The sequence below is a fragment of the Hippopotamus amphibius genome, chromosome 1 (assembly GCF_030028045.1).
Source record: "Hippopotamus amphibius kiboko isolate mHipAmp2 chromosome 1, mHipAmp2.hap2, whole genome shotgun sequence".
Taxonomy (NCBI): domain Eukaryota; kingdom Metazoa; phylum Chordata; class Mammalia; order Artiodactyla; family Hippopotamidae; genus Hippopotamus; species Hippopotamus amphibius.
The window spans coordinates 27,797,979-27,870,067 of NC_080186.1; the positions used below are offsets into that span (position 1 = coordinate 27,797,979).

General features: G+C 37.9%; 2 protein-coding genes, 1 non-coding gene and 1 pseudogene across 6 annotated transcripts in view; 3 read left to right on the top strand and 1 right to left on the bottom strand.

Moving 5' to 3' along the window:
- The first annotated feature begins 216 nt into the window (after positions 1 to 216).
- ZMYM1 (zinc finger MYM-type containing 1) lies at positions 217 to 32,520 on the top strand. Of its 3 annotated transcripts, none has more exons than XM_057704678.1 (10): positions 217 to 300; positions 11,381 to 11,551; positions 12,639 to 12,711; positions 12,878 to 13,127; positions 18,821 to 18,995; positions 19,085 to 19,297; positions 21,859 to 22,012; positions 22,899 to 23,036; positions 23,220 to 23,257; positions 23,639 to 32,520. In XM_057704678.1, exons 2-10 carry the CDS (start codon positions 11,456 to 11,458, stop codon positions 25,931 to 25,933), a joined length of 3,432 nt encoding a protein of 1,143 aa, XP_057560661.1. In that variant the 5' UTR covers positions 217 to 300; positions 11,381 to 11,455; the 3' UTR covers positions 25,934 to 32,520. The 3 variants fall into 3 exon arrangements, with proteins under 3 accessions (XP_057560661.1, XP_057560652.1, XP_057560668.1); XM_057704669.1 differs by lacking the exon at positions 217 to 300 and adding an exon at positions 10,821 to 11,008; XM_057704685.1 differs by lacking the exons at positions 217 to 300; positions 19,085 to 19,297 and adding an exon at positions 10,821 to 11,008.
- Positions 30,818 to 30,924, top strand: LOC130842281 (U6 spliceosomal RNA). Its single transcript, XR_009050392.1, has one exon. It is a non-coding gene; the product is annotated as a U6 spliceosomal RNA (small nuclear RNA).
- Positions 32,521 to 38,700: 6,180 nt separating the features above from the next.
- Positions 38,701 to 41,716, top strand: LOC130856160 (ragulator complex protein LAMTOR3-like; annotated as a pseudogene).
- A 15,929-nt stretch (positions 41,717 to 57,645) lies between these two features.
- The window catches only part of SFPQ (splicing factor proline and glutamine rich), a 15,437-nt gene continuing 993 nt past the window's right edge, over positions 57,646 to 72,089 (bottom strand). Inside the window, exons 2-12 of one of the 2 annotated variants that reach the window (XM_057704715.1) lie at positions 71,256 to 71,444; positions 70,610 to 70,911; positions 70,411 to 70,506; positions 69,673 to 69,869; positions 69,490 to 69,574; positions 69,042 to 69,159; positions 68,400 to 68,448; positions 68,199 to 68,320; positions 59,438 to 59,485; positions 58,683 to 58,771; positions 57,646 to 57,761 (exon numbers count right to left, since the gene is read on the bottom strand). In XM_057704715.1, coding sequence (XP_057560698.1) covers positions 59,462 to 59,485; positions 68,199 to 68,320; positions 68,400 to 68,448; positions 69,042 to 69,159; positions 69,490 to 69,574; positions 69,673 to 69,869; positions 70,411 to 70,506; positions 70,610 to 70,911; positions 71,256 to 71,444 — 1,182 coding nt within the window. In that variant the 3' untranslated portion in view covers positions 57,646 to 57,761; positions 58,683 to 58,771; positions 59,438 to 59,461. Of the gene's footprint in view, positions 57,762 to 58,682; positions 58,772 to 59,437; positions 59,486 to 64,730; positions 65,728 to 68,198; positions 68,321 to 68,399; positions 68,449 to 69,041; positions 69,160 to 69,489; positions 69,575 to 69,672; positions 69,870 to 70,410; positions 70,507 to 70,609; positions 70,912 to 71,255; positions 71,445 to 72,089 lie in introns of those variants that run through there. The other variant, XM_057704712.1, reaches the window with a different exon arrangement.

The following is a 72,089-nucleotide window of genomic DNA, read 5'->3' on the forward strand; positions in this document are numbered from 1 at the left end:
GCTGCCCTAACTTTGAAAAGTCCAAATTTGGCTGCCATATATAATAGATAAGGCTTCAAAGCTAAAAGCCTTAGTGCGCCTAGTAAGGGATCTAACCCGCCCCCCTCACCCACGCCCTTTTCACTCCCAAGGTCGCCTTTTCCAAAGGATGGAAAAGGGGCTGTGCCGCAGGGCCGGGCCGGGTGCACTGCGCATGCTCGGCCGCAGAGCACGACGGGAAAGGGGTGGGGCCTACGCGACCGTTTGTTGTCGAAGTACCTTTCGGAAACCTTGTGCGGCGAGCGTCCCTGAGAAAAATTAGTAAGCCTCCTTAAGCGGTTGTGGTGTCGGTCTTTATTCCTATGCTTTACCAGAGACGCGCGGAGAGTTTCGACAGTCGGAGGAAGGATGAAGTGTCCGGGAGGGCCGGGGCCCTAGGGACCCAGCCCTGCGTGCGGATGCCGCCATGTGGGGGTCGGGAACTCAGGGCCAGGCTCCTGAATAGTGTCTGTCGTCTTCTTTAACCTTGTCCGCAGGGAGTCGGGGCATTTTTGCCCCCGGCTTCCTGCGTTTCTCGCCGCCTGCTGCTTCTGCGCCATAACTGCTTTCAACCTTTTTTTCTTTCTCCGCCGCCTCCGTTTCTGAAACAGTCTTTTGATCACACCTGTGGCTCTCCCTCGTTAAGCAGTGTTTTTTTTTTTTTCAAATTAAAAAAAAAATCGTGGAATCCCCTTTGCAAATAGAGTTGTACACGGGATCTTAGCTAAAAGAGATTTTTTAATTATAAAAGTTTGGCTCGTGATGAAATCGGGATTTGAAATTGAGATTAGATGAAGGTGAAATCTTTATTTCAGTGTTTTGCTAGATTGAAAGTATCTTGGTTGCATGGACTACCGTTTACAAACGGTGACTTATTTTAACTCTCAGGTTTCAATCTCATACTTTTTAATTAAACTGACTCGAAAGTTGGTAAGTGAAGAGTTGAATCACTAATAACATCTGACGATAGCTTGTATTCCTCATCACAAATATATAAGACAGGAAGCCCCCGAAATTTGTAACAAGAACTACATTTAGTCCTTATGGAATCAGCACTCAACACTTTATTTAACTCTTAGGTTGAGCCAAGAGCATTAAAGGAGTAGATCCCGTTGCTAAAATAGTGAATTCACTTCTAGGATTTTCTGTGCGTGGACATACACAGTTCGAAACCCGAAAAGGATAGGTCCGAAGCTGTCACCTTCCTCATCAATGACACAGCTACAAGGCATTGAACTATATTCACCCAGATGGCAGGAAAAGTTATTTTCTGAAGGTCTGTGTTAATCTAGCACAAATTAGTGCTTTGGAGGTCTCTAAAATACTTAACATTTTGTATGTAACACAGTTAAGTGTATCTCATAATTTTATTAATTTTTTAAGTAAATTTTTACTTAAATATAAAGTGTTTGCTGAGCCCCCAAAGCTACTGATGTACAAACTTAAATTCAAGGGTTTTGGTATTCAAGGACCTTTCTGATATGACCCACATCTGCTTTTCCAACTTCATTTCCTTCCACTAGCACTTTTGCATTTTTTTCAGCAATAATTCCACTTCTTATAGTTCCCATATATTTGTGTTTTTCCACATGCTGTGCCTAGACCTGGAATATCCGCCATCATTGCTTCATAGACACCTACTTGAAAACCCAGCTCAAATTTAACCTTCTAAGACTTTGACCATCTTTTCTTCCCTCATTTCTGCTTTGTACCTCATATATGCTTACATTGTGCCAGGCAGAGTATTATGAGAGTCTGTACCTCCTAATTTTCTCTAAGCCCAATACCTATGCACTTCATCAATAGTGCTTCCCCATTGTCTACAGAACTAAAAATGGACATTTTAGTTTGGTTTGAAAAGAATTTAGCCTTCTGCCTCCAGTCTTCCTATCATGCCAGTGAAAGAGCTTGCACAATTCAATGAATAAAATAAATCTTTGGAAAGTGTAACGCATAAAGAAGTAGCTGTAATGCAAAGAAATGAGTATACCTGCTTCTGGACTTGTACATTATTCATTTTTGCTTGTCTCCATACCATACCATCTGAGCTACTGTGCCTTTTTAGTAAGTCCTCAGGTTTTTTTTTTTGAGCTTGTAATGCCTATTCGAGGTTGTGTGTACATTTTATATACGTTATAATCATCTTGCAGTTTCCACAAAAACTACTGGAATCTTGATCTCTAGCTCAGTTTAGGGAAAACTAACTTAATATTGAGTCAGTCCTTGTATCTCTCCATTTATGTAGATCTTCCTTCATTTCTCTCTGCATTGTTTTCTTTCCAGTCTAGAGATCTTGACATTTCATTATATTTGTTCCAATATTTGATGTTTTATGACACTATAGAAAATAGTTATTTTACATTTTTAAATTTCTAATTGTTCTAGTACAAAGAAATATTGATTTTTTTTAATATTGAGCTTGCTAAATTTACTTAATTTCAGTAGTTATTTGGAAATCCTTTTGGATTTTATATGTACACAACATGTCATCTATAGGTAATACCAATTTTAGATTTTTTTTTTTCCTTGCATTATTAGCCTGGCTAGAAACTCTAGTACAAGGGTGAAGAGAAATGATGAGAGAGGAGATTTTTAAATACTGACCTTGAGTTAACCTGTGATCCTGCTAAATTCACTTATTTTTATTGGGGTAGAGGGAGAGAAAGAGGAGATTCCTTAGAGATTACTATATACACAATTCTGCTGTCTGCAAATGAAGACAATTTGTTTACTTCTTCCTTTCCAATCTTTATGCCAAATTTCCACTGAGTATTTCACTTGCGCTTAAAGAATTCCCTTTAGGATTCCTACAGTGTAATTTTGTTGGTGATAAATTCTCAACATTTTCATGTATCTGAAAATGTCTGCATTTCACCTTTATTTTTGAAGGATATTTTTACAGACTATAGAATTTTAGGTAGGTCCCTGGCCCCAGCCCCCCGGCATTTTAAAATTATTTCATTGGCCTCTGGCCTTCATTGTTTCTGACAAGACAGCTTTCATTCTTGTTTTTATTACCTGTATGTTAATGTCCTTTTTTTCTAGCTGCTTTTAAGATTTTCTTTTTATCTTTGGATTTCACCAGTGTGACTATGATGTGCATAATTGTATTTTCCTTTATGTTTATCTTATTTTTATTCACAGAACTTCTTGAATTCGTGTGATTTGAAGTTTTTGTTCATTTTAGGGAAATTGTTCAGCCAGTATTTCTTTGTGTTGCTCCTGTTGCATTGTGTTTTCTCTTATTCTCAGGCTCAGTTTACATGTGTATCAGACCATTTTGCTATTTCCCACGTGTTGCTTACATTATTTGTATTTTTTTATGCATCAGTCTACTTTCTACTAACCTGTCTTCTAGTTCACTAATTTGATATGAAATTCATCTGTTGAATTCTTAATTTCCCTATTTTACTTTCCAATTCTCAAATTCCATGATTTTTTAAAAAATTGAATTCCAGGATTGTGCTGAACTTTTCCATCTTTTTCTCTATTTTCTTAAACACATCAAAGTTCTTGCCTAATAAACATCAATATGAGTCACCTGTGGATCTGTTTCTATTGTCTTTTCCCTTGGTTTTCAGTTTTGTTTGGGGGGTAGTTTGCTCATGCATTTTTATTCTGGACATTGTGGGTGAAAATTTTGAGAGACTCCTCCAGAGAGGGCTACACTTCATTTAGGCATGCAGATAGTACTGGCAGATTACACTGATCTTGTTGAGGGATTCTGCTAGGCATTAATAGGGCTGATCTATTTAGGTCTGCCCTTTCTTCTAAGAAGTAGTATTTTCTCCTGGGTTGTGGCTCTTACTCCCAGGGCTTGGGCCTTTGGAGTCTCAACTGAAAGTCCACATCTTTACCAAGTCCCCTCTGCCTTAGCTGGGCTTATATTTCAACTGTTCTCAGCTTTGCAAAGCTACTGTAATCTCTTCAGGTCTTTAGCCTCCCTACTGCTGTTTTCTGCTCGGTTTTTTGGAGTCTTGCTCTGTAGGTGTGCAGTTTAGGAGTTGGCTAATAAGGGGAGGAGGGGAATATTTGTGTGCAAATTTGGGGTCTTATTTCTCTGAGGTTCTTTCCTCCCAGATTGTGCCTTTTGAGTTCCAACTACATAGGAACCCAGAACTCCTATCTCTTCAGCTCACTATGTTGCTAGTCTCTGCTTGGGCTTTTTCCTTTATCCTGGAAAGTGCCCCCAGAGGTAAATAAAGCCTGTTCATTTTATAATTGCTTCCAGTGGAAGGATTTAGCATGCTAAAAGCTGTTCTGTTATGCCTAGATTTGTTTTATCTAGTCATATCTTATTTTTAATTTTTGCCAATTTGATAAAATCTGGAGCTGAGTTGGTTTAGAAGCTGAGTAGAATTTGAATAGGCAAAAATGACTTTGCAAAGAGAACAGTAAGAGCACAAGTATAGTGGGGAGGGATTAAAAGATTAAAGTAAATCAATTTGAAGCATCAGGTTTGATAAAAATTTATTTTAAGGAAGGTCAAAAATTTAAGCATAAAATTCTCTCTGTCCCTTTGGGTCTCCTCCCTCCCCCTTTTAGGTGCAGTGTACATCTGCATTATACATTAACCAGACCTCCTCAAAAGTGGGAATGCCTGCTGGACTGTAAAGATCAATTTTTCTTTTCCCTCTCTTCTGACACTAGCAGTGTAACTTATTAAAAGATTAGCATTCTTTCCCAACTCAGTGAGGAGTTATGGTGACTTGCTGCTCACTTTGTACCTGCTTACCTAGACTATATATCTTTGGTGACATTTATGTAAAATGTCATTATGTCATTTTGACATATGATCCTTTGTCTTGAAAATGAATGACTGTGCCTTCAACTTCTAACAGGTGAAATAGTCCTCAGAGCTTTCTTTTCTTTTCTCTATTTATTGATTGCATTGGGTCTCTGTTGCTGCGCATGGGCTTTTCTCTAGTTATGACGAATGGGGGCTACTCTGTTGTGGTGGGCGGGCTTCTCGTTGTGGTGGTTTCTCTTGTTGTAGAGCATGGGCTCTAGGTACATGGGCTTCAGTAGTTGCAGCACGTGGGCTAAGTACTTGTGGCTTGCAGGCTCTAGAGCACAGGCTCAGTAGTTGTGGCACATGGGCTTAGTTGCTCAGAGGCATGTGGGACCTTCCCAGACCAGGGATGGAACCCATGTCCCCTGCCTTGGAAGGCGGATTGTTAAGCACTTCGCCACCAAGGAAGTCCTGAAGTAGTCCTCAGAGCTTTCTGAAAGACTGCCTCCCAGGTTATAATCCTCAGGTTGGCTCCAATAACATTCTCTCTTTCTTAGATTGACAATTGATTAATTTTTCATTGACAGGTTTATGTATACAATATTGTACAAGTTTTCCAGGAGGAAAAATGTACATGTTCCCTCTGGAGATCTCCTTGTCTGTTTAGAAGTAACTCCTGATAGCTTGCAATTTCTTTGCAGTCTCGTGGGTTTTTGTTTTTTTGGTATAGTTGATTTACAATATTGTGTTAACTTTCAGATGTACAGCAGAGTGATTCAGTTATATATTTCTTCAGATTATTTTCCATTATAGTTTATTACAAGATGTTGAATATATATATATATTTACTGTGCTATGCAGTAAATCCTTGTTGCTTATCTATTTTATGTATAGAGGTTTGTATTTGTTAATCCCATACTCCTAATTTATCCCTCCCCCTCCGCATCCCCTTTTGGTAACTGTAAGTTTGCTTTCTGTGTCTATTTGTTTCTATTTTCTGTATAGACTTATTTGTATTATTTTTTAGATTCCACATATAAGTGATATCATATGTTTGTCTTTGACTGGCTTACTTCACTTAGTATGATATTCTCTAGGTCCATCCTTGTTGCAAATGGCCACGTTTCATTCTTTTTTGTGGCTGAATAGTATTCCGGGGTGTGTGTGTGTACGTACACCACATCTTAAGCCAGTCGTCTGTTGATGGGCATTTGGGTTGTTTCTATATCTTGGCTATTGTAAATAGTGCTGCTGTGAACATTGGGGTGCATGTACCTTTTTGAATTAGACTTTTCTTCTTTCCCTGAGTATATCTGGAAGAGGAATTGCTCTATTTTTAGTTTTTTAAGGAACTTCCATACTGTTTTCCATAGTGGCTGCACCAGTTTACATTCCCACCAAACTATAGGAGGGTTCCCTTTTCTCCACACCCTCTCCTGCATTTATTATGTGTAGACTTTTTGATGATAGTCATTCTGACTGGTGTGAGGCGATACCTCATTGTAGTTTTCAATTGCATTTCTCTAATAACGTTGATCATCTTTTCATGTGCTTGTTGGCTATCTGTATATCTTCTTTGGAGAAATGTCTATTTAGGTCATCTGCCCATTTTTTGATTGGGTTGTTTGGGGATTTTTGATATTGAGTGTTATGAGCTGTTTATGTGTGTTGGAAATTACACCCTTGGCCCTTGTCGGTCACATCATATGCAAATATTTTCTCCCATTCTGTAGGTTGTCTTTTCATTTTGTTGATTGTTTTCTTTGCTGTGCAAAAGCTTTTAAGTTTGATTAGGTCCCATTTGTTTATTTTTGCTTTTATTTTGCCTTAGGAGACTAATCTAAGAAAATATTACTATGATTTGTGTCAGAAAGTGTTTTCCCTTTGTTTCTTTATAGGAGTTTTATGGTGTTTTATCTTATATTTAGCCTTAAACCATTTTGAGTTTATTTTTGTATGTGGTGTGAGGGAGTGTTCTAATTTCCTTGCTTTACATATAGCCATCCAGCTTTCCGAACACCACTTGCTGAAAAGACTGTCTTTTCTCCATTGTAATTTCTTGCCTCCTTTGTCATAAATTAATTGACCATAGGGCTATGGGTTTATTTCCGGCCTCTCTGTTATGTTCCATTGATCAATATGTCTTTTTTGTGCCAATACCATGCTGCTTTGATTACTTTAGATCTGTAGTATAGTTTGAAGTCTTGAAGTGTTACGCCTACGGCTTTGTTCTTTGTCTTTTATGTATGGTTCCCTATAAATTTTAGGATTATTTGCTTTACTTTTGTGAAAAGTGTCATGGGTATTTTGCTAGGGATTACATTAAATCTGTAGATTGCTTTAGGTAATATGGTCATTTAAACAATATTCTTCCATTCTAACTAAGAGCGTGGGATATCTTTCCATTTCTTTGAGTCATATTCAGTTTCTTTTGTCAATGTTATATAGTTTTCAGTGTATAGGTCTTTTACTTCCTAGGTTAAATTTATTCCTTAAGGTTTTGTGGGGGGTTTTAAACATGATTTTGAATGGGTTTTTTTGGGGGGGTTGTTTTTTTTAAACTTGCGATACTTGTGTTTTCCTTTAAAAACAAATGTGAATTTTTTCTGCTCCATGATATATCCTTCTTTGGTTTAAATTAAAATGTTTTAAATTACTTATTACCAAGTAGTACTAACTAGCAGAAAGGTGTTTATCCTAGGACTACTGATAGTCTCCACCATATGTGCGGTTTAGCCCCAGCTTGGGAAGATGGATGTAACTATGTTAAAAAGTCTCTAGGACTTATTTTACTCCTTTGTTCATATTGAAAAATGAAGTAATGAATTTGTTATTCATATATGTCTTTTGCTCTTTTTGGTTTTTTAATATCTAAAGAAATGTTATATACCATTTTCCTCTGCCTCGGAAATGTATATATATATCTTAATATTTAACTGCTCTGCTTTTTCTAATGCTTGTTTATTTATTTATTTGGCTGCACTGGGCGTTTGTTTCAGCATGCAGGATTTTTTAGTTGGGACGTACAGAATCTTTTAGTTATGGCATGCGAACTCTCAGTTGCAGCATATGGGATCTAGTTCCCTGATCAGGGATCTAACCCAGGCCCTCTGCATTGGAAGTGTGGAGTCTTAGCTGCTGGACAACCAGGGAAGTCCCAGAAATATATTTTAGATTAATTATACTTTCAGGGTACTTTCTGTTCATTTCCTGTATGATGACTATGTTTGAACGGACTCCTAGATGTTTTATTTTTAATTGATCTTTAGACTTACATAGCATATTTACTTTCAGGTGAAGGGAATGTACCACCTAGTAGTTAATTCCAGTGAGTTTTGCTTTGCTGGTTGTTTGTAATGCTCAAATGGGCTGAGCAGAGGCTATATGAGCTTTTACTGCACTTCACAGTCAGGCCTTCTTTAATTTTCTGCCTTGGGATAGCAGTGTCAACTACAAATCAGCACTTGCTGTTGGCACATCCAACTACCTCTACAAGGATTAAATCATATGCTGCTGCAGCTGCTGATTTTCAACACCCCCTGAAAGGAGTTCAGGGTGGAGAGCACAAATGAGGCACTCTGTGCTTTGGGAAGAACTGGCAGAACAGGTCTTCAGATAGACATATTCAGGAGCCGATTTTATGAGCCCAGTTCTTGTTATCTCCTCGTATCTAGAAAAGCACTAAAATCCTTCATGGAAACAACTGTTCCTCATGACTAGCAGAAACCTTCCACACAAAAAATATGTGCTAGATTGCATGTACTTCCCCTTCACCAAAATCACATATATACTGACCCTACCTCTTTGGAGCAGTTTCTCAGAGCTATCTGAAATGCTGTCTCCTGGGCTATAGTCCTCATTTTGCCCCAAATAAAACTTAACTCAAAATTCTCACATTGTGCATTTTTTAAGTCTACAGGAGCTTTCAGTAATAAATCAGGTAGGTGGGTGGTTGAGTCCCAACCTCAAAAATAAAAGACAATGACAGAACTTTGGGGTTTTCAACATACTAACTCAGAATAAAACCATAGACCTGGAGTTACTGCGATAAGAACATTAACTTAAACGTATCTGTTTTACTTTCTCCTACCCTCCATAATCATAAGATGTAAAGCCGTTTTTTAAAAAGAGTATCCTTTTGTCTTGGAGGTGAATGTAAAATGAGGAATCCAAGAGACTTGCCCTCTGCAGCCAAGTTAGGATTGCAGGAAGGGAAAGAGTTCCAAAGGATTTAGAATTGGAGGTGACAGCTACAAGAAAAATGGAAAATAGACCTCAGTTAAGGAAAAAGAAGAGCACAGGGAACCAGTCTATCCTTGGAAAAAGAGGCTTTGGGCCTGAACAGTTGTTACCCGAAAACTGGGTTTGCATCTTGGTGGGTGTGAAGCCATTAGACACAGCCAAGGCAGAGATCGGAAGAAGGAAGGATTCATTTATTATTACTTGCAGCAAATAAGGAGAACACTGGTGATCCCAAAGCAGTGTCTCCTCAACAGCAAAACTGGGGAAGTTTTAGACTAAGAGTATATGCACATTCATGGAGAGGCTTGAGCAGAGGAGAATTCAGCATAGAATTGGGGCAAAGGTCAGCAGAGTCCAAGCTTTAGTTGATTGAAGTCTGGAGGGTCAACATCTTCTTTGCATCCTCCACCTGGGTGGGAGCCTTAGTTCGTTCAGAACTGAAAGGTATATTGTTATTTCCTTGAGGAACCAGAACCCTTGCCCCAAGCCTACACTGTTGTTTCTTGATTGCTCCCTCCTTGTTTTCTGCATTCCCTCAAGATCATTAAGTACTGCCACTTGTTCAAGAGCAAACATTGAAGCCAGGCTTAGATCACAGAGTGGCTTAGGCCAAAATGGGTTCTCTTATATCGAGAAAGCCATTCCTGGTTCTCTTTCTCCAGGGACCCCCTAATCAAAAGGCTTACACAATCACAAGGCTCCTGTAGTTCCTCAAAAGTTATAAAATGGATTTTTTTTAAGCTTGAATGCACAGCAATCTTTTATATTGTGATTTTGGATTTTAGCTATTATTTAAAAAAAATTTTCAACCCAGTAAATTTGAAGATCTGATTGGCTTTATTCATGAATCTGGCAGTATCCCGTCTAGTAAATAGCAGAGCGCTCAAGAAACTGTACAAGATAGAAGGTTTTTATAAGCAGAAAGAGAGTAGAACGAGCAAGCTAAAAGAGTGGACTATTTTAGACAGGGTCACCTTCCCTTAGGGGAAAGCAGGGGGTCTTGGGCAGGTTACCTTACTAGTGCCAACCAGGAAATTAGACTGATTGGCTTAAAATTCCACTCTTTGGAGAGGCTTAAACTGCAGTTCAATTAGATATTATCTGGAGTCTTGGTGGGGCTTAGCACAATTAAGCCCAGCTTGGGCTTGTTTCTTCTTAACACTGTTTACCAAAAAGGAATCGATTGATGGGGGTGGGAGAGACATTAAGTATAATGGGAAAATAGATTCAAGACCAGTTAGAAGGTGTATTTGATCTAATTTGGTTATTGGATGTGGGGACTTTGGGAGAAGAGGAATTTAGGACTATCCGTAGATTTCTGGCTTGGGAGATTGGGTATATATCATAGTGCCATTTTCCAAGAAAGGGAACGTGTGTAAAGCAGGTTTATGGGGATAATATAAGAATAGGGTTTTGGACTTCCTAGGTGGCGCAGTGGTAAAGAATCCGCCTGCCAGTGCAGGGGACACAGGTTCGAGCCCTGCCCTGGGAAGATTCCACACGCCACGGAGCAACTAAGCCCGTGTGCCACGACTATTGAGCCTGTGCTCTAGAGCCCATGAGCCACAACTACTGAGCCCATGTGCCGCAACTACTGAAGCCCATGCACCTGGGGCCCGTGCTCCACAAGAAGAGAAGCCACTACAATGAGGAGCCTGCGCACCACAATGAAGAGTAGCCCCCGCTCTCAGCAACTAGAGAAAGCCCGTGTGCAGCAATGAAGACCCAATGCAGCCAATAAATAAAAATAAATAAATAATTTTAAAAAAAAGAATAGGGTTTTAAATCTCTTGAATTTGAGGGACCCATGGAACATATAAGTGGAGATATTTAATAGGCAATTGGGTATATGGGCTAGAGCTCAGATATGTAGGGGAAAAATAGCCAATAGATGATAGTTGAATCCAGGGTTGTGCCCATAGAGCATGCAGAAAGAGTCCTGTGGAACTGTGCTTTGGAGGAACACAGATATTCAGAAGCAGGTGAAACATGTTTGAGAAGAAGACTGGCAAAGAGGTAGGAGGAGAAATAGGTCTTGGAGTCTTGAGTCAAAGGAGGGAATTTCAAAGACGAGAAGGAGTGGTCAGAGGGAGGGAGGGCAGTAGCTTTAGAAATTTTTGAATGTATTTAAATGACTCTATGAGAGGAACTAATAAGGAGGGGAAGAGGAGAACCTGAGGGAATAGAAATAGCAACTCTATGCTAGAAGAAAGCATAGAGGTTTATCTACTGGAGAAGTGTAGAAAGCAAAACTGTTTTGAGGAGTAATGGATTAAAGGAAGGAAGCTAGTGTTTTGGAAGAACCTTTTGTGCTTCCAGAATATTACCATATTTGAAGGGACTAACTTTTAAAAATCAGACTCTTCATCAGTTCTTATTTTATTTTAGGAATCTGGAAACAGTTCTCCAAGAAAAAAACCCATTAGTTTGGAACGGGAGGATTTCTTTGCATCAGATAATAAGATGAAAGAATCAGCAACAGATGGTGAATGTGACAAGGCAGTGGCACCACAACTGAAGAGGCTAGATGAAATTAAGGCAGAACCCGACAATACTCAGGTGAATATTTTACCTTAGTTTCTGTTTTCTAGAGTACCATTTAATTATAAATTTTAGTTATGCAGGTACTGGTTTATTAGTTGAAAATCTTAATTCCTTCTCCAAAGCAGTTGACCAGGTAATAACAGGGTGTACATTTAGTGCCATAATGAGCATTTGCAAGAATGTGAGAAAAGGATGGACTGTTTGGAAGAGGGTTTTGGGGGTGATAAAAGGATTGCTTAGGGTATTACGGGCCTAACTGAGGTTAACACATTTTTGTTTTCATTTTTCTTAAGACAATACAAATAACTACTTACATGTTTTTATGCCGCTGTCTCTGTTAAGTAGTAGAATTAGTATGTTTTAAATTCTTAGAATTTTTCTTTATTATTTGTTTATACACTTAAACTATTTTAGATATGTTAAATGCTGAAGAGCATATAAAGGAAAACTGAATCAAGCTCTGAGTGTTTTGTAAGTAGGGCCAAATTTCCATAGAATGTTTGTACATGAAGCAGCTGAAATTTATAATGAAATGAAAAGTAATTTTATCTTTATTTCTAGTATTCTGTTTAGAAATAGCCTAAAGTAAATCAGTACCAAGTAAGGGTATGACTCCCATTGAGTTGGTGACAAAGGAGAGCGTTGTCCATCTAGGAAGTACCCGTTGCTTCTTCAACTCATGGACATTCAAAGACATAGATTGTTTAGGTAGAGTGCCTGCTGCTCTGAAGAAATTCTCCTTTGTAAGACTCATTGAACCCAATCCAATAATTTTTGTGTTTAAGGTCTTTATGAAGACAATTAACTATTAGTGATCAGAACAAGAAGGGAAAATAGGTATCATTATTGAGTATGTCTGCTCTCTTTTTGTAGTAGCTACTGAGGGACTGTGTTAACAAAAATTTATAAAGTCATATCTAGGTACAGTAGAAAATATTGTAGTAATTGATGGGTGTTATCAGCTAAAGGTCACCAAAAGGGGAGTGCTTACTTATATACCATGGTTCAATTTAATTATGCAATTCACTGAGCAGACTTGAGCATAATATATCATTTTCTATTGATTGACTTGTTGTTTTCATTATTTTCAACTCTTTTTTAGGAGTATTGTCAAGCCCAACAGCCCAAAACTCAGGAGAATGACCTGAAAATAAACACTACGTTTTCAGACAGTGGTAATAGAATTACTTAAGTTAATCATATTTGTTCTGACCAATGTGATAGCCAATTTGTTCTGCTTTTTTAGAATGCTTTTGAATAGTACATTGATTGTTTTGGAAAGAATGCATACTTAATTTTATGTAAATACTAATTTTTTTCCTTCCTGTTTTGTGTTTATAGCTTCTCAGGTGACTACAGGCATTCCACTTTCTCTAGCATCACCTGGCATGAATAAGATGCTTCCTTCACTTTCAACCACAGCTATTCAGGTTTCCTGTTCTGGCTGTAAAAAAATTCTTCAAAAGGGGCAAACTGCTTATCAGAGGAAAGGGTCTACTCAGCTTTTCTGCTCCACACCGTGCATCACTGAATACATTTCATCTCTCAATGCACCAGCTTTTCCAAAGAGAACTTGTTCAAACTGCTCAAAGTATGTAATTCTAAATTCTGCCCCTTTTTACTTCCTTACATAGATCTTGATCAGAATCTTGGTGGTAATTTTCTCCTTTTTTTTTTTTTTCTGAAGAAGTAATCACCTTGGTTTAGGTAAAAGAAGCTGCTTCTACTTTTTGTTCCTCTAATAGATTCTTCAGAAATAATTTTTGCTTGTTTATCAAGAGATTTGCAGAAATTAAAATGATAGTTGTGTTTCTTTTCACCTTTAAATAATGACTTCTTTAAGTTATTTTCCTATTCTTTTCATTTGAAATTCTCTATTGTATGCCCTTTCTATTTTATCATTTAACTGTATAGGGAGCAACCTACTAAAAAAATTAATCATATAACAGTTATTTTTTGACCTTTCAAGGTGTAAAGTTATATAATGTTTGTCTTGTAATGGCAAGTGAAGTTAATTCTTTGGAAAAATTGAGTAGCCTTAGGTAAACGTAGGTGTATGTATGTAATCTTTTTAAGTTTTCTGTGAACTATTATTGGGGTCTTTTTTGCTAACTTTTTTACATATGTAAGGCAATTTAGATGAGGAGAAAGGAAGTGGTAGTGATTTCATATGTCCAGAACTTTGAACTCTACACTAAGATGTATAAAGGATCAGTGCTTTGAGAGTCCTATAGTATTATAATTCTTGTTTGTTAGTACTCATTAAATGCTAGTGTTAAGTTTTAAATGTCTGTGTTTCAGAACAAGAAAATACATAGGCCACCAATTTGCCAGTAAATATAATAATAAATTCCTTTCAAATAATGTCTTGTTTTGGAATCAGATTGCCACAATTTGAATCTTGCTTCCTCAGTTTACGTTTTGCTACTCTGTGTGATCCCTGAGCAACTATATCAGCATGATCTGGAAGCTTGATAGAAATGCAGAATCTCAGGTCTCACCCAGGCCTATTGAATCAGAACTGCATTTGTCCCCAAGTGATTCATATACGTCCTAAAGTTTGAAAAGCATTGAGAACTTTAAGAATTATGATCGTTAAGTAATATATTTAAGTGATCAGAACAATACTGGCGTGTAATAAGAACCTAGTAAATGTTGGCTATCGCTATTACTCTGGTAACAAACTCACATACCATTTATATTAGTTGCTTCAGCTCCTCATTTTGCTGCTGCTTCAGGAGTTAGCCCTTGAGTCAAGTCTTCCTCCCCAGAACTCTACTTACCTTTCTTTTGTGCTTTGTAAACGCTTTAACACTATACTTTGTCCTTTTTCTTTTTTGCTGTGGGCTGTATGACACTCTCTTCAGCATGCTTTCTTTCTCTGCAGAATCATAAAACTGGAAGGGACCTTAGAGATCATCCAGTCCAAACATTTTCTTTTGGTTTTGAGGAAACTGAGGCTCTGAGAAGTTATGGTATCATGTTGCTGTGTTTGGAGTTTACCCATTATACATCTTCAGCAGAGCTCCCAGACAGATTGAAAAGGCTGAAGCAGGAAAGATTTAGTGTGTAAGTTGTTCTCTAAGGCAAAGAAATCCAATATAAACAAAAACATGGAAATAAGTTTTAATTCCTTTGGAATAAAATGTTTTGATACAAAATACTAACTTATAGCTTGGTGGAAAGGTGGTGTAGTGATGCTTAGGCTGGGAGAGGCTATATTGTTCAAAATAACCTATACTTTTTTCAGGACTTTTTATTATACATTCATTAGCCTCTTGTATTAATATGTGGTTCTCAAGATTTTAACTAATTATCAGTTATTGCTGAGGGGTTTTTTTAATAAGCAATGATTTAAAATCTTTTGAATCACTAGTTTTTTTTAATTGAAGTATAGTTGATTTACAATGTTGTTAAGTCAGTGTAGTTTTTATTGTTTCATGAGCCAAATGAAAGATAGCTTTGAAGATGACATTTTAAATTGTTAGAAAGATAAGGCTTTTTTTGAGAGCTGTGTATTTAAGTGTCATTTCTGTACTTCTGTTTCCCAATTGAAGCCAATCAGAGATCCTGAAAGAAATCGAGTTTAAAATAGGCCCATGCGCTAATGCTGTAACACTTATTTGTAGGAAAATTGTTCAAACCTATGCTCATTTGGTTAAGCTAATTTTAGGCACTTTTAACAAAATTTATTTTTGATTTTTTTTTTTTAATAAGGCCTTAGTAGATTAGAAGCTAGCAATCTAGTATGCTAATAGCAGTAAAAGCCAATAAACATTTCTAAACTTCCGTGCTTCTGCCAGTGCAATTTCTTCTGCCTTCCTTTCCATCTGGCTTATTTCTTGCTATCTTAAAGGTCTGCCTCAAATATCTATACCCCTTGTCTCTTCCCATATCATTACTTCCTCTCCTCTTATTCCCCTCGCCCACCCACTCAGATAATTGTTCCATGGTCTGTGTTTCTATAGTGTTCATAACTCCCAAAACATTGATCATAAAATTAATGTTATTAAAAAATTGATATTGCCCCAGTTAGACTAACACCCTCTTGACGTTAGGGACCAGATTATACTCATCTTTATGTCCCCAAGGCCTAAACACTGCTTGGCACACAGTGAATCCTAGAAAAAAATTTTGTCACAACTCAGATATTGCATTTAGAGCTGCATCTTAAGCCAGTAAAATGACTGGTGTTGTGATCATGAAAATTAACTTGTTATTTGGCGCTGTTTAAGGAGATAGAAAGATTATAGTACAGATAGTCCCCACTTTACAATGGTTCTACATAATAATTTTTAACAGTGGTGCTAAAGCAATGCACATTCAGTAGAAACCTACTTCAGATGTTGAATTTTGATCTTTTCCTGGGCTAGTACAATAGTGTGCAGCATGATATTCTCATGATGCTGGGCAGCAGCAGTGAGCCCCAGCTCCCAGTCAGCCACATGATCACAAGGGTAAACAACCCATACACTTAAAATCATTCTGTATCCATACAGCCATTCTGTTTTTCACGTTCAGTACTATATTCAGTAAACTACATGATATGTTCATCACTTTATTATAAAATAGGCTTTGTGTTAGATGATTTTATCCAACTGTAGGCTAAGGGTAAGCATTCTGAGCACCTTTAAGGTATACTAGGCTAAGTTGTGATGTTTTATAGGTTAGTTGTATTAAATGCATTTTCTGCTTATGATATTTTCAGTTTAAGATGGGTTTATCTGGGCATAACCTCATCGTAAGTCAAGGAGGATTTGTACGCTAAAAATTTGTAAATATTGAGGTATTAAAATAGTGTTGATTTCAGAAGTATTTCATCTGGAAAAGTATTGTCCTGAAAGATTGATGTTCTGAGGGATCAAGGTAGCCAGATATCTTGGTATTTCCTGTAGTAGCAGTTCTCAAATTTTCTGGTTTCTGGACCCCTTTACAATCTTAAAAATTTTTGAAGACCCGAAGAGCTTTAGTTTATGTAGGCTACATCTACCTATAAATATATTGTATTAAAAATTAAAAGTGAGAAATTTTTAACTATTTAATTAACTCATTTAATAAACAGTGCATGTTGACATAAAAAATTTTTTGAACAATAGCCTTTTTAAAAATTTAGTGAGAAATTTTAAGAAAAATTTAATGAGCACTGCTTTATTTTGTAAACTGCTTTACTGTCTGGCAGGGTTTTCATATCTGCTTCTACATTCAGTTGGTTACAAAATGTTTTGGTTGAAATCTGAAGAAAATCTGACCAAATAAGTATTTGGAAAAGGGAGGAGTGTTTTAATAGTGTTTCAGATAATTGTGGATGTTCTTTGATACGACAATACTTAAATGGTAGTTTCGTAAAGTTTAGTTGCGGTGTGGAATCTGAAACCATATCAATGAATTTTTTGTACTGTCACGTTAAAATTTATTGCTCTGTTTGTACTTTGAGTGGCTTTTACCCATGACTGATTTTTGCTGCATGCTATCATCATTTGGAAGATATTGATTCCCTGAGGTATGCACATCTTCTAAATGTTGTCATATTTCATTATGCAATATTTTTAAAATCACATTTTTAAAAAAAACCACTAATCTCATCAGGAAACTCTATGTGTTAGGAAGCTATCATTGGAGGTGGCAGATAGAGGTTTTCCAAAATTCTAATTTTTTTTTTTTTTTGGTTGCGCTGGGTCTTAGTTGCAGCATGCATGTGGGATCTAGTTCCCTGACCAGGGACTGAACCCCGGGGACCCCTGCATTGGGAGCTCAGAGCCTTACCCACTGCACCATCAGGAAGTCCCCCAAAATTCTAATTTTCACTGAAAGCTCATATTTTATCTTTGGCAATATCTACTGCTGGTTGTTTCCCTTGAGGTAACAGTCTTACTTTATTCATTTTTGAGAAAATATCTGCCACATATCCACTTGTGGTTAATAGTTTCTCTGATAGTCATTCTTTTAAGTAAATAGATATTCCATGAAAAAAGTAGCGAACTCAGGTTTTAACTCTTAACATTCCCACATTTGCCTTGAAACAACCATCATCCTTTGGTGTGCAAGAGAAATAATTTATGCCTATGTCCCATTTCATCACACAAAATATTAAAATGATGTACTCAAGGATTGAATTTTAATGAAGCAAATGCATGGCTGTGAATAGCACAAATACTGGTACATTTTGATGTCACTGCCTTGATTTGTGCTAAATAAGGCTCTGGCAATTTTACCCACCATTGCTTTTTTTTTTCCTCCCAGTTTATTGAGGTAGAATTCATACAACAAAAACCATTTCAGTACCATTTAGTACATTCACTGTGTTGTACAATTACCACCTCTATCTAGTTCCAAAACGTTTCTTCATGCCAAAGTAAAATGCCTTATCCGTTAGGGAGTTTCTCCCCATTCCCCTATCTCCACTCCCCTTAACCCCTGGCAACCACCAGTCTGCATTGTATCTATGGATTTATTTATTCTGGTTGTTTTATATAAATGGAATCACAACATGTGACCTTTTGTGTCTGGCTTCTTTCCCTTAGCATAATGTTTTCAAGATTCATCCATGTTGTAGCATGTATATCAGTACTTCATTCTTTTTATAATAGCTGAATAATATACCACAATTTGTTTATCCATTCATTTGTTGATGAACATTTGGGCTGTTGGCATCTTTTGGCTATTGTAAATAATGCTGTTGTAAATAGGAACCCTTGTGTATATGTACTTTTTTGAGTACTTTTTTTCAATTCTTTGGGGTATATACCTAGGAGTGGAATTGCAGGGACCCACCATTGCTTTTGCACCATCAGTTCAAATGTCAACACAGTGAAAAAGGCATGCTAATATTTTGAAAATAGTTTTGATCTTGTGGACCTGCTGAAAGTATCTGGAGAATCCCCAGGAATTTGTAGACCAGACTTCTATATCCTCTATCTTGTAGATTCCAGAGTTCACCAGATATGAATATGTGATTTCTCACCATCATTCTGTTATCACTAGCACCAACTAATACTGTACCTTAAACTGCAGTATCAAATGTGTTTATAATCCTTACGTTATAGATGAAGAAATTAACATTTAGGGAATATAAATGAGTTAATCATTGTTACTTAATGTAGGTGATAGAACTAGATACCAAATTCCGGTTTTCTTATTTCAAGGCTGAATCTTCCTACCATTTCACAGTTCTTCAGGTAAATGAAACAACAGAGGAGAGGGTTATTTAAGGGAGTGATTTAGCTTATGAAAAGAAAAATAATTGTGGTAAAAGAGTTTCATGGTGCCCTTGTTATTTATTTTTAGAGACATTTTAAATGTAAAGGATGTGATCAGTATCCAGCTGGAAGATACTACCACTAGCAAAACTTTTTGCAGCCAATCTTGTCTTTCATCATATGAAGAAAAAAGAAAACCATGTGTTACCATATGTACTAATAACATTTCAACCAAGTGCAGCATGTGTCAGAAGACTACTGTTGTAAGTTGCAATATTTTTTAACCTTGAGGGACTCTGATTATTCTGCTTAAATATCAGAGTTTTTACCAAGTCTTCTTTTTAAATCCTAGATTCAGTATGAAGTAAAATACCAGAACGTGAAACATAGTCTTTGCAGTAATGCCTGTTTTTCAAAATTTCACTCTGCTAACAACTTCATCATGAACTGTTGTGAGAACTGTGGAGCTTACTGTTCCACTAGCTCTAGTCTGTTCCATATACTTCAAATGGAAGGACAGTCTCATTACTTTAATAGTTCAAAGAGTATTACAGCATATAAGAAGGTATGAATAAAGATCTGTTGCATAAAGTGAGGACCACTCTGTTTGAATTTGATTGCATAAGACTCAAATGAAAAATGGAAGATTGAGTTCTTTCCATTAGTTGGCTTGTGAATGTTTCCACTTTAGGAAACTATGGTGGTATATAGATTTTAGTACCATTGGGATTATTTTTAGTTGGTAAGGTGATGAAGGAGATGATATAAAAGACTTCTGACAGTTCTTTTTCACAGAACAATTCATGATAAATGCTGCATGGAGATTTTCCTAAAGAATCTCAGGGTGATCATCCTACCTTGAAGAAAAGGCAAGCAGAGGGAAGCTTATTTATAAACCAGATAGCAAAAATAACAAGTCTATTGGTCAGTAAGACTCAACCACAGAAATGTTTTTTACTTTTAATTCCACATATTTAATTCTTACACCTGAGCAAGTGTAAGATGAATCAAGAATGTCACATGCTTATTTTGAATCAGGAGTCCTAGCAGGCAATAATCCAATGAGAAATAATCCACTATTTCTGATAGGAGAGCCTTGGATGGGTAGCTTTGAGAGCAGAGAAGCTGGCCCTGCTCTGCTGGATTAAGTGAGATGAACGCAGTTATTGGTCTGAGCCCCTTTCATGATGTGGACTGTCACATGTCTTGCTTGTTCAGATGATGCTTTGAGACCCAACTCTATGCCTGTAAATTCCTCATTAAAAACAAGCAACTGAAGATGGGAGTCTTGACAAGCAATAATTCAAATAGGTCATTTGTGAGGCACAGCTTTTGTATGGCAGAATGCCCATACCATGAGAGTATCCTGCCTTAGGACCAGAAATGGGAGAATGGAAGGCATAGAACTCTTTGTCTGAAAGCAGTTAATGCCTTCCTTCTTTTCTTTCTTTACCCTGCACACTCAATACATAGACCTCCTATTTTTAAGAGCCTGTATTTGAGTACTCAGTTATTCAGCCTATGTGATGGGGCACGGCTGCTTTGGCTAAATGAGTTAAAAAGCACGACCTAACACCATGCCCTGCTGTATTTAAGATTGTGTGATTGTGAAAAAGGAGAAAACCCATATTGTTACTGAACTATAATCAAGAATTAGAGGGGCATCCCTGGTGGCCCAGTGGTTAAGAATCTGCCTGCCAATTCAGGGGACACGGATTCAAGCCCTGCTCCAGGAGGATCCCACAGGAGCCACTAAGCTCGTGCGCCACAACTAGTGAGCCTGTGCTTTAGAGCCCGTGAACCAAAGCTATTGAGCCCACGTGCCACAACTACTGAGGCCTGTGCAGCTAGAGCCCGTGCTCCGCTACAAGAGAAGCTACCACAGTGAGAAGCCCATGCACCGCAATGAAGAGTAGCTTCCACTCACCACAGCTAGGGAAAGCGCGTGTGCAGCAACGAAGACCCAGTTAATTAATTAATTAATCAGATTCCCTGGCAGTCCAGGTTGGAGCTCTGCACTTTCACTGCCAAGGGCCCGGGTTCAGTCCCTGGTCAGGGAACTAGGATTCTGCAAGCAGCACGGCGCAGCCAAAAAAAAAATTAGAAAAAGATTCAAACCTGTGAATCCAAAAATAAAAGAATGGGGTGGCTTTTTATTTTGAAAAGTTGATTGGTATAATTGTAATTATTTTTGCCATGTCTTCTTAATATAGTACATTAGTTAATTATTAGCTTTCTCACATTAGTAATAAATTAATTATAAATTATACCACTGTTGTTGGTTAAATATTGGTAAGTTGTTATATTTCACAAAATATGAAAATTCCTACTAATAAGGGACAAAAATAGTAATTTTCAAAATTACACTCTGCATTTTGTTTCATTGTTCCTTTGCCAATATCCCATTCTCTCACAGCAAAAGAAAATCTGTATAAGATATTTTCATTTGTCTTGGCGCTTTGTACCCCTAAAAGCTGTTCCATTTCATCATTGTTGTTAGGGTTAAGTCCAGGAATGATGGTTCCTGTTTCACCAGAAAGAGTAGGTGGTGAACCTCCCAGTTTCTATCCTTTTCCTTTGCACGCTTACTGCTGACAGAATGCATTATGTTCTGTACCTCTTATTGCTTGTATGTTGCTTTCTTAAAACATGCTTGCAATTTTCACCATGAAGTTAGGCTAGAAAAACAGTGGTTCGCGCAGCATCTTATAATGTGTGTTAAGCACACTTTTCTGGCTCCTCCTTAGCACCAGCAGAAGACTTCCGTTGGTTGATGTACAAGTTGGCATTGAGGAAAGATCTATAATTATAAGATTTTGTTCATTTGTCCAGTTGGCTTTGGTTGCTGGGTTGATGAATATCTTTTATGACCACTTTCTTTATTGTTTGCATATGTATTATTATTGCTATTAATGTATCTGACAAATAATACAAATAGTTATCTAATAGATCAATCAGTTTTCTTCATTTTAGTCATTGCAATCTGTAAGTGCCTTTTTTCTGGTTTTTAAGAAAGAGCAAAAATGTGACTTCGTTGTTATTATATTAATTATAATAATATTTCAGCTGTGGTAGTGGGTATATGTCATTTACCAGGAATATGAATATTATTTTACTCTCTAACAGAAACCAGCCAAAACACTTACATCTGTTCTTTGCAAATCATTGAAGCCCTCAGATGAAATGATTGAGACGACCAATGACTTGGGGAAGACAGAGCTTTTCTGCTCTATTAATTGTTTCTCTGCTTACAGTAAAGCTAAGATGGACTCTTCTACAGGTACTATTTGTTTAGCAGTTATCAGAGATTTAGCAACTGTTGAAGGATATGACTGCTTTCCTTTAATTTATAACCTTGATTCATTTCCAAATTAAACCCACTTAAAAGTCAAAATAATCTAAAACTTGTTTCAAAGAAAGGTTTTCCAGTATTTTTGCATAAAAGGAAGGCTACTTCATCACCAGAGATTTACTATTTGTAAAGATTGTTGTATTAGAATATAGAATCTTCTACTTCGCCCTGCTTTGTAAAAACAAGGTTGTTACGTTTTTCACATGAAGTAGAGCTAGTTGGAAATACTTTGATATTCACTAATAGAAAGGGACAGATAATTGAGAGCAACTATGTATTCCATCAAAGAGCTTCATATAAGACCAGTGGTGCTAATTTCATAGACAGTGGAATGAATGATTGCCCTGGGGCTTGTGCATCATGCAGACTGGCTTTTTATAGGAATTTATGCAATACTAGCTTAGACTCCAGCCTGGTTCCATTCATATTGAGGTTTATGAATCCTGGAATGGTTAGAAATGATACCCATTAGGAGATTCTATAGGAATCTCTTTTCTTTCTTCATGGGTAATCTCACAGTAAAGATTTGCTTGACACTTCAAGCTAATAGTATGAAAGGACTGAGAAACTGTGTGCAAAGGTAAAAGATATAAAATGATGGGAAATGTAAATTACCAGTTTAATGTTGGTATTAATGTTATCGTAAAGAACCTGGCTGTTCCTAAGCCCTAATAAAAATTACTCCAATACCCAGCGATACTTAAAGCTATTGTTGATAGATATTGCATTATTCATTGAAACACTTGTTATTAAACAGTGCTTTCTGATTGATTGATTCTGCCTGGTTTATAAGAAATCTTTTAATTTTTATCAGTAAATGTTTCCATGGTACATGATGCTTCAACGGATCTCCTTTCTCCAAAGAAAGATACAACTCCAGTTATAAGCAATATAGTGTCATTGGCAGATACTCATGATGCCCTACCCATCATGAACTCTGATGTATTACAAGGTAAAAATTGATGTGAAGGTATTTGACATATACACTGTTTTGCCATACTTGATGAGAATATAGACTGTGTCTTTATTCTGAGTTTTCTTTTGGTTGCCTAATAATGAAATAAGCAATTATAGTTAATGATGCTATTTTATAGATTATAGTATAAGATCATGAATTTATGTTTTATTTTAATAGGTACAGTTTCTTCAGTAACAGCTAATGTCGTTGAGGATGTAAGTTTTATTCTTAATTGTTTTTGCTACTGTCTTTTTTTTAAGCTTTCCTTTTTTAAACGTGCATGCCTCTGTGTGTGTGTGTGTTGTGTGTGTGTGTGTGTGTATTTGAGCATATTCATTCCTGTTTTGATCCTAGAGCTCAAAAATGTAGAGCAATAAACACCTTCTGGTATTCACATTGTTTCCCAAATCTCAAGCTTGACTTGAAATTATTAATAAGAATACTAAGTTATAAATAATTGTTAATGTTTCCCCCTAGTGGAGCTCATAGTGTAACTCACCCATTGATTTTGTGTTATTAGAATGGATATGTTGGATATTTTAATTGATTATTTGAAAACTGTTCAAACAAATGTTATTTTGTCATTTTCTCCCAAGATTTCACCCAGTGAATCAAGTAATAGTGTTGCTAATAGTAATGTGGAACAGCCAAGCCTTTCACCATCTTCATCAGTACTCGGTCGGCATACAGTTGGCTCCAGTACAGAAGTTCAGAAAGATCATGTGTCAAACCAAGATGCTACAAACAGTATGAAATCCATGAAAAAAAGTGATGGACTGTGTCACCCAAAATTTACATCTAAAGTACAAAAAGTTAAGGGTAAATCACGGAGTATTAAAAAATCTTGGTGTTCAAATTTTCAGCGATTAGAAAACAGTATTAAAAAGGATGTGGTATTCTGTTATTCATGCCAGTTTTTCTGCCAAAAAAAATTTAGCTGTGGAGGAGAGTCATTTGCAGCCCAAGGAATTTCCAATTGGAAAAAAACTCTGGAAAAATTCAGAAAGCATGAAAAAAGTGAAATGCATTTGAAGTCATTGCAGTTTTGGAGGGAATACCAGTTTTGTGGTGAAGCCGTTAATGACAGTTTATCTAATCATTCAAAACAGATTGAGGGAAATAAAAAGTACCTAAAGCTTATAATTGAAAATATTTTATTTCTTGGAAAGCAATGTTTACTCCTAGGAGGAAATGACCAGTCTGTTTCATCTGTGAATAAAGGCAATTTTTTAGAATTGTTAGAAATCCGAGCAAAAGATAAAGGAGAAGAAATATTTCGACTTATGAATTCACAAGTTGACTTCTATAATAGTACACAAATTCAAAATGATATTATTGAAATAATAAAGACTGAGATGTTGCAAGATATTGTAAATGAGATCAATGTTTCCTCAGCTTTTTCAATAATATGTGATGAGACAACTGATAGTGCCACTAAAGGACAATTCTCAATTTGTGTAAGATACCCACAGAAAACATCAAAGGCTATATTAATTAAAGAAAGATTTTTGGGTTTCATAGATGCTGAAGAGATCACTGGGACCAACTTACACAGGAGTATCAAAACTTACCTGCAACAAGTTGGAGTTGATTTGAATAAAATACGAGGCCAGGCCTATGATAGCACCAGTAATTGGAGGGAAAAATTTAATAAAATTGCAGCAGAATTCAAGAAGGAAGAGCCAAGAGCTTTATACCTGCATTGTTACACACATTTTTTGGATTTAGCAGTGATTAGGTTTTGTAAAGAAGTAAAAGAGCTCCGAAGTGCTCTAAATACTCTGAGTTCTTTGTTCAACACTATTCATGGGGAGATGTCTGTAAATTTCCAAAACATTTATAAGCTAAGTCAAAACAAAACATGCAAGAAACATACATCACAATCATGTTGGACAGTCCATGATCGTACGTTACTGTCTGTAATTGAGAGCCTTCCAGAGGTTATTGAAACACTGGAAGTTGTATCAAGCCATTCTTCAAACACAGGTTTAGCTGATGAATTGAGTGATTTGTTGGCATTGGTTTCCAAATTTGAATTTATCTTTTGTTTGAAATTTCTTTATCGAGTACTAAGCGTTACAGGAATTCTTTCCAAAGAGCTTCAAAGTGAAACCATAGACATTTTTTCTTTGTCTTCAAAAATAGAAGCAATTTTGGAATGTTTATCATCTGAAAGAAATGATATTTATTTCAAAACTATCTGGGATGGAGCAGAGGAAATATGTCAAAAAATAACCTGTAAAGGTTTTGAAGTTGAAAGACCTTCATTTCAGAAAAGAAGAAAAATTCAGAAAGCAATAGACCCTAGCAGTTCAGACAGTATTTTTTTTCCAACCTCCACAGAAGAACAATATAAAATTAATATTTATTACCAAGGCTTGGATACTATATTACAAAATTTAAAATTGTGTTTTTCAGAGTTTGATTATTGTAAAATGAAGCAAATTTCAGAACTGTTACTTAAATGGAATGAACCGTTAAATGAAGCAACAGCCAAAGATGTCCAAGAATTTTATAAACTTGATGCAGACATCATTCCAGAACTTAGATTTTATCGGCAATATGCAAAGCTTAACTTTGTCCTAGATTATGATTGTGTCAACTTTAGCAATCTTGGCCACTTGTTTATTCAGCATGGTCTTCACAATAATATTCCTTGCATATCAAAGCTGTTATATATTGCTTTGTCTTGGCCAGTTACTTCAAGTGTGGAAAACTCATTTTCTACACTGTCTCGTCTTAAAACATATTTATGTCATACCAGGGGACAAGAAAAGCTTAGTGGCTTAGCCCTAATGGCTGTTGAGCAGGAATTGGTAGATAAATTGATGGAACCTGAAAGACTCAGTGGAATTGTGGAAAAGTTTATCTTTCGGGTGAAAGAAATATAATACTTGCTAATTTGAATTTACCTGAAAGAATTTTGTATTTCTGTTGGACATCAGTTTTTATTTCAAATTTTTGTCTTTAAGAAAAAAATTTTTTTTCATCGGAACATGTAACATTCACTTGGTTCAAAATTCATGACACAGAATGATACACAGTGAAAAGTCTCCTTCCCTTTTTTATTAGCCAGTTCCACCTCTCAGAAGTATTATTTGTTTTTTAAATATCCTTCTGGAGATACTTAATCATAAATGTACTGTGCAATGCACAGTGTTCTTCAGCTTGCCTTTTTCACTTAACATATTTTTGAGATTGTCCCATGTCAGTACATAGAGTTTCTTGATTCCTTTTTTTAATAACTGCATAAGATTTAATTGTATGGATGTACCATAATATATTGGAGCAGTCCCTACGGACAAACATTTTCTTTCTAATCTCTTACTATTGCAAATAATGCTGCATTTAAAAACCTTGTACATAGGTCATGTTGCACATTAGTGAGTTGCTGTAAGATAAAATTTAAAACTGGAGTTATTAGATTTGCACATTTTTATTTTTCATAGATATTGGTAAATTGCTTTCTATAAGGATTGTATCATTTTATAGTTCCACCAGCAATGTCTGAGAGTGCCTATTTCCTCGAATCTTTATAAAGTATTAAACATTTTGATCTTTGTCAATGTGTTAGTTGAATAATGATATGTTAATCTCTGTGGAGATTGAATCTCAACGAAATTTTTTATTTTCACTTAAGAATAGGGTTGGGTATGTGCTTGAGCCGTTTGTATTTCCCTTTCTGTGAAATCTCACTTTTAAACATTAAAACTCTTAATATTGCTGTGGTTTTGGTTGACATAATAGCTGGATGACATAATAGGAATTTCGAATCTACTTTATGAAAATATGACTTTTTCAAATAATTCTGAACTCTTTTTTTTTTTGTCTTTATACTTTAGAAAAGTCCTTCTTCTGAAGTGATGTTTGCCTTCATGTGTCTTTCTCATTTTTATTATTTTCTATTTGCATTTGTAGTTTCTATCTTATTGTGGAAGCAAGAGTTAATTTCAAGACGTTGGGTGGTTTTTTTCTCTTTTTTTTTTTTTACTTTTTTAATAGTCTGCTTTATAAAGCAGGTAATATAAGACCTAGACCTGAAAAAGAAAAAACAGAACTATAGTAATTAAAACAGCTTTCTTGGGAATTCCCTGGTGGTCCAGTGGTTAGCACTCCATGCTTCCACTGCTAGGGGCCCAGGTTCAAACTCTGGTCAGGGAACTAAGATCCTGCAAGCGTGGAAAAACAACACAACAACAACAAAAACAGTTTTCTTTGTTGAATGCCTGCTATGTAACCTAGTACTTTCTTCAGTGCTTTGTGTTATTTCACTTCTCACAACCTGTTAATTTTATGGAAGACGCAGTGGTTAAAGATCACATAATCAGTGAACAGTGAATTTAGGATTTGTACCCAGTCAGTGTGACTCCAAAGCCTATGCTCTACTACCTTTTTTTTTTTTTTTCTTTTTTTGCTGTGCACAGGCTTTCTTTAGTTGGGGTGAGTGGGGGCTACTCTTCGCTGTGGTGCACGGGCTGCTCATTGCCGTGGCTTCTTTTGTTGCAGAGCACGGGCTCTAGGCGCGTGGGCTTTAGTAGTTGCAGCACATGGGCTCAATAGTTGTGGCGCACGGGCTTAGTTGTTCCGCGGCATGTGGGATCTTCCTGGAGCAGGGATGGAACCCATGTCCCCCGCATTGGCAGGCGGATTCTTAACCACTGCGCCACCTAGGAAGCCCTCTACTACCTTTTATATAAACTATTATCACAGGTATTCCTAAATAAAAATTTAACTACCAGAAGTATGTTGAAGAATAGAAGATGACAGAAATAGTGTATTTTTTTAATCTCCCAAATATCCCTTCATGGCATCTATAGCAAGTCTTGGTGACAAGGTATCCTCACAATCCCAAAATGAGATTAGATAGTGACAAACTCGAAAGCAACTATAAAACCTGAGTAGTGGCAGCTATCTGTATGGAAGGTCATGGGTGAAAGTGAATGGGACGTCTGATGGCCTTGAGATCTCCCAAATCAACAGGTTTCCACTGGAGAGCATGGCAGGCCAATTTAAAAACGGCAGCCAAAAAGTGAAGGCTCTTGCAGATGCCAATTTGCAGGTAAGTTTAAGAGGACTGCTAAATTCCAAATTTGTTTAGTAGTCTAGGTCCTTATGAACTCTTGAAACTAACAAATGTAAGCTTCATTCCAAAACAACCCTTTCAAGGAGAAACTGCTGGCTGTAGACACCAGACTCTGCAGGACAGGGACAATAGGGGCAAAGGGAAAGAATGTACAGAGTAAAGTGAGAGAGAGAAGCAAAGGAACAGATCTCAGAAATAGGTCATTTATTTTAGTCACTTTATGAAAATAGTATTTCATGAAGCTTGAAGATGGATAAGTTGTTAGTCCCTTCTCAAAAGTACAGGTAAATGTGTTTCACTTAAAACAGGAACAGAAAAGAATTGTGAAATACCATACAAATTTATAAGAATACAGAACAAATTCTTACAAAACAAAAACCTGTTTCAAACCAAGCTAAAAGAAATTAAATGATTAAAGCTATAAAAACAGTATAAACCAGAATTAGAAAAACTTAGATGAGTGGATAAAAGAAAGTTTTAAAAAGATAAATGACAAGAATTCAGGGAAGCATTAGAAATTAAAAGAAATAAAAGTCACTGTAAAAGTGAAAAATAATCTAGGAGGAACTCAAAAGTGAATAAACATAATTGATAATCTCTAAAAGAAATAGAAATGGAAAGAAGGAAAATGTTTTAAATCCAGAGAAGGGTGGTACAACATACTGAAAGCCTGATATCCATATAAATGGAATATGCAAAGAATTCCAAAGCAGTGGAAAAGAGCAAATACTAAAAACTATATGCTGGTTATTATGCTATTGTCTGTGCACCCACCCTTCTATACTTGGGCTTTGTGATGATGAAGCTGGAATGCTGCACATTTCTGCTCTAGCTGAATTTATGTTAGCCTCTGCCAATAGGGGTCACTAGAGGGAGACTGCAGGTCTGAAGGGAAAAGGATTTGTTCCGTCCTATCTATTTTTCTGTGAGCTTTATGTCTGCTTGTGGATCTTGTGAGCATTATTCAGCAATGCTGTTTCATCCAGTACTTCTTTCCCTAGCAGCAGCTAAATCTGGTTGTAGTTCTTGTAACAGTTGCAGAAGCACTGTCCTCATGCCTCCATGACATCTTAATGTTCTCTTTTTATCCTTTCAGTAACTTAGTTAACTAGTTAGCTAATATGTTTTTGTTTTTTCTTTTGTACTGTTTATTTTTTGGCTGGGTCAGGTCTTAGTTGCAGCACGTGGGATCTTTCATTGTGGCACACGGGGTCTTTGTTTCCGTGCACAGGCTTCTCTGGTTGTGGCATGCAGGCTCAGGCGGCGGGCAGGCTTAGTTGCCCTACAGCATGTGGGATCTTAGTTCCCCAACCAAGGGATCAAACCGGCATCCCCTACATTGAAAGACAGATTCTTAACCACTGGACCACCAGGGAAGTCCTCTATACTTAGTTAATACATTTAGATATTCCCTCTGTTCAGATAACTAGTATAGTTTCTGTTTCCTGACTGAACCCTAGCTGATACACTGAATTCAAGAGAACTTACTTGAAGTTAGAAAGACTTTATGTACTGAAAAGACACACAGTGCACCTGGGAACATTGATCCAGAATGGTCAGTACTGTCATGGCCTAAAAAAAGAATGAAAAGATTTTAAAAGGGTTTTTTGAAGGAAAAAGTCCCTTCAGAGTCCAGGCCAAAAAAAAAGAAAAAAGGTACATACAGGAAAGATAAATTTGATTATTTTCACACTTTTCCTTAATGACACTCTATGCCAAAAGACTGAAGTAATATGAACTTACTCATGATTTGCTATCCAACCAAATGGACTTTCAAGCATAAAAGTCATAGGCTATCAATATGCAAATTCATGGAACATTGTTTCCATGACCCCTACCTGAGGAATCTATTAGAATAAGGTTCAGATAACCAGATTGATTGGAGAGGCATTAACGTAAAGGGTGATAAAGTTTTGCAAGTATTAAGTGATGAATAAAATTAGAATATTACCTTGTTTAATTAATGCATCTAGGCAATGATCATCAATGGCTGCTAACATCACTAATACAGCCAGACACTGTGTACTTCCTAATCAATTTCAGCACTAGCTGAGATATGCATCCTTCTCGGAGGTTTGAATTACAGTTCCATAGGACTCTTCTTCCAGGCTTCTAAGTGTTAATGATTCCAACTTCTCTTTTTTTCTCCCCCAGTCTTAGCAGCTGCCTACAGTTGCTGCTGCTGTAATACCTCAGTGCTCTTTAGCCTTTCTAGTTCTATAGTTCAAATAACTTATGTGCTTCCAGTCTCTTGACTGAACTTTGACTGATATAGCATTACCTATGAAGTAATCTTGCCAAATAATTTGATCTTGACTCTTATCAAGACCCTAGATTTAGCTGCTTGTTTCCTGGAAATACAGGGGGTCTGAGGAACATATTAAAGAACATCAGTGGGATTAACCAGCAAAATCCAAATCCTAGGAGACTGCACAAGGTAAACAACACTTTAATAAAAACTTACAATGAAAAAATAAGATGGCAGAGGATCCTGTAGATTGAAGGAGAAATTGGAGTCATGTCAACAAATTGCAGTGTGTAAACCATGTTTAGGTCTTCAAGCAACAGAACAATGGATATTTATAATGATGTTGTGGTTATGTGTTTTTTAAAAAGTCACTTAAAGAAAAATACTTCAGATATTAGTGGATGAAGTTAACATGAAATCTTGGGCTTCAAAATAATAACGGGGGTGCTCGCTTCGGCAGCACATATTCTAAAATTGGAACGATACAGAGAAGATTAGCATGGCCCCTGCGCAAGGATGACACGCAAATTTGTGAAGCATTCCATATTTTTTGATGCCTTAGAGGACTGGGACGGGGAGGGTGGGGGGGAGTCGAGGGAGGGAGGGAATACGGGAATATGTGTATAAATACAGATGATTGAACTTGGTGTACCTCAAAAAAATAAATAAAATAATAACGGGGGAGGGGGAGTATGTGAGGGTCAAGATGAAACAAGATTGGCCGTTATTTCATAGTCATTGAATCTAGGTGGTGAGTACATAGGGATTCATTACTCAGCTTTTACACATGAAGTTTTCTATTAAAAAAATATTTTAAATGATACCCAGTGGAGTTCATGTCAGTAATGTAAAGGTGATTCAATGTTAGGAAATTTATTTGTGAAATGCAACAAAATAATATATCACATTAAGAAAATGATATCAATACATACCATAAAATCATTGATAAAGCTTTAACTTTTGTGCCTGATTTTTAAAACCTTGGAAAAATTAGAATAAAAGGTTTTTTCTGTTAACAATAAAATGTTGGTAATATATTTATTAATGTGTATGTATAGACCTAGCCAATAGTATGTATAACATCATGCTTAAAGGTGAAATATTAGGACTACCACAAAAATATCAGAAATGCTGTAGATACTATCAACTATCTTACATAACATTTTTAAATTAAGCTATTTTTTATATAATTGTAGATTTACATGAAGTAGCAAGAAATAATACAGAAAGATCTCACATATGGTTCACCCCGTTTCCCCCTATGGTAACATCTTGCATAACTATAAAACAGTATCACAAGAAGTTAAACATTGATATAATCCAGTGATCTTATTTAGATTCACCAGTTTTACATGTACTCCTGTGTTTGTATTTACTTTTTTATTTTTAAGAACTTTTATTGAGATACAGTTAACAGACAATAAACAGCATATATTTAGAGTGTACAATTTGGTACCCCAATCTCCCAATTCATTCCCCCCCCCAACCCTCCCCGCTTTCCCCACTTGGTGTCCATATGTTTGTTCTCTACATCTGTGTCTCTATTTCTGCCTTGCAAACCAGTTGATTTGTACCATTTTTCCATAGTCCACATATATGTTAATATACGATATTCATTTTTCTCTTTCTGACTCACTTCACTCTGTATGAAAGTCTCTAGGTCCATCCATGTCTCTACAAATGTCCCAGTTTGTCTAATAACCTTGGGTTTTGTTTGCTCTTCTTTCTCTAATCTCTTTAGGTGTAAGGTTAGATTATTTGGCTTTTTTCTTGTTTCTTGAGGTAGGATTGTATTGCTATAAACTTCCCTCTTAGAACTTTGCTGCATCTCATAGGTTTTGGATCATTGTGTTTTCATTGTCATTTGTCTCTAGGTATTTTTTGATTTCCTCTTTGATTTTTTTCAGTGATCTCTTGGTTATTTAGTAATGTATTGTTTAGACTCCATGTGTTTGTGTTTTTTACAGTTTTTTTCCTGTCATTGATTTCTAATCTCATAGCGCTGTGGTCAGAAAAGATGCTTGATACGATTTCAATTTTCTTGAATTTACCAGGGCTTGATTTATGACCCAAAATGTGATCTATCCTGGAGAATGTTCCATGTGCACTTGAGAAGAACATGTAATCTGCTGTTTTTGGATGTAATGTGCTATACATATTTATTAAATCAAGCTGGTTTATTGTGTCATTTAAAGCTTGTGTTTCTTTATTAATTTTCTGTGTTGATGATCTGTCCATTGGTGTAAGTGGGGTGTTAAAGTCCCCCACTATGATTGTGTTACTGTTGATTTCCTCTTTCATAGTTGTTAGCATTTGCCTTATGTATTGTGGTGCTCCTATATTGGGGTGCATATATAGTTATAATTGTTATCTCCTCTTCTTGGATGGATCCCTTGATCTTTATGTAGTGTCTTTTCTTGTCTCTTGTAACATTTTTTATTTTAAAGTCTATTTTATCTGATATGAGTGTTGTTACCCCAGCTTCCTTTTGATTTCCATTTGCATGGAATATCTTTTTCCGTCCCCTCACTTTCAGTCTGTATGTGTCCCTAGGTCTGAAGTGTGTCTCTTGTAGACAGCATATATATGGGTCTTGTTTTTGCATCCATTCAGCCAGTCTGTGTCTTTTGGTTGGTGCATTTAGTCCATTTACATTCAAGGTAATTATCGATATGTATGTTCTGATTCCCATTTTCTTAATTCTTTTGTTTTTGTTTTTGTTTTTGTAGGTCCTTTTCTTCTCTTATGTTTCCTGCTTAGAGAAGTTCCTTTAGCATTTGTTGTAGGGCTGGTTTGGTGGTGCTGAATTCTCTTAGCTGTTGCTTATCTGTAAAGCTTTTGATTTCTCCGTCAAATCTGAATGAGATCTTTGCTGGGTAGAGTATTCTTGGTTGTGGGTTCTTCCCTGTCATCACTTGAAATATATCATGCCACTCCCTTCTGGCTTGCAGAGTTTTTGCTGAGAAATCAGCTGTGAACCTTATGGGAGTTCCTGTGTATGTTATTTGTCATTTTATCCTTGTTGCTTTTAATAACTTTTCTCTGTCTTTAATTTTTGTCAGTTTGACTACTATATTTCTTGGCGTCTTTCTCCTTGGGTTTATTCTGCCTGGGACTCTCTGCGCTTCCTGGACTTGAGTAGTTGTTTCCTATTCCATGTTCAACTATAATCTCTTCCAGTATTTTCTCAGGTCCTTTCTCTCTCTCTTCTCCTTCTGGGACCCCTATAATGCGAATGTTGGTGCATTTAACATTGTCCCAGAGGTCTCTTAGGCTGTCTTCAGTTCTTTTCATTCTTTTTTCTTTATTCTTTTCTGCATCAGTGATTTTCACCATTCTGTCTTCCAGGTCACTTATTTGCCTTTCTGCCTCAGTTAATCTGCTATTGGTTCCTTCTAGTGTATTTTTCATTTCAGTTATTGTGTTGCATATCCCCGTTTGCTTGCTCTTTAATTCTCCTAGGTCTTTGGTAAACTTTTCGATCTTTGCATCCAATCTTTTTTCAAAGTCCTGGATCATCTTCACCATCATTATTCTGAATTATTTTTCTGTAAGGGTGCCTATCTCCTCTTCATTTAGTTGTTTTTCTGGGGTTTATCCTTTCCCTTCACCTGGTACAAAGTCCTCTGCTTTTTCATTTTCTCTATCTTTCTGTGGCTGTGGTTTTCAGTTCCACAAGATGAAATACTGCTGATACTGTTTGATACTGCTGTCTGCCCTCTTGTGGAGGAAGCTATCTAGGAGGCTCGTGGGTGCTTCCTGATGGGAGGGACTGATGGTGAGTAGGTCTGGGTGGGTGGAGCTCAGTGAAACTTTAATCTGCTTGTCTGCCAATGGATGGGGCTGTGTTCTCACCCTGTTGGTCGTTTGGCCTGAGGCCACCTAGCACTGGAGCCCACAGGCTCTTTGGTGGGGCTAGTGGTGGACTCTGGGAGGGTTCAGGCCAATGAGCACTCCCCAGAACCCCTGCTGCCAGTGCCGCTGTCTTTGTGAGCCACAGCTGCCCCCCACCTCTGCAGGAAACCCTCCAACACCAGCAGGTAAGTCTGGTTCAGTCTCCTATGGGGTCACTGCTCCTTCCCTCTGGGTCTTGGCGAGCACACTTTTGTGTGCCCTCCAAGAGTGGAGTCTCCATTTTCCCCAGTCCTGTGGAGGTCCTGCAATCGAATCCAGCTGGCTTTCAAAGTCTGATTCTCTGGAGATTCCTCCTCCTGTTGCTGGACTCCCATGTTGGGAAGCCTGACATGGGGCTCAGAACCCTCACTTTAGTGGGTGGACTTCTGCAGTATAACTGTTCTCCAGTTTGTGAGTCACCCACCCAGCATTTATGGAATTTGATTTTAACGCAATTTCGCCCCTTCTGCCGTCTCATTGCGGCTTCTCCTTTGTCTCTGGATGTGGGTTGTCTTTTTTGGTAAGTTCCAGTGTCTTTCTGTCGATGATTGTTCAGCAGTTAGTTGTAATTCTGGTGCTCTTACAAGAGGGAGTGAGCACACGTCCTCCTACTCCGCCATCTTGATCCTATCTCCTGTATTTACTTTTATGCAGTTTTATCATGTATGGGTTTATGTAATCACAACTGTAGTCAAGATACAAAACAATTCCATCAACACAGTGATCCCTTGTGATACTTTCATAAGTACACCAACCTTTGTCTTTCCCTTCTCTTATCCCTAACCATTGGCAACTAGTAATCTAGTCTCCATAATTATGTCATTTCAAGAATGAATGGAAAATAATAAAAAAAAAAAAAAGTAAATAATTTTCAGATAAAAAAAAAAGAAAGAATGAATGGAATCATACAGCATGTAGCCTTTTAGGACTGCTTTTTTCACTCCGCATAACACCCTTATAGTATACCCAAGGTGTTATGTGTCTCAACAGTCCATTCCTGTTTGTCCCTGAGTAATGTTATTGATGTACTTGTTTAACAGTTCACCCTTTGAAGGACATTTGGATTGTTACCAGTTTTAGGCTATTACAAATAAAGCTGCTGCGAACATTTGTATACATGTTTTTATGTAAACATAAATTTTCATTTTTCTAGTCTAAATGCCCAAGAGTACCATTGCTGAGTTGAATGATAATTACATGTTTAGTTTTATATATAACAAAAAAAACTGCCAGACTATTTTCCAGTATGGCTGTACCATTTTAGAGTCCCACCAGCAATGTATGGGTGATCCAGATTCTCTGCATCCCTTGCAACATTTGGTGCTGCCACTATTTTTTATTTTAGCCATTCTGATAGGTGTGTAGTTATATCCCATTGGAGATATATATATATATCCCATTAATTAGCATTTCTCTTAAGGTAATGATGTTGGGAATATTTGGGTGTGGTTATTTGCCATCCTCTTTTGTGTAGGAGTTGGCCTTAGCTAGAAATATGGACTGTTCATCCACTGTAACAGAAGAAAAGGAATATGTAGGTACAGGGACTTCACTAGTGGTCTAGTGGGTAAGACTCTGAACTCCCAGTGCAGGGGTCCAGGGTTTGATACCTGGTCGGGCAACTGGATCCTGCATGCATGCCACAACTAAGAGTCTGCATGCTGCAACTATGAGCCCAAATGCCGCAATGAAGATCCCGTGTGCTGCAACTGAGACCTGGCACAGCCAAAATGAATAAATAAATGAATTTTTTTTTTTAAATGTAGGTACAGATGTAGATAGGTGGGGAGATGACTGTAGAAGCTTATGAAAGTTCTGAGTGTTTGTATTTTCTCAATGAAACAGGAAAGGTCATCTCCTGAAAATGAGGATGAAAGAAGAGGCATTGGAGGTTTGAAGAGGATATGGCATAAAATAGAATTTAACAAAGAAAAAATCATGTGATTGCTGGGCAGCAAAAAAGGGATCCCTAGAGATCAGCAAACAGACTTTAAAGATGATTGTTGGGCTTCCTAGGTGGCGCAGTGGTTAAGAATCCGCCTGCCAGTGCAGAGGACACGGGTTCGATCCCTGCTCCAGGAAGATCCCACATGCTGCGGAGCAACTAAGCCCGTGTGCCAAAAAAAAAACAAAAAACAAAGATGATTGTCAGTGTATATGGATTATACAACTTGATTTTATCACGATTTTGATTTTTGCTAGATGAGTTCAATTAAGCAAAAGTAAAGCAGAGGAGTTAGAATGTATGCAATGCCAAATGAAAATTATCAGTATTAAGTATCTACCATTTGGACTTCCTAGGTGGCGCAGTGTTAAAGAATCCGCCTGCCAATGCAGGGGACATGGGTTCGAGCCCTGCTCTGGGAAGATTCCACATGCCATGGAGCAACTAAGCCCGTGTGCCACAACTGTTGAACCTGTGCTCTAGAGCCCGTAAGCCACAACTGTTGAGTCTATGTGCTGCAACTATTGAAGCCCACGTGCCTAGGGCCCGTGCTCCACAACAAGAGAAGCCACTACAATGAGAAGCCGACGCACTACAATGAAGAGTAGCCCCTGCTCGCAGCAACTAGAGAAAGCCCATGTGCAGCAATGAAGACCCAATGCAGCCAATTAAAAAAAAAAAAGTATCTACCATTTTATTGAGTGCTTACCATCTACTAGGAACATTAAAAGGTAGGAAAGCATTGAAAGTAAGCTGCTTATCACATCCATTCTTATATCTAGAAAATGGTGTTACCTCTTCATTCTGTTCCCTCTTCAGGCAAGCCAAATCTTCTAAGGAGATGGCAAGGGCAATAAGCAAGCTGAAAGTGTTTCTAGATTACTACAATTCCAGGCCAGCTCACTTGGGACACTGGTAGAGTGAGCCTCTCTGGGAGCCTCCTTGCCTCTTTAGTTCAAGATTTTCTTCATGCAGTGATATCTACAAAATAGCAAACAGTCAAAACAAGATGGATATGCAATTAAGTGCTTTATTACTTACAATGACATTACTAGAGTCCTCAGGAGAAGCAGCACAGCTCCAGTACACTGAAAGCTCTCCAACATGCATATTTAAATTTATATATGCATACAAAACCAAAATGTCTTCTCTTCTTGTTGTCTTGTTTGACTCCACCTGAGTTTCCACCAGTATGTCCCTTGAAGAAGTCTATACCAGCTACATGGACTACCCACTTTCATACCCCAAATAGACTTTTGCTTTCACACCTATCTTGTTTTACTACCTTGTGTTAGTGTCTACTCAGTTCTTCCTTAATAATAGTCATAATGTTAGTTGGTTTTCCTCCAACATGTGGAAGCTGTATTTTGCTTTTTAATCAAAGTATGCCCCCCCAAAATATATGTAAGTATGTGTGTGTATATGATCTATTTCTTCTGTTTTTCTGAAGAACCCCGAGTAAGATGTATATACTTATTCCACTAAAGAAAATGAATCCATAGAAAACCAAAGATAATCTTTTCTTTAAAAAAAAAAGACTCCTGGAACTCATATAAAGCAATAAAATTTAAAATATGACATCTATGTAGGAACAGACAGCTCATTGCACCAGATATATAAAGAAATTTAGTATATGATGAAGGCAGCTGAACTAGTGAAGGCTATTTTGATTATCAAGTGACTGAAGCAATTCAAACTAGCTTAAGCAAACATTACTTAAGTGAATTGTGAAGTTGAGTTCAGGTAGAACTGCAAACCATGCAAATGATATCACCACAGCTGTTTGTTTTGTGTGCTTTTTTAAGAAATTTTATTGAGATACAATTGACATACAATAAACTGCATATATTTAAAGTGTACAATTTGATTTTTTTTTTCTTACTAGTAATGTATATATGGCAATCCCAATCAGCTCTGTTTCTTTCTATCATTAAGTTTTGTTCTTCTATATTGGTTTTGTTTTTGAGTTCTCCCTGAGGTAGAAAAAGATGACCAACACCAAGCCTGACCTTTTGCCTTTCTCCATGGTGCCCATTACTTAGCCAATAAGGCTGATAGTTACAACAGAATATGAACTCAGGAAAAGATTAGATAGCTGAGGAGCATAAACTATTGAAGAAATGCAATAAATTGACTAAACTATAGAATAAGAAGAAGAAATAAAATATCCAGAACAAAAATTTTAAATATACATAATGAATAGCCTCAAAAAGATAAGGGATAATATTGAAAACATGAAGCAAGAATAGAGCGTTATGATGGGAAACTAAGGGACTTTGCTGGTGGCAGTGGTTAAGAATCTGCCTGCCAATTCTGGGGACACGGGTTCAATCCCTGGTCCAGGAAGATCCCACATGCCATGGAGCAACTAAGCCCCTGTGCCACAATTACTGAGCCCACATGCTGCAGCTACTGAAGCCTGCACATCTAGAGTCTGTGCTCCTCAACAAGAGAAGCCACTGCACTGCGAAGCCCACACACAAAAACGATGAGTAGCCCCCACATGCCACAACTAGAGAAAGTCCGCGTGCCACACCAAAGACCCAACACAGCCATAAATAAATAAATAAATAAATAAATAAATGGAAACTAAATACTGGGTATAAAATAATTGAAAAAAAGAACATTCCAATAAAAATTTTTAAAAGAACAGAAAAGGCAGGTTAAAGAAAACAGCTAGAGAATATGCAAAAAGGAAATGAGAAAGGAATCTAAACGTTTAGCTACAAAAAAGTCTACATAAAAGAAGACCATAATGGGAATTCTCTGGTGGTGCAATGGTTAAGATTCGGTTCTTTCACTGCCATGGGCCCAGGTTCAGTCCCTGGTCAGGGAACTAAGATCCCATGTAGCGTGGCGGGGGGGGAAAAAGGTAATGCAGGAAATGAGGGATGAAAAAGCTATAAGGCATACAGAAAACAAATAACAAAATGACAGAAGTAAATCCCTCCTTATCAGTAACTACTTGAAATATAAATAAACTCTCCAATCAAAAGACAAATTGAAAAAGGGAACTCTCTTGCACTGTTGGTGGGAATGTAAGTTGGTACAGCCACTATGGAAAACAATTTGGAGGTTCCTTAAAAAACTACAAATAGAACTACCATATGATCCAGTAATCCCACTACTGGGCATATACCCAAAGAAAACCATAATTCCAAAAGAAACTTTTACCATAATGTTTATTGCAACACTATTTACAATAGCCAGGACATGGAAACAACCTAAATGCCCATCAACAAATGAATGGATAAAGAAGCTGTGGCATATATATACAATGGAATATTACTCAGCTATAAAAAGGGATGAGATGGAGCTATATGTAATGAGGTGGATAGAACTACAGTCTGTCATACAGAGTGAAGTAAGTCAGAAAGAGAGACAAATATTGTATGCTAACTCACATATACGGAATCTAAAAATGGTACCGATGAACTCAGTGACAAGAACAAGGACGCAGATACAGAGAATGGACTGGAGAACTCAAGGTTTGGGGGGGGGGTGAAGGGGAAGCTGAGACGAAGCGAGAGAGTAGCACAGACATATATATACTACCAACTGTAAAACAGATAGTCAATGGGAAGTTGTTGTATAACAAAGGGAGTCCAACTCGAGGATGGAAGATGCCTTAGAGGACTGGGGCAGGGAGGGTGGGGGGGATGCGAGGAGGGGGAGTCAAGGAAGGGAGGGAATACGGGGATATGTGTATAAAAACAGATGACTGAACTTGGTATACCCCCCCAAAAAAATAAATAAATTTTTTAAAAAAAGATGAATTGACAGAATGAATTTTAAAAACCATGATCCAGCCAACAAGAACCTGCTGTACAACACTGGAAACTCTATTCAATATCTTGTGATAACCTGTAATGGAAGGGAATGTAAAAAAAATACATAACTGAATCACCTTGCTGTACACCTGAAACTAACACAACATTGTAAATCAACTATATTTCAATAAAAATTTTAAACGATCCAGACTCACAGATATAGGGAACAGACGTGATTGCCATGGGGTTGGGGGGTGGGGGAGGGAAGGATTGGGAGCTTGGAATTAGCAGATGCAAACTATTATATACAGGATGGATAAAAAACAAGGTCCTACTGTATAGTACAGGGAACTATGTTCAATATCCTGTGATAAACTATAATGGAAAATAATATGAAAAAGCATATGTAGGTATAACTGAATCACTTTGCTCTACAGCAGAAATTAACACAACATTGTAAATCAACTATACTTCAATAAAAGTTTTAAAAATAAAAATAAACATGATCCAACTATATGCTGTCTATGAAAGACTCACTTTAGATCCAAAGAGACAAGTAGGTTGAAAGTGGAAGAATGGAAAGAGATATTCTGCAGAAATAGTAACCAAAAGAGAACAGAAGTGATTATATATTATCAGACAAAATAGTTTCTAATTTTTTTAAAAAGGTTACAAGACACAAGGACATTATACACTAATAAAAAGGTCAAATACAGGTGACTTCCCTGGCAGTCCAGTGGTTAAGACTCTGAACTTCCAGTGTAGGGGGCACAGGTTCCATCCCTGCCCAGGGAACTAAGATCTACGTGCTGCAAAGTGCGGCCAAAAATAAATAAATAATGATAAGGTCAAATATGGCAAGATAACAATTGTAAAAATTATGCATATCATGATATATTATCAAACTATGTGAAGCAAAAATTGACATAATTAAAGGGAGAAAGAGAGTTCTACAATAATAGTTGGCAGCCCAGAAACCCAGGCATGCAGGAGAAAGGGGTTCATTACAGCAGATGACCTAAAGCAATTCCTGTCTAAAAAATTACCAAGTGTTGAGGAGGCTCCATGTTATTGTTATGTCAGATAGAGATAGAGTGCCTGTCATTAAAGTGGCCAATGAGAATGCTCTAGAGCATACTCTGAGACCTGGTTATCTACTTTTGCCCTTGCAACAGACCAAGGGAGCAAACTTGGACTTTCGAAAAATAAAATTATCAGGACTTCCCTGGTGGCACAGTGGTTAAGAATCTGCCTGCCAATGCAGGGGACACAGGTTCAAGCCCTGGTCCAGGAAGATCCCATATGCCGTGGAGCAACTAAGTTTGTGGGCCACAACTACTGAGCCTGAGTGCCACAACCACTAAAGCCCACACACCTAGAGCCCATGCTCTGCAACAAGAGAAGCCACCACAATGAGAAGCCCATGCACCGCAATGAAGAGTAGCCCCCACTCACCACAACTAGAGAAAGCCCTAGCGCAGCAATGAAGACCCAGTGCAGCCAATAAAAAATAAATAAATAAATAAATAAATTTTAAACATAAATAAATAAAATTAAAAAAATAAAAATATCACCTGTTACTATAACACCTACCAGATAGTTCAATTCAATCCTCTACGTTTGGTGGTGACTTTCACAGCCAGCAGCAATGCCAATACAGAACTAACTGCCAGCCTAGAAAAGGAACTTGCTCCATTATTTGAAGAATTGAGACAACTTGTGGAGGTTTCTTAATCTGACAGTGGTTTCGATGTATATCTTATCCTCATTGTATCAGACACAATATCAATCCAGCAATCTTTAGACCACAACAATACTTGTATCCATGTATTCAAGAAAGGGCCCCCTTTTCCACCTGAAGAAAGAGTGTATAGATAGAATTTATGGACAGACTGATATCTTTTCTTGTGTAGGGTCTTTTCTTATTTAGTGAGATCTGGGGATACCACAGAAGTAGTTCAATCTATCACAGCTCCCATGGAGTTAGTCTACTCACTAAATATGCGTGAGATTCTATTGGGAGGGTCAGAGTCAAAATGATACTTTAGAGACTTCCCTGGTGGTCCAACGGTTAAGCCTCTGTGCTTCCAAAGCAGTGGGCGTGGTTTCAATCCCTGGTAGAGGAACTAAGATCCCACATGCCACACACTGCAGCCAAAAATTTTAAAAATAAAAAACAAAATTAAAAAATGATACTTTGACCCACTTGAGCCGTGAAGTGTTCCTATTGTATAATACACCAGGTCTGCAGGATGAAGCAGACTCTTTTTTTTTTATTGTGAATAATGAGGACATATTTTTCTTCATATTATTTTCTTTGTGTTTTTTAAAATGTATGTATGCATGTATGTATTTATTGGCTGTGTTGGGTCCTTGTTGCTGTGCTCGGGTTTTCTCTAGTTGTGGCAAGCTGGGGCTACTCTTCATTGCGATGCATTAGCTTCTCATTTTGGTGGCTTCTCTTGTTGTGGAGCACTGGCTCTAGGAACATGGGCTTCAGTAGTTGTGGCACTTGGGCTCAGTTGTTGTGGCTTACAGGCTCTAGAGTTCAGGCTCAGTAGTTGTGGCACACAGGCTTATTTGCTCTGTGACATGTGGGTTCTTCCCAGACCAGGCCTCAAACCCACGTCCTCTGCACTGGCAGGCAGATTCGTAACCGCTGTGCCACCAGGGAAGTCCCAATTTGCTTTGTGTTGAGTGTGAGGAAGATAAAATGGCTTAGTAAAAGTAATAAAATCAATACAATCACTAACTTTCCTTTGTGTATATTATTTCGCAGTATAAGTATTGATTTGATTCTTTTCAGAGGGTACTATTCTTTAATGAATATGAGAATGATAGCTAATGGTTTTTTCTTCCACTCTGCTTTCCATAACCAGTTTTTTTTAATACATTTATTTATTTATTTTATTGGCTGTGTTAGGTCTTTTTTGCTGTGCGCGGGCTTTCTTTTTAGTTGCGGTGAGCAGAGGCTACTGTTTGTTGTGGTGTGCGGGCTCCTCATTGCCATGACTTCTCTTGTTGCAGAGCACAGGCTCTAGGCGCATGGGCTTCAGTAGTTGCAGCACATGGGCTCAGTAGTTGTGGCTCACAGGCTCTAAAGCTCAGGCTCAGTAGTTGGGGCACACGGGCTTTGTTGCTCCACAGCATGTGGGATCTTCCTGGAGCAGGGATGGAACCCGTGTCCCCTGCATTGGCAGGCAGATTCTCAACCACTGCACCACCTAGGAAGCCCACTAATCAGTGTTTTTTAATGTTTTTTGTGTTCTTTATAAAATTTAGATGTGATTCATTATTGAATTCTGTTTCCAATATTGGTATGTATGTAAACATGTTTGTATAGCCCTTTTTTCATACATGAATATAAATAAAATAGTATTTTTAAAAGTACAGTTTGAGCACTATTTAGGCTTTTCCCTCAGATTATTTTCAAAAGTTTAAAGACTATAATTAACTTAATTCCTCTTTCAACCACATGAATGAGTAGTGATTGTTTCTTGTCTGATTTGGAGACTGTATTTCCTAGCATAAACTGTCAACTGGAAAATAAACCTCATCCATGAGCTTAAAAATAATAATAACAATAATAATATAACAATATAATAGTTGCATATAATAGACTCCAGTATCCTACTCACAGTAACGGATAGAACAACCACAAAGAAGATAATAATGAAATAGAGGACTTGAACAACATAATAAATCAACTAGATCTAACAGACATGTACAGAACACTTTACACAACAATAAAATACACATTCTTTTCAAGTTCAGGTGGGACACTTTCCAGGACAACCACAATTAAGTCTCAGTAGATCTAAGAAGATAAATATCTTCTCTGACCACCATGGGATGAAGTTAGAAATCAATAACAGAAGGAAACCTGGAAAATACACAAAGCTATAGTAATCAAAACAGTGTGGTACTAGCATAAAGACAAACATACAGAACCTTGAAATAGAATAGGGTGTCCAAAAATAAATTCTCACATATATGGTCAAATGATTTGCAGCAAGAGTTTGAAGATCATACAAAGGGGAAAAGAAGTATTTTCAAAAAGTAGTGCCAAGAAAACTGGATATCTACATGTAAAATAAAGAAGTGGGACTCTTACCTAATAGCATCAACAAAAATTAAAATAAAATGAATCCATGATTTAAAGGTAAGACCTAAAACTATAAAATTCTTAGAAGAAAACATCAGGCACATTGGATTTGGCAATAATTTCTTGGATATATCATCAAATGTACAGGTAGTAAAAGAAGAAATAGACAAATTGGACTTCACGAAACTTTTCAAATTTTGTGCATCAAAAGACATTATCAACAGAATAAAACAACAATAAAGAGTGGGAGAAAATATTTGCAATTCATATATATGATAAAAAATTAATATTCAGAATATGGGGAACTTCTAAAACTCAACAACAACAAAAAAGCAAATTTTAAAATGAGCAAAGGTCTTGAATAGATATTTCTTTAAAGAGAATACACAAATGGCCCATAAGCACATGAAAAGATGCTCAATATCGCTAAACATTAGGGAAATGCACATCAAAACTACAATGAGAGGGAATTCCCTGGGGGTCCAGTGGTTAGGACTCTGTACTTTTACTGCCAAGGGACCAGGTTCAATCTCTAGTCAGGAAATTAAGATTGCTCAAACTGTGCAGTGCAGCCAAAAAAACCAAAAACCTACAATGAGTCTACCTTATACATATTAGGATGGCTACTTTAAACAAACAAAAAGTAACAAATGTTGACAAGGATGTGGAGAAACTGGAACATTTGTGCACTGTTGGTGGGAATGTAAAATGGTAAAGCCTCTATGAAAAACAGTATGGCAGTTCCTCAGAAAGTTAAAAATAGAATTTCCATGTGGTCCAGCAATTCCACTTCTGGGTCAATACTCAAAAGAAATGAAAGTAGGGGGCTTCCTAGGTGGCGCAGTAGTTGAGAATCCACCTGCCAATGCAGGGGACATGGGTTCCATCCCTGCTCCAGGAAGATCCCACATGCCGCAGAGCAACTAAGCTTGTGCGCCCCAACTACTGAGCCTGCGCTTTAGAGTCCGTGAGCCACAACTATTGAGCCCATGTGCTGCAACTACTGAAGCCCAATACGGGGATATGTGTATAAAAACAGTTGATTGAACTTGGTGTACCCCCCAAAAAATAATAAATAAATAAATAAAATTTAAAAAAAAAAAAAAAACTGAAGCCCACGCACCTAGAGCCTGTGCTCCACAAGAGAAGTCACAGCAATGAGGAGCCCATGCACCACAACGAAGAGTAGCCCCCACTCACTGCAACTAAAATAAAGCCCGTGCACAGCAAAAAAGACCCAACACAGCCAACATAATTAGTTAATTAATTAATTAATTTTAAAAAAAGAAATGAAAGCAGGATCTTGAGGGAATTCCCTGGCAGTCCAATGGTTAGGACTCTACAGTTTCACTGCTGAGGGCCCAGGTTCAATCCCTGTTTGGGAAACTAGGATCCCACAAGCTGCAAGGCAAAGCCAAAAAGATAAAAAACAAAACAAAACAAACAAACAAACAATAAAAACTCTACAAATAACAAATGCTGGAGTGGATGTGGAGAAAAGGAAACACTTCTACATTGTTGGTGGGAATGTAAGTTGGTACAACCACTCTGGAAAACAATAAGGAAGTTCCTCAGAAAACTAAAAATAGAGATTTCCCTGGTGGTGCAGTTAAGAATCTGCCTGCCAATGCAGAGGACACGGGCTCTATCCCTGGTCTAGGAAGACCCCACATGCCACAGAGCAACAAAGCCTGTGCCCCACAAACTACTGAGCCTGTGCTCTAGAGCCCACGAACCACAAGCATAACTAGACACGTGAGGACACAGGATAATGCGAATGAGAACAGGCACAAACAACAGAAATTTTTTACAGATTCAGAGGAACGCCAGAGGGTCAGATTGCCCGACATACACTGCAAAACAATAATGAGTACTATGACCATGGAGACAAAATTGAATTTAAAATTTTCAGCTACATGAAAAGTGACATAGAATTTTGTAAAAAAACCCACTAGAAATGCTAGACCAGAAAACTACCATAAGTAAAATTAAGTACCGGATAAATGAATAACAATTTACATAAGCCCTAGAGAAAACTGTATATTGAAAGGTAGATCAGGAAAAACTGTGCTGAGTAAAGCACAAAAAAATCAGATAAAAATTCAGGGGAATGACAACCACAGGATGAGAGACAATATTTGCAAGCCATATCTAATAAGGGTTAATACCCAGAATATTATAAAGACCTCTTACAAATCAACAAAAGACAAATAACCCAACTTTAAAAATACGCAAAGGATTTGAGTAGACATTTTTCCAAAGGTGGTACACAAATGGCTAATAACCACATGATAGATGCTAAATGTCATTAGTAATTAGGGGACTACATATTAAAACCACAATGAAATACCATTGCATACTAGGAGGGCATACTAGGAGGACATACTAGGAGGGCCATAATCACAAAATGGAAAATAGGGACTTCCCTGATGGCGCAGTAGTTGGGAGTCCACCTGCCAATGTGGGGGATACAGGTTCGATCCCTGGCCCAGGAGGATCGCACATGCTGCAGAGCAGCTGGGCCGTGTGCCAAAACTGCTGAGCCCACACACCGCAACTACTGCAGTCTGAGCACCTGGAGCCCGTGCTCTGCAGCGGGAGAGGCCACTGCAGTGAGAGGCCCATGCACCAAAGTGAAGAGTGTCCCCAGCTTACTGCAACTAGAGAAAGCCAACACACAGCAATGAAGACCCAACACAGCCTAAATAAATTAATTTTTTAAAAAGATTTTTTTTAATTTTTTATTTTTTATTTTTATTTTTTACAATAAACTGCATATATTTAGGGTATACAATTTGGTATCCCAATCTCCCAATTCATTCCCCCCCCAACCCTCCCTGCTTTCCCCACTTGGTGTCCATGTGTTTGTTCTCCACATCTGTGTCTCTATTTCTGCCTTGGAAACAGGTTGATTTCTACCATTTTTCTATAGTCCCCATATATGTGTTAATATACGATATTTGTTTTACTCTTTCTGACTCACTTCACTCTGCATGACAGTCTCTAGGTCCATCCATGTCTCTACAAATGTCCCAGTTTCATTGCTTTTTACAGCTGAGTAATATTCCATTGTATGTATGTACCATATCTTCTTTATCCATTCATCTGTTGATGGACATTTAGGTTGCTTCCATGTCCTGGCTATTGTAAATAGTGCTGCAATGAACATTGGCGTGCATGTGTCTTTTTGAATTATGGTGTTCTCTGGGTATATGCCCAGTAGTGGGATTGCTGGGCCATATGGTAGTTGTATTTTTAGTTTTGCAAGGAACCTCCATACTGTTCTCCATAGTGGCTGTATCAATTTATGTTCCCACCAGCAGTGCAAGAGCGTTCCCTTTTCTCCACACCCTCTCCAGCATTTACTGTTTGTAGATTTTCTAATGATGCGCATTCTAACCGGTGTGAGAATTTTAAAGAAAGGAAAATAGCAAGTGTTGGTGAGAAATTAGAATCCTCATACATTGCTGGTGGGAAGTAGCCACTGTGGAAAACAGTTTGGTGGTTCCTCAAAAATGTTAAAGTTACCATATAACCCAGGAATCTCACTCACTCCTAGGTATATACTCGAAAGAACTGAAACATGTTCACACAGAAACTTGTACACGAATGTTTATAGCTTCACTATTCATAACAGCTAAAAAGTAGACAACCCAAATGATAAACAGATAAAATGTGGTATATCCATACAATGGAATATTATTCAGCCATAGAAAGGAATGAAATAGTGAAACATGCTACAACATGGATGAACTTTGGAAACATGCTAAGTGAAAGGAGCCAGGCACAAAAGCTCATATATTATATGATTCCATTTATATGAAATGTCCAGATAGGGAAATCTAAAGAGACAGAAAGTAGATTAATAGTTGCCAAGAGCTGGGAACAGAGAGGAATGCAGAGTGACAGTTTCTTTTGATGGAAATATTCTGGAATTAGACAGTGCTGATGTTTGTACAGCCTTGCGAATATATTAAAACCCACTGAATTTGACAGTATGTAAATTATATCTCAATTTTAAACGAATACAGTTAAAATTTTTTTAAATACAGGAAAAAAAATTTTTACTACAGGAAAGAAAATAAAAGACATAAAGTGACCATATAGAATGGTTGCCTGGAACATCCAGTTTATGCCTGTTGTCTTAGGGTTAGTACTAATAGTTATTATTAATAAATCAATATGTATTATTAGAAGTGTCCCAGGATGGACAAGAAATTAAAATTAAATGGTCAGGGCTTCTCTGGTGGCACAGTGGTTAAGAATCCACCTGCCAATGCAGGCGACACGGGTTCGAACCCTGGTCCAGGAAGATCCCACATGCCTAGGAGCAACAAAGCCCGTGCGCCACAGCTACTGAGCCTGTGCTCCAGAGCCCAAGAGCCACATCTGCTGAGCCCACATTCTGCAACTACTGAAGCCCACACGCCTAGACCCCATGCTCCACAAGAGAAGCCACCGCTATGAGAAGCATGCTCACTGCAACAAAGAGTAGTCCCTGCTCACCACAGCTAGAGAAAGCCCATGTGCAGCAATGAAGACCCAACACAGCCAATAATAATAATAATAATAATAACAATAATAATGATAAACTCTAAAAATAAAATTAAATTAAATAGTCATCCTAGTCATAGGGGATTAAATCCAAAGTTCCAACATTTGTTTAATTGGAGTCTCAAACAGAGAGAGATTGCAGCAGAATTAATATCTGAAGAGAGAATTGCTAAGAATTTTTTTTTAATGAAGAAGAACTAATTCAGAGATTCAAGAAATCATACATTCCAAGCAGGACTAATAAAAAGAAATCTACACCTAAATGCATCATAGTGAAACTGCAGAAAACAAAACATGCAGAAAAAATAATCAACTGGGAGTGGGAAGAATTTACCTTAAAAGGAGCAATAGTTAGACTGACTACTGATCTTGCAACAAGAACAATAGGGGCTAGGTGATCTTCAAAGAGCTGGAAGAAAGTAACTGACAGCCTAGGAGTCTATATCCAGTAAAAAAACATCCTTCAAAAATGAGGATGAGTTAAGGGACTTCCCTGGAGGTCCAGTGGTTAAGGCTCTGCCCTTCCAATGCAGGGGGCGCATGTTCAATCCCTGGTCAAGGAACTAAGATCCCACATGCCTCGAGGTGCCGCCAAAAAAAAAAAAGATAAAGACTATTCATGGGGACTTCCCTGGTGGCACAGTGGTTAAGAATCTGCCTGCCAATGCAGGGGACACGGGTTCGATCCCAGGTCTGGGAAGATCCCACGTGCTGCGGAGCAACTAAGCCTGTGCACCACAACTACTGAGCCTGTGCTCTAGAGCCCACAAATCACAACTACCGGGCCCACCTACCGCAACCACTGAAGCTCGAGCACTCTAGGGCCCGTACTCTGCAGCAAGAGAAGCCAGCACACTGAGAAAACCACACACCGCAACAAAGAGTAGCCCTTGCTCGCCACAACTAGAGAAAGCCCATGGGCAGCAATGAAGACCCAACACAGCTAAAAATCAAGAAATAAATATGCTAAAAAAAAAAAAAAGACTATTCATGGTTTCTTTTTTTAAGAACTTTTACTGAGATACAATTGACATACAATAAACTGCATATATTTAAAGTGTAAAATTTGATTTTTTTTCTTATTAATAATGTATATATGGCAATCCCAATCTCCCAATTCATTCCCCCCCAACCTCCCCCCCCCCCGCCCCTGCTTTCGCCACTTGGTGTCCATATGTTTGTTCTCTACATCTGTGTCTCTATTTCTGCCTTGCAAACTGGTTGATTTCTACCATTTTTCTATAGTCCCCATATATGTGTTAATATACGATATTTGTTTTACTCTTTCCGACTCACTTCACTCTGTATGACAGTCTCTAGGTCCATCCATGTCTCTACAAATGTCCCAGTTTCATTCCTTTTTACAGCTGAGTAATATTCCATTGTATATAAGTACTACATCTTCTTTATCCATTCATCTGTTGATGGACATTTAGGTTGCTTCCGTGTCCTGGCTGTTGTAAACAGTGCTGCAATGAACATTGGAGTGCATGTGTAAAAGACTATTCATGGTTTCTATATTTGCCAATTCACCTACTTGCTAAAATTTATTTGTGATTCAAAAATCAACACAGGCTCTTTCAAGCTCCTTTGTAGACATGCGGACATGTGTAGACACGCACATTCCCAGCTGAAGTCAAACAAGTAGACATCCAACCTGCTTATTTCAGCTCTCACACAGAGAGGACCAGAGGATGGAGATGGTTGGAAATGGTACAGTTTAGTCCAAGAAGCTCCATTTCTGGGGCTAGTTGGGTGAGGTTTAAATCCCAGTTCTGGTACTCAGATCAGTGAGACAGCCTCAGGCAAGTTATTTAACACTTCTTTTGTGAAGGAAGGAAAATGGAATCTACCAGGATGAGTTGCCTTTTAGATTTAAGATTATAATCTATGTGAGGTGTGTGTGTGTGTGTGTGTGTTCATGGTTTGATTTTGTTTAGTTTTCAATATGGGTCGTTTTCCTCCTTCTTTGCATGCCTAGTAATCATCAACTGAATGGTAGAAACTGTGAATTTTACCTTGTTGAGTACTGGATAATTTTCATATTTTTATAAACCTTCTTGAGCTTTGTTCTGTGATTCACATAAGTTACTTGGGAATAGTTTGATCCTTTTTTTTCTTGCTTTCATAATTTGTTTGGCAGCTCTGAAGCAGTGCTCAGTCTAGAGCCAATTAGACTGAAGCAAAACCTTCCCAAGTATTCTCCCAATGCCTGGTGAAGTATGAGTTTTTCTAGTCTGGTTGGTAGGACCGTGCACTATTCCCAGCCCTGTGTGAGTGCCAGGCACTGTTCTATAATCCATTCTAATGGCTTGTTTTTTAAGTTTTATTTTATGTTGGAGTACAGTTGATTTACAATGTTGTGTTAGTTTCAGGTGTACAGCAAAGTCATTCAGTTATACACGTACAATTATCTCTTTTTTTTCAGACTCTAATTTTTTTTTCCTTAATGTGTGGCTTGTGGGATCTTAGTTCCCCCACCAGGGATCAAACCTGGGACCGCTGCAGTGAGAGCGTGGAGCCCTAACCACTGGACAGCCAGGGAATTCCCCCTAATGGTTTTTTTTTTTTTCCTGTCTTGGCCTCGGGAAGCTTCTTGACACACATGCACGGATTTGTACTCTGCTGAGTGTTTGAGGGGATCCTCTCCAAATGTGCAGTATCCAATCTGACATGTAATGAGCTTAGAAGTCATCTCTCATGCCTTCACAACAAGAGAAAAACTGAACAAACTGAAAATCAACAGATCTTCTTAGATCCATCAGATAGTTGAAGTCACAGGGCAAAGTGCTACCCCCCCAAACTGGAGAAGACAGACAGGCAGATCCAGAAAAGCATAGTTTGCTGGGAGCAGAATCCCAGGAGGAGAAGCCTGCAGCTGAAGCCGGCTCCAGGGCGAACACTGTAAACTGTAACTGTCTGCTGGAGAGCGCTGCAGACAACCTTGAGTTACAAATTCCAGGGGGCCCACTCCCTCACTCTTCGGGAAGGGTCCACGCTTTTCTAAGTTTTACCTCCAGGATGCGTATCAAGTTCTCACAGTGAAGACTGGAGACAAATACCCCCTGTGCTTCTGGTAGGAGGAGGGAGTAAGTAACCATTTTGAAATACTTCCCTATCTCTGTGTTCTCCCTATCACGGCCTGTTGTGCTCAAGGGAAATCATTTTTGCCAAAGCCTAATTGACTAGGGTTTTATTAGAGCCTGGTTGACCTGGGGGAAGGGAAATACCCAACTCAGGTTCACTGAAAGGTGGAGACCTATGACTATAGGACTGCAGAATGCTTCTTCTCCCCATACCTACACCTCCACAGGGTTCCTGGGTAATAACAGGATTACAGCTAAAAGGAATGCAAGCCCAACCCCATCTAAAGAGTCTCTAGGGACACCCAAGACAACAAGAGAGTAAAAACAAGAACACTAGAGGGAATTTTAGCCTCTGACACCACAGCCACAGGAAACAGTAAATACAGCTTAACTCCTGTTAGCCTGTTAAACATAAAATTTCACACTAAAGGCCTGTCTACCTCAGTTTCTTTTATTTGATTTTCCCCACCTCCTGCACCATAGCCTGGAAACTCTCAAAGCAGTCAGCTGGGGCAGTCATAAACCTCTCCTCATTTGTTTCTCACATCTCAACAATCATTGTCCTTTGTGCCTTGAAAACTTCATATATATTTTGCCTGGATTTTGGTTATTTGTTTTTGTTTTAGGCAGGAGGGCAAATCTGGTTCTTATGTTTGACATAAGTGGAAGTTTTTTTATTTTTGATGTTTGGAATAGACTCTTTTCTTTTTCTTAATATTTACTTATTTGGCTGCTCCAGGTCTTAGTTGCAGCACACATGACCTTCATTGCAGCACAAGGGATCTTTTAGTTGCTGCATGCAAACTCTTAGTTGTAACATGTGGGATTTAGTTCCCTGACCAGGGATCGAACCCAGGCCCCCTGCATTGGGAGTGTGAAGTCTTAGCCACTGGACCACCAGGGAAGTCTCTGGAATAGATTCTTTAAAAATGTGTTAGAGATTGCCCCATCTTAAACAAATGGTACTAAAGATAATAGGGCCATCATATACAGAGAGGCCTTTCTTCAGAGACAAGTAACATTTATCAATAGTTGACATTCTACCCCTACAGAAACAGCTCCAGATCACTATGCTATTTGAGTTAATTGCTCTACTTTCCAGTTTTATGTCCTCTCCAATTGGCTCTGCACTCCATTTCAATATATATATATATATGGGGGGTGGGGAGCAGGGGACTGCTGCCACTGCACTAGGCTCTATGGATAAAAAGTTGAGTATAATCTGGTCACCTTCTCAAAAAAGTTCACATTTAACACACACATATTCATAAAACACATTTAATGCGCTTTATGAGAAATATGTTTAAAGCATTATGGGGAAATGTGAGGAGGAATCAATTGATTCAAGGTGCTGAACAAGGGGTAGGAGTTGATAAATAAGGATTTGGAAACGGTGACACTTCAGGCAAACATTTTTGGCCACTCCACACAGCTTGCGGGCTCTTAATTCCCTAACCAGGGATTGAACCCGTGTTCCCTGCAGTGGAAGGGCAAGAGTCCTAACCACTGGACCATCAGGGGATTCTTGAGGCAAATTTCTAAGAACCAATAGAAGTTACCAAGTTAGGAAAGAGAAAATTCTCTGCAGAAGGAGCTGCCTCTTGGCTTGAGCAAACATATGGCAAGTACTCTTCATGGCCAGCATACCAAATCAAAGCAGCTCTTTGCCTACTTTACTGCTTCCGATTTGCTCGAGGCTTACAAACCAACCAACAAACTTGCTAAATCTACCTTAAATTATTATTAAAGAGCTCAGAGGGCAAGACTTACGGGCTTTCCTCTGAGAAAATTAAATGTAAGCTTTTTTTAATTAATTAATTTATTTATTGGCTACATTGGGTCTTCGTTGCTGCCCTCGGGCTTTCTCTAGTTGCAGAGAGTGGAGGCTACTGGAACCTGTGTCCCCTGCATTGGCAGGCGGATTCTTAACCACTGCACCACCAGGGAAGTCCTCTCATGGATTTTCATCCTCACTAAATACTGGTTTTCCTTCTCCTCCTCCTTCTCCTTCACTCTTCCCCTTTCCCCTTCTCTTCTCTCGGACACGGGTTCGAGCCCTAGTCCGGGAAGATCCCACCTGCCGCGGAGCAACTAAGCCCGTGCGCCACAACAACAGAGCCTGTGCTCTAGAGCCTTCGAGCCACAACTACTGAGCCCATGTGCCACAACTACTGAAGCCCAGAGGCCTGGAGCCCGTGTTCTGCAACAAGAGAAGCCACGGCAGTGAGAAGCCCACACATGCAACTAAGAGTAGCTCCCACTTGCTGCAGCTAGAGAAAGTCCACGTGCAGCGACGAAGACCCAACACAGCCAATAAATAAATTAATTAAAAAAACCAAACAAAACCTGTATTCTTCAGCAATTACACCCTTATCCCCCACTACTCTCCCCTTTCTCAACCCCTTCCCCCCAGTCCTAAGCACCTACTTATCTACTTTGTAGATTTCCCTGTTCTGGCCATTTCATACAAATAGAATCATAAAATATGCAGTCTTTCGTGACTGCCTTCACTAGTATATGTTCAAGGTTCTAAGTTGTAGCATGTATCACTACTTCATTCCTTTTCATGGCTAACATTCCACAGTATGGATATACCACAATTTGTTTATCCATTCATCAGTGATGAACTTTGAGTTATTTCCACCTTTTGGCTTTTAGGAATGATGATGCTATGAACATTCATGCACAAATTTTTGTGTGAACATGTTTTTGTTTCTCTCAAGTTATTAGACTTGCTGGGTCATATGGTAAGGAAATGATAGACTGTTTTTCAAGGTGGCTACACAATTTTACATTCCCAATAGTATATAAGGGCTCTGATTTCTCCATTCCTGCCAACACTCATTCTAGACATCCAGTGGCTATGAAATGGTATCTTTGTCCTCCTCCAGTTTTACTGAGGTATAATTGACAAACACGATTGTAAAATATTTAAGCCTACATTGTGATGTGATACACTTGATACATTGTGAAAGTATCCATCATTTAAGTTCTACTCTCTTAGCAAATTTCAATTCTATAATCTAGTGTTAATAACTAGAGTCACCATGTTATACTTTCAGCTTAAAGTTTGAAGTGGTATCTCAAGATTTTGATTGTTTTGTTTTTTGTTTTTGCCAGACCGAGTGGCTTTCGGGATCTTAATTCCCCGAACAGGGATCAAACCTGGACCCTCTGCAGCAGAAGCAGGGAGTCCTAACCACTGGAACGCCAGGGGAATTCCCTGCATTTTCTTATTGACTAATGATGCCAAGCAACTTTTCATGTACTTAATTGGCATTTTTTGTATATCTTCCTTGGAGAAATTTCTATGTAAACCCTTTGCCTATTTCTCAGTTGGGTTTAATTATTGTGTTTACATATTCTGGATACAAGTCCCTAACCTGATACGATTTGCAAATATTTTCTTCCATTCTGTGACTTCTCAGTTTCTTGATGATGTTCTTTGAAGCAAAGCAATGAATTTTAGTAAATCCAATTTGCCTGTTTTTTGTTATTCATGTTTTGGTGTCATATTTAATAATCCTTTGCCCAACTCAAAGTCATGAACATTTACCCATTTTCTAAGTTTTATAATTTTCTTCTTACATTTAGGCGTTTGACCCTTTTTTTAGTTAAGTTTTGTATAGGTGTGAAGTAAGGGTCCATATGAAACTTAGAATCAACATATTAATTTCATTGCCAGCTGGAACACAATAAATATGTAAATTACTTTGAGTAATGCCATGCCAATCCATGAACATAGGATGTTTTTCTATTTGGATCTTTAATCTCTTCTCAGTCTTCTCCCCCTCTCATTCCCTCTTACCTCAAGCATATTTAGAGCCAACCCATCTTAGATACAAAACATTACATGCCTCATACACTATTTGCTAAAAATCTTGTGGACTTGTTCTGAGCTTAAGCTCCCCTCCTCCCACACTTAAAATACCAACTAATCAACATACCACCCCGCTGGACAGGGATTTTTTCTTCTTTAATTTGGCTGCTGCATGTGAACTCTTACTTGTGGCATGTGGGTTCAACCCCTGGCCCCTTGAGTAGGGCAGTCTTACCCACTGGACCACCAGGGAAGTCCCCAGGCAGGGATTCTTACTTAATCCTATTATAACGTCAGGTTCAGATGTTACAGAAAAGCCAAACCACCTTTTGGCTAAACCAATATATAACTTGTCAAAGTTATATGGTCCCTCCCCCAAATCCCAATCCTTTCAGTTCTACGAATCTGTTGCTAATTTTCCCATGGACACCATAGTTTTAAAGCTTACCAAAATTAACATTTTTCTATGTTCTACTGTAAATAAAAATCCTGGACCTGTCGCCTGTGAACCCTGATGACTAGTAAATATATTTGAAAATATCACGTGCTCCTTTTTTTTTTTTATTTGATTGGCTGTGTTGGGTCTTCGTTGCTCCACACGGGATTTCTCTAGTTGCGGCAAGCAGGGGCTACTGTTCCTTGTGGTGCGCTGGCTTCTCATTGCGGTGGCCTCTCATGTTGCAGAGCGTGGCCTCCAGGCACGTGGGCTTCAGTAGTTGCGGCACATGAGCTCAATAGTTGTGGCTCACGGGCTCTAGAGCGCAGGCTCAAGTTGTGGTGCACGGGCTTAGCTGCTCCGCGGAATGTGGGATCTTCCTGGAGCAGGGATGGAACCCATGCCCCCTGCATTGGCAGGCAGATTCTCAACCACTGCGCCACCTAGGAAGTCCCTCCTTTTGTTCTTTTAGCCTCTGTGCAAGATCATTTCTGTACACTCATCTTTTACCCCAATGAAAATAGTGGTGTTCATCCTACTGATGAGCAAACTGCTATTCGGGCAACTTGCCAGTGTTCAGAATACGTGAACACCAATAGCAAGACCCTTTAACTCCTAACCACTATATTATGCTGTAAGCTATTTCTGCCTTGAAACCCACACACTAAACAAGCTGGCAATCAAAAGAGTAACAGCCGAACCAAGACATGGACTCCGATGATTCCTGATTTGGGATCTTACAGGCCTCTTTGAAAAGATACGCCAACCACAGATAAGCAGAATGATTATGAACACTTATAGCAGGATCTTGGGTCTCATCCCTGGTAATGACTACACACAGCTTTTCAAAGCAAATTCCATGGGACCAGCGACAGCTGTGGCTTTTAACTCTCTACCTTTGTAGTTACATTTCTACCCCGAAGGAATTCCCTGGTGGTCCAGTGGTTACAACACTGCACTTTCACTGCAGGGAGCCCAGGCTCACTCCCTGGTGGTAGGAATTAAGATCCTGCATACTGCCCGGGGGGCGGGGGGGGGGGGGGGGGGAGAACCACTGAGGGACAGACCAAAAAAACCAAAAACCTTGAACTGCCTTTTGAACACAGGCACCTCATATTAACTTGGTGTGAAAGAGCCCTTTAACCACTCGTAAAGTTTTAATGAGAGCTTTAAGAGTGAAGGCAGTAAACAGATTTTATAGTCAATTCCAGCCATATTTTCCTTACATTTATAGGTATCTTGAGAATCTGCCCATTACACTGCATGTAAAATGCAACTCCATTAAAAAAAAATTGCTACTCAGAGTAACCTAAATATGGTTATTTGCCAAGATGCAATTCAGTCTCTGCTTGTTAGTTAAGTAACGTCTGACTACCCATAACCATAATCTGATAATCCTTTTGTAATACTCAAAATGCTATTTAACAATTGCTAATCACATGGTAATTTCAGGAATAAAACTTACCAAAAAACTTGATGGCTAAATCAGGTGAGTTCAATAGTGAGGGAGGGCCATGAGGTTGATTACTAATTAAGAAGCTGAAACAGCTCTGCCAAAAAGGCCTCAAGGAGAGTCCGGAATTATGTAACTTGTTTTACTTAAAATAATGGAATGACCTTCTTAACATTACCTAGAAACAAGATGCTGACGTATAAAAAAAAACAAAACCAAAACATGAAATGACAATCTGATTTTAAAACGTCTTTATTAAATAACAGGTTGTTTATTCCTCTTTGCTCTCTTCACCACTGGTTTTCAGGACATAGTTCATCAGATCCTGCCAATTAAAGGAAACAGTTACTCCAAAAGACCTAAGAGTCAGATACCAAGGTCTCAAATACTTATCAACACCAACCAAGTAAACTCCCTAACAGCAAAGTAATTAAGGAATGTGGTAGAATCATCTTTAGATAATTAAGGCTTAAGAAGCAGAAATGATTTTAATACCAGACTCATCCAGCGAGTTAATCAAATTTTACTTTCATTTTCTTACAAGAACTTTCTTACAAGGCAGATCTCTAATATTCAAAACATTCCATTAACTGGCACCCTGTGCCTAGGTATAAGATAGAGCCTCAATTCTCCTGTTTTTGTTTAAATTTCAAACTGATTATGACAGCCCTTTATACCTAAGTGATATATCGAACAAATGCAATTTCTACTAGATGAGGGGACAGTAAAATATCATCTACAGGCCACCTTTTTTGTAAGAAAGTTTTATTAGAACACACCTATGTCCGTTTGTCTACATATGTCTATGACTGCTCTCCACCTAGAACAGCAGAATTGAGCTGCCCTTCAAAACTGCCAACCCTTCTAGACCACCATCTGTATTTATTTTGTTTTTCCATCTATTCAACTATAGTTCACCATTTAACTGTTTGGATGAAAAACAGGGAAATTCAAATATTCTGAACCTTCCTCTACACTGTCTTATGGATCTAGGTGAAAACAGATACATATTTTTATTTAAAACTGAAGTCCCTGTTTTTCTGAGGCTTTAGCCAAATAGACAAGATCTACCACACCTCAGAAGGCTGTAAAAATGATTAAATATTTATGTGCTATAAAAACAACATATTTCCTACAAGAAAGTTTTAATGTAGAAGAAACTGAGATATTGACACAAGTAGTTATTTCTATACTACCCAAGAGTCCTTCTGAAGGCAGTTTATAGAGTAAGAATCACTCAGCTTACCTAGATACTTCATCAGCCTAACAAGTTGTGGCTTTCCTTCTCGATCAGCTCACGCTGTGTGATGTCTTGAGAACAAATATCTTATCCACCTATCATTAAAACATAACTTTGTTAAAATAACATATTCAACATATATTACCTTTTTACTAATTTTTATCACATACGTTTTATTCTGACGTCAACAACAGGTATGTATTTTGGCATAGATTCAGATCCAACAATGGTGTTGTTTTCGCTGTGCTACTGCTTAGGAAAGATCTGGTACTGCAGTATGCATTTATTGAAAAAAATCTGCATTCCCAGTGGACCCCTGAAACTCAAACTCATGTTGTTCAAGGGTCAACTGTACTTATGGAATTTTCCCCTCCTACCAATGACTAGACAATATGTTTCCTCACAATTTATTATGTAAAAAGGAATCTCAAGGGGGTTTTTGAATTAGTCCAAAGTTGACTTCAGGGTACTGAAAATACATTTCTCCACTATCAAGCCTTCTTTTCTCATCTAATTCTTTCATCTTTTTTCTATTGTTTAACATCTTTGTAAGAAATATTCCCAACCTTTTCTTTCTAATTCACATACACCCACACACACATCTATTTTAAAAAACAATAATATACGGGGTATTATCTTAGGAGAGGTGAACATCTTAAAAAATCAGTTTTCACCCCACACAGATAAATCAAATTATTTAACCATTAAATAGAAATCAAACCCAAAATCCTTTACATGTTAAGACTTCCAAAGAAACTTACTTCAAGTGAATGAGTACTCCAGTATCAGCCAACATCAATCATTCTTACCTAAAGAATAATAAGAAAAAGTTAATATAAAAGACAAGGGCATAAAGATTTGAAAATGCTAGTTAGTTTCAAAATTTAAAGAGTAAAACTCCAGAGACAAAGATTGGGGGCAAATTACAGCATAAAAAATAGAAAGAAACTTCATGGGGGGGAAAAAAACCTAAAATCATTCTGACGTAAGGTAGCAGGAGACACCTGAATTAGAATGAGAACTGTATCTTCTTGAAAATACAAAAGCCTAACTGCATTTTCACCAGTCTGAGCACAATGAAGTTTGACTGCAACCCAAAATATACTATCCCTTATGTGAAGGTATGTGACAACGTTTACCTTACCAAATGAGTTTTAACATCGGCTCTTTTCATGTAAAAGCACACACCCTGCTCCCCACCAAGCATGTCTTCTGTTCGAAGGTGGACTGACCACCTTCAGCAGGAGTCCTCCAAGAGTGCATTCCCCCTTCCACAGTACACAACAATGCAGTTGTTACCCTGCAATCCTATGTATTTGCCTCGTTCTTTCCCTCTTAAGTCCTCACTGAGATAAGTTAGGGCAAGGAAGCTATGCCTTATCGGGACAGCAAGGAACCTGAGTTTTTCTGAGGGAGAAGACATTCACCTTCACCATATATGCCTGGCAGGGCCACAGTGCACAAACACCAGAAAGATCACCCTTAATTCAAATTCCAGGTTTTTCTTCCTCCCTGATTATCAGCAACTGTCAAGGGTGTATGAAATAGTTCCCTGTTGCACATGTACCATCCATAAGGGATACTATATCGTTTTGCATTCTTCCTCCATTCTCCAGATTATCCTATTCTGCAACCAGCCCATTTTTCACCCTCCAAATAAATCTTTTCAGCACTGGTGTTCAAAAGCAACATTTTTATGTTTGATGGTTTACCAACAACTGTGAGATTTCCACAGTTGAGTCTTAAAAATTGCCAATCATTATCTAGCAGCAATGACAGATGATTAGGAGCAGCCAAATCCTCTGAATTCTTTCCCTAATAGGCAGCCATTTGAGAACTGCACTAGCTTACAGAGCACTGAAACATTATCAGCTAAAGCCAAAACCAAATAAAGGCCCAGAACAAACACCCCAGCTCTCTAAAACCTGTCCAAAATCATTAAGGGAAAGGCAATAAATGCAGGACTGTGGATCATGTCACTGCAGCTGACAATGATTAACAATAAGAAACATGCAATCCCCATTAAGATTAAAAGTCCAAAACTAGTCACACGCATCTCTATATTGGGGAAAAGTGAGACTATTATGCATTCTTTGCAGGTTTTGCAACCTTATGTGAAGAGCACCCATTGCATCTCTTTCATCTTTCATAAAGCACCGGTATCTGTTCCAAGGGCCTAACAGTACGAAAATGCATTCTGGCATCACACCTCTGAATTTCCATTTCTCATTAAAAATAACTTTGGTTTGTAACCAGAAAAGACTATGAAATACAATGCGAGCACCTCGGTATACAGTGTTATTACTGAAACCCATTTATCCCCAGCTTTTTGACTGAGTGATTTTTTTAAGACCCTCTGTACTAAGATTCACAAATTACAACTACATACAAATCAAAACTAGTAAGAAATCGACTAAAGTCACAGGTTTCTCATCGAAAGTGCAAAAGCCTATTCATCTTGAAATAAGCAGAATGAAGCAAAATTACTCCCCCCAACCCAATGAGGTCCATATATTGTAACGAGTACATTCTCTCAAAATTGTTATTGACTGTTAAGAAATAAACCTGCACTTTTATTTCTAAACAATCACTGAACCACGGTAGCAAGTGTTGGCCACTGACTTAATGGATTATACCACAGGAAAACCCCATCAGGGCTGCATGCCAATTTAGTGACACTTTTGTTTGATGTGCAACGTATTACTAATATAGAGCACTAAACTAGTCACCATTTGCTCTTTCATCTAGCAGGAGAGTCAAGTCATTCTGGTTGAATGGACTACATATTAAAGTACAAATTTGTCCCCACCTTGTGAATTGCTTGCCAAAGAGCAAGCCATTTTGCTCGATACAATGAAAGAAAATTCTCATAGTCATGAAGAGTTTTACCAACATTTATGCAAAATAAACCAAACTTTCCAGTTACAGAGCAGAAAACATACATGAAAGCTGTTTCTCATGCATGCTATCTAAAAACCAGCTCATAGACCAAAGTTCAGTTGAATTGAGGTCTGGAACAACAGTCGATGCAAAGCTTAAATCCTAAGCAACAAAGAAAGGTGCTTTTGAAGACTTATTGTTTTGGTAATTGAACAGTTTGGATTGTAACATCACATCCCTGAAAGCTAAGGGAACCAAATTCAAAAAGCTACTCTGAACATTTGCAGTTATCTTACAGAATACGACGAAGTCTTATAATTGGGAAATGATTCCCAACATGTATTCAATAGGCAAGTCAACATGCCACACCACTTTCCCCCAGGTTTAGAGTATAGACATATTTAGACAAATCACAGAACTTGAACTATTCATGTTAGATTCCCATCTATGCCCAAAGTTAGTAACAAAGGTGTTCCCATGGAGCCCATTTAAAAGAAAATTTTAAATCACATTGCAAAAAATCCTATACTCTTAGTCTTAATTCACTCAACCTGCAGAGAGTAATTACCAAGATTACACTCTGAAATTGATATTGCTGACCTATGGGCAGGTCAGTTTGCTACAACAGAAACTACTTATCACGTGCTATACAGTCAGTGTCAAGATGCTAACAGCACTCTACTTCCCAAGTATGGTATGGTCCCCTCTCCCCCACACCACTGATGTGTTTCATGTTATCTTCAGTTACAATGCAACTAAAAACCACACAACTGAATCAGATATACCAAATAATCAAGTTTGCACTTTTTATCTGAGAACTGCAACAACGCTTAAGTCTGCCTGACAAATTACAGCTCTAAACCCAAACCCACGCAGTTTTGATAAAAGCTAGCTTTATCATACAAGTGTTAGGTGCTGCACTGTAATTTCACTGTCAGAAGTATGATGTCAGAATGCCAACGGAATAAAAGTACATAGCAAGTCACCAAGTTAGATTATATTGCTTGTTACCTACCTGTATGCAGTCGGCAATGAGAATCTCGGAGCAAGCAGGAATACTACATCCGGGTCCTAATGTCCATTGCCATTTGCGGTACTACGTTCCTCACAGTTACGCACTGCAGAAATGCTGGCTAAATGCAGTTATGTAGCAGGCCACTACTTTAATAGTGCATAATTGCAGTCCAAGAACACCAGAAAATATTCCGCCACAACTTAGTGGCTTGCCCAAGAAAAGCCAAGTCTCTAAATTTTTATCTGCCATAATATGCCACTTATAAAAATTGCACAGGCGTAACATTACAATTTCCCAAATCATTGTCTGTTTAGTATTAGTGGTATAATACATCTAATAAAGAGTGGTGGGGTTTAAAGTATTTCTTAGAAGTTTAATTAGTGTTCTAAGCAAAGAGGATTATGGTTTCACTAAATGTAAGCCAATGGGTTAAGTTTCTAAAATACACTGGGATCTCTTAAAGAATGCAGTTTTTGAAGATTAGGAGTATTAAGAGGAGTAATAAGTTTAAAAACAATCAGTGTTCCTCTTAAAATTATGAGAGAAAGTAGAGAAGAGGAAATGGGGGCAGGTGGTTTCTTTAAATGAGAAAAATGGCTAAAATACTTCAAAAGTACTACTTTCCCTTTCCCACCCCAAGTTTCATAAATCAGCTTTTAGGATTCTACTTTTTTAAGATGATTTAAATTCACATCAGGCTAAAAACTATCATATACATTGCAAGACTTGTTGAAAGTCTTTGAGTAGCTTACAACCCTTGATACACTGCTCTTTCAGTGATGAAAGTCAAAACTTAGTTGAAACTAAGCAACATTATTTGCTAAACAACGTTTAGCAATGCTACACAGTAAAGCTATCAAAACCACAACTTTCAGGAGATTATCCATTAGCATCCTTCACCACTCTTCAAAGGTACAGTACTACCAAAAGCTTATCTTAGGGTCTGTGCCAGCATCCCTTATAAAGAAAGGCATGTAATCTGAAAAATAAACTGAAACATTAATTTTATAGGCAGATCTTCCCATTTCCCCAACCAGCCCCCGCCCACACACATTCAAGTTCACCCTCTGTGGGTGTCCCATGAACACCCCTTTTCTTATTATTAGTGGTGGAGTCCCTACCATACAATTCAATCAAATTGTAATGGACTCCTTTCAAATCAAGACCCTTATTTCCAGTACAGAAAATCTCATACATTATCACCAATTAATGACTTGGGACAAAACTTCCTCATTGATGGAATTATGATAGAACTACTCATTTCCAAGTGTCTTAGTGAATAGAAATAATGAACATTTTCTAATGAGATTCTCTCCCTTAATCAGCACACTAGGTACCTGTCAGTCACAACCAGAATTTGGTGGAATGCCTTTATACTCCACTAGTTTTTTACTTGATGCACAAGTGCTCAATTGTTTCAACAATAGGTTTCCCTTTGTACTTAGGCACAATACTAAGCCTTCAGCATTTAAACAAAGACTTGGTTTAGAATTTTACTTTTGCCAATTAACACCAACAGAGGTGAAAAGGAGGAAGACACATTCCATAGTAAGAGTTCTATAATACACAAATTTGAATGGAAACATAACTAAAAACAAAGCCAAACCATTCAATTTCTTTACCTACTACTTTTAGGAAGTTGTTCCTCTGCTAACAATATATACACTGGGAAAGCAGGTTCCCATTGTACTGACAGACAACAGTAACAATCTATTTTATTAATAAGTCAAAATGTCTCTAATGGAAGTAGATTCAATGAAGTTGACCATAAACTGACAACACCATCGAAACACTCCAAAGCTTTATGGTGGAAGGAAGGGATATTTGTACTGTGTAGCATGAGCAACTCTCTCCAGATTAGTGCTACATCAAAAGGAAAACTATGGAAAAACAGGTTAAAAATATTTCACAGTTAAGAATGGTTCTCTGCAACCCTATTTGTTATTAACAGTCACTACCAGCTCTTAGGAAAGAGAATATTTTTTTGTAGTCCTACAGATTTTTGCCCAACAGAAGTAGCACAAGGAAATGTAAAAGTTACAGAGTACAAATGTATACATAACTAAACCTATTTTATGATTACTATATACCTCTTAGAGTTGAATTATTCAGACTAAACCCCATCTTTACAAATCACTTGAAGTAATACATGAAAAGACTTCATGTTTAACAATCTTTAATTCAAATGTGAAAGTTCAATACAAGCCATTTATAGGGCTTGGGACTCGTTCTTTAAAAAACAAGAATGGAGGAATGCAACAAAATGATCTTTCCACTTTTTCTTCAGAAACTTTCCAGGAAAGGATAGATAATATGGCCATAAAAGATCCATCTAAGTCATACCCACTTTCTCCCCCTACCAAGTCTTACACCCATTCCATAATCTTAATACACATTCCTGAATGAAGATTTACAGTTCAGCTTTGCTTACATACCCATTTAAAAATACTTAGCACCGGCTTGCTTCCTATAATGCCAAACAAATCGAATCATGAAACTACTTCAATATGCATTTCTTCTTTTTAAAACAAGGGGGTACTTAAAATGTAGAAAGCAATACTTAGCCTACAAATACATTTCCCAGAAATGGCATATGCCATTCAAAGGCCTAGACACTCTTATGCTTTCCAAGTGGAATACCTAGCCTAATGTGCATAGAAGCATGAATGGCAAAGTTGAAGATCAATATCTTATCTATTTTTCTATTTATTTGAAGCACAGTAAAAAAAAAACTGGTACACTTTGGAAATTCAGTGGCACAAGGTACACTGCCATAACTTGAGGGACATTATACAGTTTAAAAAAAAAAGGAAAAAAAAGGAAAAAAAAATTCCCCTGTTTCAAACACTGCATTACATAATTTTACCTGCCCAAACAGACCATTTACAAATATTAGGTCAATAAACTGCTAACATCCATAAAAAGGTAGCTTTCTTACTAAAATGCAAGAATTTAAAAGATTGGTATCTAAACAAGAAAAGACAAAAACAAACTGGAATGAAAGCCTAGATATCACATCTAAAATCGGGGTTTTTTGTTTGGGCCTTCATACTCTTCCCTCCCTCTACCATATCCTGCTGGAGTTCCAGGCCCCATTCCTCTAGGACCCTGTCCACCCACAGGTCCCGCACCTCCCTGCCCAAAGCGCTCAGTACGCTATTGGAACAGTAATTAACAGTTCATTATATGTAGTTGATGTCCATGTGTGTTAAGTAAATATTTTAGAAGGTTCCGTAGTCAACGTTCGTCGATACAATCACCAATGAGTCGATCCACAGGTACCGGGAACATAGAAAGGAAAAAAGGGTAATTTGAAAATTAGTTTACGATAATACATGCCTTGTGGTATGTTCCCACTTGAGCCATTCTCATACACCTGTTTCAAAGAATAGATCTTCCCTGTAGTGCTAAAAAATTTAAGAATTAGTGCAGATGTGAAAACCCATTCCAAAATGAGTTTTAAGAAATTTCACATCAGATTAACCCACTGAAAAGCTTACACACTTCTCACTTTCAAGGTATGAACCGGAAATTTGATTTCCAAGTAAGCCTAACAAGCCCAACCAGACAGATTCAATTCACTCAATGAAGGGACAAAGACCTACTCACCAGTTAGTGGTATGTGCTGCATAAGAAACCTTGTGCTTTTCAAGATCTTAAGACACATCTGCTAAGTTGCAGAAATCTTAAAAGGTTCAAAGTTTTAATAAAATGCTACCAGACTACAAAAAGAAAAAGAATAAAGACTAATAGATTTAGTCACTTAACCGGCACAGTAACTTGATTTAAAAGTGTTGCCATATTCTCACAGGTATACCACCTTCAAAGCCATCACTACATAACGAGACAATTATGTTCACAGTAGTGTTCTCTATAGTAGCAAACTGAATGAAAATACAGCCCACCCTCGTAACAGCCCAACTTTTCCCTTAGGTCTGTGAAAAGTCCACTGACAGTTATGATTCCGTGTTTTGGGAGTCTCCCAAACAGCATCATCACCAAGCTTAAGTGACTGCAATAAAGCAGGACTTCATTATTCCATCTAGTTTTAGGTACTTCTAGTCCTAGAAACCTATGTTTCCAAAGAGAAGAATCCTATATGTATGCAAGCACAGCAGCCTGAACTATCTTTCAAATTCCACTTAAAACAGTCCAGATATTCGGAGTATTGCTCAAAAACAAAAAAACCAAAAAACCCCCCGCCCCAGAACAAACCCCCCGCCCCAGAAACTAAAATGGCATCAGGGTTAACTGCTCCTATAAATAATTTCAACATGCTTCCTACAAAATACTATAGGGCTACTTAAAAAAAACACTAAATCCTAATCCTTCAAACTATTTCAAAATCCTAAGAACTTCATGCTTTCAGCATACTTTATTATATGTTGCATCTCAAAAAGGTAAAAAGGAAATTTGGGGGTTTTACAACCTTGTTATTACAACATATTAGAACCCAGGAGCTACATGTCACATGGACTAAAGAATCTTAACTGTGGAAACATCATGTCAAGTTAGAATTACAAATTTGATACATATCTACACCTGCCTATTAGCAAGCATATAAACCAAAATGTTACCCACATTATTTTTAAAATTCAATTTGAAGAAAGCTAACAGCACTACATTTAACCCAGCTATTTATGATTCTAATTCTCAAAAGCCTTAAGTAGATTTTAAATAGATGAGGCCCCATTCTAAATCCTTATGTTCCCATTTGTAAAATGAATCTCGTGAGCTATATGCTGCAGCTTCCCTCCTCTGCCAAAAGCCTGTAGGTGAACTAATCAGATTCAATTCAGTTGTGACAATGCAATTTTCTCCAAACCCACCTCTACAGCCAATATTCAGTTCTTCTAAGGACTGTAAAGCCCTAATACAGCCACTCAGACCAATTCACTTAGTTGTCCTGAAGTACCCTAACAGGCTATCTGTTCAGCTAAAATATGACAGCATCAAGAAGGTTCAGATGAAATGCACACAACTAGCATGCTTAAAATTTTCATTGACTTTTGCTACCCTGTAGCAAAATAGAGATGTCAGTTTATTTTAGAAGGTACACCTAGAGAGAAGCCCAACAGGTGGGAAACGACGAGTCCGAAGACTAAACAATTCCCTTTTCATGGGTAGAAGTCACACCAAATACAGGTCAAAGTCCTACACATTGCTAAAACATGCCTAGAGCTACAAACTACAAACAAGTCTGATTCACACTTATGGCAAATACCAGCTTAAGGAATGACAGCTTGCCATTTGATTACTCTCACTTGGATGTAGAATATGAGCAGTTGCATTATCTAACATTTAGAATTTGGATTTGCCATGAGCTATAATGCAAAAGTACACAAGCAATATAATGGAAAGCACCTAAGTCTACTTAATTGCCAAAGATAACTCCAACATACTACTAAGAGCATTGACTTTTCGTTGGCAACCTCATCTGTTTAGGTTACCACATTTGAGCTTCTATGTTGCCAAAGTATTCCTCAATATTACGATTTACACGATAGGGAAACTAAGAGAGGTCCAGTCATCTACTTAAAAAAACAAAAACAAAAACAAAAAAACACACACACGTAAGTTGTGAAAATGAGATTTCCTTTTGAACTACGTCTCACAGGATACATTACCATGTCGCTTCCCATCATGGAACCACTCATTGTTGCCGGTGGAACTCCAGGATTAGCTTCATAACCTATGCCACCACCACCACCTAGAGGTGGAAATTTCTGGCCTCCTGAACCATAGGGATCTAGGAAACAAAAATGCTGATTACAACTCAACCAGAATACTGCTCTTCAAAGGCATTAGAATTTAACTTTCAGTCTTACCTCCCATGTTCATTGCTCCTCCACCACCCATTCTCATGTCTCTCTCTCTCTGAAAAAAAGAAAAAAAATTTTCATAAAACCTGTACTGAGACTTCCCTGGTTGCCCACTAGTTAGACCCCACGCTTCCAAGGCAGGTGGCCAAGGTTCAAACCCTGGTGGGGAAACTAGATCCCTCATGCATGGCGCAACTAAGAGTCCACAAGCCACAACTAAGGAGCCGGCAAGCCACAACTAAGACCCTGTGCAACCAAATAAATAAAATATTAAAAAAAAAAAAACACCTGTACTAAACCCGTACCAAGCATCCTTGACTACAAAGAAATTTCCAAAGCTTAAAAAAATTGTTTTTCAACTTAAGGTAAAAAGACAACTAAGGTAGTTTTAAAAAACAAATTCTGAAAGCAGGTGAGATTCCATTATCAAAAGACCTATAAAAACCAAGCTTCTTTCCAACCAATGAAATCTTTTGACCCACCCAAAGGGAAGATAAAACTCAAGGTATATCATAATACGTGTTAGAAAAAAAAAAGGGCAGGATGGTTACAATGTCAAAGATTATATTTAACTGAATAAAATTTCATCCTAGGTATCTACAAACTTTGTAGAAAACTCCAATTACATTGCAAAACAAGTTTACTTACTGGATCCATGTAGCCCATCCGGCTATAACTTTCCTCTCTTTGGCGTCTCATTTGTTCTTCCATCTCACGTTGACGAATCATCATCTCTTCTTCCCTCCTACGTCGTTCCTCCTCTTGCCTGGAAATGTTCATCAAGCAAAAAACTAAAGTTTTATCCACATTTTAAAAACTCAATTTCAAGAAAACTAGTAGTTTACTTAAGAACATTACAAAGTCTAGGTCAGAGCAAGTAACACACAAAGGCTGGGGCAATGACTAAAGAGAATAGCCCTAAAGGTATTCCAGCAAAGTAAATGAGTCTTATGACAAAAATCTTACATTCTATTTCAATTTAAGCATTACACCAACACTGACATAGTATTTAACACCTCTGTATTTCATCTCACTCACCTGCAAAATTTAGGTACATTTAATGCAGAAGCAAAAGCTTAATTTAACAAAATGTTACCTCAATTGCATTTCTTTACGTTTCTGCATTTCTTGATTGTGAAGTTCTTCCATGCGTCTTAATTCTTCCTGGCGTCTCATTAGATCTGAACATCAGAAAATTTTGTTACAGATTCACATTAATAAAATTCTATTAAGTTCAAAAGGCAAATAATACCATTGGCAAAATTCACAGTCTTTTTACCTTGACGCAAAAGATTTGCCTGATGTTCATGATAGGCATCTTCCATTTCACTTTCCAATTTGTCTTTTGCATCTTTCATGTTTTTTTCAACTTGTTCCCGCTGCTGTTTTTCCATTTCATCCAGGGACTTCCACCGCTGGGAATACTCATACTCAAATGTGCCATGCTGGGCAAAACGAGGAGGGGTTTCTCTCTCCCTGACAATATTTAAACATGAACCAATTTTATGCATGCACACAAGAAATATATCCTATTTCCCCTAATGCACTGGTTCTTTCACTGGCCTGTTATTTGTAAGAAATACTAAAAGGCATAGATCACCTTGACCCTTAAGATATCTTCACAGCAAAAACAATACTTGTTCCAGAATGATACAGTAAACAGTAACATGGGCACTGGAGATAGATCCCACCTTCCTCATTTTCTAACTCTGTTTCCCTAGTCAAATTCCAATTCAAGGAATAATTTTTCAACCCTTAAAAATGAAAATACCTACAACATACCCTAACAATTGTTAAGAACAAAACAAGACTGCATGTGAAATATATCTACCTCAGAAACAAACAGTAGGTATTTGAACAACTGTTTCAAAACCTCTAGCCTTCTGGGCCTAAGGTTTTCATTAAGCACATCCTTTTTGAAGAATTTTGTATATTTTAAGCAAAATTGAAAAATTATTCTCACAAGGTCTAATTTACACTTAAATTAAGAACTGCCCAAAAGTTCAACTGATCTTACTTCTGATACATAGGATTCTTCTGTGCAAGTTTTTCAGGAAGACCATCTTCATCATCTAACTGTTCAAGTGGTTCCACAATGACTGGACGAGGTGTTCTAACAACAAAAATAGTTCCATCTTAATTCTGTTCCAGTTTTATTGCAATTTCTCCATACAAGTTAATAAATAAAAGTTATTAGAAGAAATGAAGAAACTTACGTAGTCAGTAAGAAAACACCTTCACTGCATCTTTCAAATGCTTTTCTTGCTGCTGGTTTAGAAGCAAATTCAACAATGCCTTTCCCTGTAGATCTTCCACGATCGTCCACAATTACAACTGCCCTTTCAATAGGACCAAACTGGCTAAAGGCTTCTTCCAACAGTTCATTGGAAACATAAGGTGAAAGGTTTCGAACAGAAAGGGCAGCAGCATGTGTGGCAAATCGAACCCGAAGCTGTCTACCTCTCATAGGTGTATCATCGAGTTCAGCTTTAGCAATTTCAGCTAATGCTCTAGATTCCTGAAAGCATCAAGACATACACTCACGTTAACGGCCTCAAAACTGGCTAATGCCCACCCTAAAAGTGCCATAAGCCAAACTCCCAATCCTATTCTTCTGCCAGCTCAGTTCAACTATCGCCAGGCAGCCCTCTCTGACACAATTCAAGGGAGGAAGGTAAATACCTTACCAACCCACTTCCCTCCTTTCTTAGATACAAACAATTATGCACTATACAAAAGTTGCATCTTTTCTGTGTCTGATGAAAAACTTATTCTTTTTGGTTTAAAAAACAGTATGTTTGCAGTAGAAAAAAGACCCTTTTAACCCCACCAAAAAAGCCACAAACAAAAAGCCAAACTCACAAGCTTAATAAACCCGAATCCTTTGCCTTTGTTGATAAAAACTTCTCCTGGTTCTCCATATTTAGCAAATAACCTTTTGAATTCATCCTCCGTGATATCGGCAGGTAGATTACCAACAAACAACCGACAACGCTGCGTGTAAGTTTTCTCTCCAGGCCTCCTCAAGAGAGACAAGTTGGCTTTAAATCCCTAGTGAAAAAGGAATTTTAAGATAAGTTACTTCTGCAAGTAGGAAGACCCAATAATTTCGTTTTTCGCAAACTGAGTATGTTACCAGTCGAGTTGCTCTTCTGTTCCATCTAAAATCAAAGATGCTACTATATTTACAGGTTTCCAACGTAATCACAGTCCTAATATTAAAGAGCCTACCCCATCCAGAATACTCTTGAGAACAAACACAGACCTTTCTATAAAGTAGGTTCTACGTCAGGAATCTCGTCAACCGTTTATACTGAGTGTCCCTGACAGAATGGAAATCACAGTGGACAAAAGGTAAAAAATAGCGGTGGGGCAGAAAATAAAAGAAAACGACCAAAATTCTGCGGTCAACACGACCTGCGCCTGCGCGTTTAAGACCAAAACGCCCTCGACCTCGCCAATCCTACGTTTCACGCTATACTCCTCCCTACTCTGGTTCCCAAGATCCGGTGGCTTTAAGAGGGCCCAACATAGCTCCTCAGCGCCTCCTTCCTCAGGCCATTTCCGTCAGTTCTCCGCCAGCCGGGAGGCCTACCCTGGGGGGCCGCTAGCCGACCCGCGCCGCCCGCCCCTCCCTCGGAGAGCCGGCCCCGCCCCCCCGCCGCCCGCGCGCAGGCGCCCTTTCCGGTCTCCAAC

Excerpts from the sequence above, each read along its gene's own strand:
- ZMYM1 (XM_057704669.1), top strand. The coding sequence starts at position 10,982 with ATGTTTGAGAAGAAGACTGGCAAAGAG. Across the intron at positions 11,009-11,380 it reads AGAAGAAGACTGGCAAAGAG|GAATCTGGAAACAGTTCTCC; the intron begins GTAGGAGGAGAA and ends ATTTTATTTTAG. Across the intron at positions 22,013-22,898 it reads TAAGATGGACTCTTCTACAG|TAAATGTTTCCATGGTACAT; the intron begins GTACTATTTGTT and ends AATTTTTATCAG.